This window comes from Aristolochia californica, unplaced genomic scaffold (genome assembly GCF_029961685.1).
Source record: "Aristolochia californica isolate CCGP_79_NKW_82.1479 unplaced genomic scaffold, dmAriCali1.0.hap1 SCAF_2, whole genome shotgun sequence".
Lineage (NCBI taxonomy): Eukaryota > Viridiplantae > Streptophyta > Magnoliopsida > Piperales > Aristolochiaceae > Aristolochia > Aristolochia californica.
In genome coordinates this window covers 34339718-34411806 of record NW_027181881.1, presented here as the reverse complement: position 1 = coordinate 34411806, position 72089 = coordinate 34339718, and the positions used below count along the sequence as shown (strand labels likewise).

The window sequence follows — 72089 nt, the reverse complement described above, 5'->3', positions numbered from 1 at the left end:
CAACAACGATACACTCTTCAAGGTACCAAAATTTCTAACATCCATAATAAACACACGCTGGAATCATCTCTCAAAATAGTCATCCACCAACTTGCTGAATTCAATCACCAACGCCACCACCAGCCACCAACTTTCAACCACAACCAGTACATCACCCACATTTCACGCCACCTCCAAACCCACCACTGCGCCAACAACATGTTCCCATGGCTACTCACGCACAAGGACCAACCACGGTTCCAAGGTACTTTAAACTTAACTTTCCTACATATGATGGCTCTAAAGATCCTTTACTTTGGTTCATGAAATGTGAACAACTCTTCTATCATCAACAAATGGTGGATATGGACAAGGTGACACTGGCCGCCTACCACCTGCTCGATGAAGCGCTCATCTGGTTCCATCACTACCGAATGTTCATTCCACTCAGGATTGGCTACACTTTAAACATGCTTGCCAGATGAGGTTTGGACCTCCGGCTAGCAGCAACCCAGTGGGGAATTGATTAACTTTAAACAAACTGGCACCTTAGAAGTGTACCAAAAAACGTTCCAAGAAAGGTTGGCCTGAGCCAGTGAATTTGTTCCTCCTCACCTACATGTTCAGATTTTTAATGCTAGATTGACTAAGACGGTTAGATTGGAAGTTGAATTACTTGGTCCGATAGATTTGGACTCAACAATGAATTATGCCAGAGCTATGGAACACAAACAAAGAGTTCTAAAAGAATCCTTATACTGAAAACCATTTTGGAACAACAGAATACAGGGTACTGCATCTGGTCCACATTTTGGTTCCTCTGCCCCTAACCGAGCATACCAGTCTACAAGTGTGCCTCCCCACACTCTTCCCCGTAAATTTTTGACTAAACAGGAAATGGAGGCTAGAAAGGCTAAGGACCTATGTTTTAATTGTGATGAACAATTCCTTCCAGGACATACCTGTAAACGTTTATTCAGTATTGAACTTTGGGAAGAAGATTCTGAAGAGCTACCTGAAAATGAATTTGTTGAAGAGGTACAGAAAGAACCAGAGCTCTCCCTCCATGCCATGCATGGCCTGTGTAGTTCTAATACCATGCAGATCAAGGCCAAGTTACACCACCTCATGTTGCTTGCTTTAGTTGATTCGGGCAGCACACATAATTTTATCAGTGAACCAACAACACAACAATTAGGATTGGAAATTCAATAGCAAAGGGGTCTCTCAGTTTCAGTGGCCAATGGGGCTAAAATTGCAAGTGTGGGGTTATGTGCAAACACCCCTTTCACCATTGAGGGACATTTATTTCAGGCGGACTTACTGGTCGTTCCTTTGGCTGGATTTGATTTGGTGCTCGGGTCAAATGGCTTCAGTTATTAGGCCCTATATTATGGGACTTTCAGGCTCGGACTATGACCTTTACAACACTAATTGGACAGATTGCATTACAAGGTATTGTGGCACAGGTCCCTAACTCACTTCACACTTTACATCTTCAGAACAATGGTGATGGTCAGTTAGCTCCTTTACTTACAGCATTTGCGGATTTATTTAATGACCCTAAGGGTCTACCACCAGTGCGTCACTGTGATCACCACATTCGTTTAAAGTTGGGGACTGATCCAGTAATGGTGCGGCCTTATCGTTACCCACATATACAGAAAGATGAAATAGAAAGACAATGCATGAATATGCTCGCTCAAGGAGTGATCCAGCTCAGTTGGTCTCCCTTCTCCTCACCAGTGTTACTAGTATGCAAAAAGGATAAATCATGGAGGTTTTGTGTCGACTATAGGCAACTCAATTTGCAGACAATTAAAGACAAGTTCCCCATTCCAGTAGTGGATGACTTGCTGGATGAGTTACATGGTGCTACAATTTGTACCAAGTTAGATTTGAAATTGGGTTATCATCAAATAAGAGTTCACTCGGCATATGTGGAGAAGACTACATTCTGCACGCATCACAATCATTTCAAGTTCCTCGTCATGCCCTTCGGTGTGTCCAATGCACCCTCCACCTTTCAGGCCCTCATGAATGAGGTATTTTCCTCGCTTCTGCGCAACTGTGTTAGTATTTTTTTATGACATTCTGGTCTACAACAAAAATTGGGTCAAACATCTCCAACACCTCCATCAGGTACCATTCTACGCTCTCATCATTTGGTTTTGAATAAATCCAAATATTCTATGGGTACCTCAGAGGTGGCATATTTGGGTCACGTCATATTAGTTGTGGGTGTGAAAGTTGACCATAGCAAGATACAAGCAGTAACAGATTGGCCGATGCCCACCTCCATCACAACATTAAGGGGATTTTTGGGCCTAGCGGGATATTACAGAAAATTTATCAAATCTTATGGCCAGATAGCAGCACCACTCAACAACCTTCTAAAAAACATGCCTTCCACTGGTCTTCTTCAGCAGATCAGGCCTTTCAGCTGTTAAAGGAGGCCTTAGCCTCATCGCCAGTACTAAAATTACCAGATTTTGATGAGGACTTTGTGGTGGAATGTGATGCATCTGGGGGAGGTATAGGGGCAGTGTTACAACAATTGGGATACCCCATTGCTTATTTTAGCCACCAGTTAGGACAACACCACCATAAATTAGCTGCATATGAGAGGGAATTGATTGGGCTAGCCAAGGTTGTCCAACATTGGCGACCTTATCTATGGGGACGACCATTTCTCATTCGTAAAGATTATTGCAGCCTCAAGTATCTTCTTGAACAGCGCCTCACCACATCCCCACAACAGCATTGGTTAACTAAACTCATGGGCTTCAATTTTATGGTTCACTATAAGCCTGGTAGTTCGAATTTGGGGGCTGATGCTTTGTCACGTCGGGATATTTCAGCAACACAAGTTTATGCTATTAGTAACCCACATTCACTTTTGCTGGATTCTATTCGTGAGGAAATACATCAATATCCGGAACTCATGTTATTATATCAGGATATTCATCAGGGGACAACAGCTCCTCATTGGACGATTCAAGATCGTCTTATACTCTACAAAAACAGGATTTTTATGCATCATACGTCCCCACTTCTTCACACCATCATGTCTTCTATCCATGATAGCACACATGAGGGCCGACAGAAAAAATATTTTTGAATCAGTCGGGAATTTTATTGGAAGGGCATGAAGAGCACAATTGATGATTATGTAGCTGCTTGTCAGATTTTTCAATGAAATAAGGCTGAATTTTTAAGTCCTGCCAGCCTACTGCAACCACTGCAACTACCGTCTCAAATCTGGTCCGACATTTCAATGGACTTCATTGATGGCCTTCCCATTTCATCCGGTAAATTAGTGATATTTGTCGTGGTTGATCGGTTTTCAAAATATGGTCACTTCATTGCTTTGGCGCATCCATATACTGCTGCTCAGGTTGCTCAGTTATTTATGGACAACATTGTCCGATTACACAAAATTCCCACATCCATTATCAGTGACAAGGATGCCATTTTTACCAGTATCTTTTGGAAGGAATTATTCAAATTACCGGGCACCCAATTGGCATTTTCATCTGCATATCATCCACAAACGGACGGAAAAATAGAGGTCATCAATCGTACGATTGAAATGTATCTTCGTTGTTTTGTGGGGAACGCACCTAGATGGTGGGTGAAATGGCTTTCATGACCAGAATTTTGCTATAACTCATCTTACCACTCAGCACTGGGAACTACTTCTTTCACGGTAGTTTATGGTAGAGATCCACCTCATCTGTTACCATATGAACCTGGGGCATCCAAAGTTGTCACTTTGGACAAAGCGTTAGCTAAAAGAGACGCTATGCTCACTGAGGTACGTACTCATCTCCAGGAGGCCCAGCACTCTATGAAGCTCTATTATGATAAGAAGCACCGGGAGGTATCTTATTTCCCTGAAGATTATGTGCGGTTAAAGCTTCAACACTACCACCAGTTGTCCCTGACTGCATCCAAGCGCCATAAGCTGTCTCCAAAATATTATGGTCCATTTCAGGTGTTGGACAAAATTGGCCCCGTGGCATACCGCTTGCAGCTACCAACGGAGGCAAAGATACATAGTGTATTTCACGTCTCCCAATTGAAGCCATTCCAGGGTGACTCGCCCCTACTGCACACTCCACTGCCACCACTACATGAGGGCAGAGTCCTTTCTACACCAGTTCAGGTTTTAAAAAGCACGCTACATTCAAGGCGATTGGGAAATTCTCGTCCAGTGGGCAGATGCCAAGCCCAGTGATACCACATGGGAGCCGTTATCAGCATTTCGACTCCTATATCCTTCCTTCGAGCTTGAGGAAAAGCTCTTTTTCCAGGAGGGGGTGATGTTATGGACTCTATAGCATCACGAGTTACCAGCAGGCATAGGAATTAATTAATGTGATTTTCAATTTCCATGTAATTGACTTTGGTTTGGGTTGGTTTACCATTTATTGGTTTGAACCATTGACCCAAGGGGTGTAAAGTGTTTTGGGCATCCTCAACCCTATTTAAGGGGACGACTAGGGTAATGAAAGGTAGCAATTGAGTCTACTCTAGCTTAGATTAAATTAGATAAATAGGTCGAGAGCTCCTTCAAGCTCTCTCCTATTTTTCCCCAATTCCTTTCCGAAATTTTGTCTTCACCATTCCATCATTCTATCTCAACGTCAAGTAAGGCAATGGAAGGAAGAGAACAAAGGAGGGTGACAAGATCCATGGCTTGTGAGGGTCCTAACACCATGAAGGCCTCTATTGCAACTTATGTGAGCTACTATCAGGTCTGCCAGTGCAACAAAGCCGAGCACTTGAGTCCAGCCGGATTTCTCTAGCCTCTGGCCCTTCCTACGCAGGTTTGGGCCGACATTTCGATGGATTTTGTGGAAGGTCTACCCCTGTCCTCTGGAAAATCTGTACTTTTTGTGGTGGTTGATAGATTCTCCAAGTACGAACATTTTATACTGCTAGCTAATCCTTATACAGCAACAAGGGTTGCTCAGAATTTCCTGGAGCAGATAATCCGCTTACATGGCATTCCAGAATCCATTGTGAGTGACAAAGATGCAGCTTTCACAAGCACCTTTTGGCGGAAACTTTTTTGCTTGAGTGGGACTAAATTTAAGTTCTCCTTCCCCTATCATCCGCAGATAGACGGGCAGACAGAGGTGGTGAACCGCACCATCGAGATCTATCTACGGTGCTTGGTGGGTGATCATCCGCAGCAATGGGTTCAATGGGTTCAATGGCTTACGTGGGCTGAATACTGTTACAACACTTCATTCCACTCTGCCTTGCAATCCACTCCTTTTCGGGTTATATATGGCCGGGATCCACCTCGCCTTTTCTCATACAACCCATGGTCCACCCGCATGGACACGATTGATCAGACACTCATGGACCGGGATTTACTGCTACAGAATATCACATAACGGCTACGACGAGCCCAAGTTCGGATGAAGGATGTCTACGACAAAGGTCACCGTGAGGTCTCTATCGAGGTTGGGGATTATGTGTGGCTATGGCTCCAGCCCTACCATCAGCAGTCTCTTGTAGGACCTCCACGACATAAGCTCTCTCCCAAATTTTTCGAGCCGTTTCCCATTCTTTGACGCGTGGGACCAGTCGTATATCAGCTCAAATTATCGAACATGGCCAAACTTCATGATGTGTTTCATGTCTCTCTTTTGAAGCCACATTTTGGGGCGCAGTCTACATCCACTCCATTCCTACCACCGGTTGATAATGGCGAGGTTATTCTTACCCCTGTTGTAGTGTTACAAGCTTGGCTGACCAATGACCATTGGGAGATTCTCATTCAGTGGACGGACACTGACCCCGATGCTACAACATGGGAATGTGTGGACATCTTCAAACAAGTCTACCCAGCTTTTGAGCTTGAGGACAAGCTCTTTCTCCAGGGGGAGGCAGATGTTGTGGACTCAATAGCACACCGAGTCACACAACGAAGGAGGCAACAACAACTCACTCAATAGGATTTATTTCTTATATTACTTTGAGTAGGATTTATTTCTTATATTGTTTTAAGTAGGATTTATTTCTAATTACTTTTATATGTAGGGGCATTATGGGAATTATTGTAACCCTAACCCTAAAACTCCATGATGTGATCTATTTAAAGGAAAGAATGAAGGAAATAGGTAAGCTTTGAGATTTTAGAATAACCTAGTGTAAACAAGCTAAGATCACCTATTGATCTCGAGTTTAGAGTTTACTCCAAAAATCCAACGTATCCTTCACCCTCCATTGCTATCCATCTTCATCCACCTTCATCTTCCATCATCCATAGCTGGAAGAGGATCTTCCTACCCCTTTTCTGAGCCCAAAGAGGGGGTCTTCCCTCTTTCTTAGTGTCAACGGCCAGCAAGGATTCTAACCCTCTTGACGAGTAGAAAAAGGAAGGGTTTTCTGGTTCTTCCACGTGAAGGTCTGGTGCATCCCTTCCGAGCTTGGAAGCATCATGGAAATCTAGCATCCACGTCCACCAAGGTGAGCCAAGAGCCACACATAAGCTAGGCCTTCAATCCTAGCACGAACAGCAATCAAACCTGGGTTGAAAGCCTGGTTTCAGTGATCAACAAAAAGTATTTCTACCAATCCTTTCTCTATGTGAATAAATTCAATTCTAGCTATACTTTAGCACTAGAGTGGATACATCAAATGGGGAATTGATCAGGTGTCGAAGATCAATCAAAGAAGAGAGCTTTAACCCTCCTTATCGAGTCCAGCAACTTGGTACAAGTGCTGGACTCTCAAATCCCATGCGGTGTTATTCGATCCATGACCCGGGACCGTAACATTTATATCGACTCTCCTGCTTCAAGGGGAGTGTTAAAGTACAAGTCCATGGGTATTTTTGTCATTTTAAAAAATTTTCACATTAATTTTTTCTCTAATAGTATGGCTATTAGATAGAGAATGTCTTATTTATTTCTAGTTATATTTTCATTCAATTTAGACACTTATTTTAGAATATATGTAATTTTGAGTATTGAGGGGCATTTTTGTCCTTTTATAAAAATTCACTGAAACCCCAATTATATGGAAGTTGGACGGGCCTTTCTGGCTCAAATTCCAAGGCAAAAAAGTTGTTCCTCTTCCAAAACTCTTTTTCCTCTTTTATTTTCTCCCCAAATGACATATTTTTCAATAATGTTGATTGCATTGTCATCAATACCAATGTAGTGACTTCTTTTAACCAGCCTACCAGGAAGACCAATGTGATATGCCATAACCTGCACTCAAGGAGTAAAACAAATAACTTAAGTATTTCAACCTGATATTCTTGATACATTCATCATCATCAAGATTAAGCTACTTTTTCCCATTCTACTTTAAAAATCATTTCAATTTTCTCAAATAATAAAATACTAAAATTATTTCACATTCCATCTGGACAAAAAGTAAGCTTCATGCTAAATAACTAGCTTGCTACTTGGATAAGGTAGCAAAAATATCTAAGCAAAACAAAGTGTTACAATGTGGGACCCACCATGGCTACATAAGTTGGTGGGATCCACCATGAGCTAGAGAGGTGTCAACAAGAGTCCTCATACAAAGTGGCTCTAGCTAAGAGATAAGGAACATGTGTTGGAATTAAATAGAAGATTTGAAGATCAAGTGGGACCCACAAAGATACTACGAGTTGGTATCTCTATCAACATGAGCTGGAAGATCATGTGGGACCCACAAAGATAAGATCATGAGGTGGTTTTTATCTTGTTTGACATGATTAAAGACGAGTTAGAAGTTGAGTTAAAGTAGTCTCTTAAATAGTAATGTAATCTTTTCATGATAGGCTTATCTTGGAGAGTTCTAGTTGGAATGTAATTAGGAGTCCTAAAATTACTTGTAAATGGACTCTATCACCTCCTCAACTATAAATAGAGGTGATTGTAATTCGGAATTCATCAAGCAAGTTTCTTATTTTTTTCTTCTCTCTCATGTGAAATGTTCTCTGTCTACTCTCTCTTAGTTTCCTTCTCTTCTCTCTCTACCCGAGAGCTCTTCTCTTTTTTATTTTTTTTCTCTCTCCCTTGCTCGAGGTATTGCTCATGGGGTCATAAATTCAACATGGTATCAGAGCTACCAATTTAGGATCCCCATTATGCTCTATGAAGATATGATTAAAAGCTGCTCATAGAAGGCTCCTTATGAAGCAAGATTGAAGCTCAAGAGATAAGTATTTATTTCTGATATTATTAATTTTATGCTACTGGTTTTCAGTATTAAGAGGTGGTTTAGAGATGTCCTTTTGAATGTTTTCATCTTATAAAATTATAAGAATGTATGCATCTTGGATTATCTTTGATTAAAAGAGATTACCAAGGCCATTTTTATCGGTTTGCACAATTGTTTTATGTGGGAACAAGATTCCCGGATAAAGAAGGATGATGTTGAGCCTTATATGAGTCATTATCCATTAAAATTAATTACATAGCATTTATGCTAAGCATCTACATTAATCGAGTTGGTTAAAGCCTTCCACGTGGTCATATTTTGATTACTTGATTGGAGAACTATTTTACTTGATTTGTCTACTATGGATGAAGATAATATGAGTCACAAGAGTGACAAACTCAAAATCACCACTATACCCTTATGGGTGGTATCAAATTTTTTGAACTAGTCGACATCGGTTCATCGGTTTCTTATCACAAAGGATCTAGTTGGTCATCTCACCAACCGTGGACCACAAATTGATGAAGATGATATATTCTATACCAAATGGTTAAAAGAGAATACATTGGTTATTAGTTGGCTTATCAAAAGAATGGAAGAACATTTCTCCAATAATGTCATTCATTTAGAGACAGCTAAACAAATTTGGGAGACATGCGCCAAGTTCTATTCAAGCTCCGATAACTTACAAAGGTCACATGATATTTTACAACAGATGCTTACCACCAAACAAGGAGACAATATACATGAATATTTGGCTCGCTTTCGAGGCTTTATTAAAGAATGGAAACTTTCCCTGCCAACCTTTGCAGATATCTTTGTTCAAGATAAATAGAAAGAGGCCTTGATAACTGCCATATGCCTTGCTAACATTAAACCGCATCTTGAAGTTGCTAAGACTCACCTTCTTTTCTCTTCCGCAGTTCCCACTTTTGATGATGTATGTGCTATAGTTCTCTGTATTCTAGATGTTTCTCCCTCTACTATCGAAATACCATCCGCTATGTACGTTGGACATAGGGGAACACCAAATGACCAAGGCGGAGGCTGAGGCTGATTTTATAGAGGAGGAAGAGGAAGAGGTGGAAGGAGTGGTTTTGACCGAACAGATGGGAAGGAATGCACCCATTGTAAGGGATATGGCTACACTAGAGATACATGCTTTCACCTGAAAGAATGCTCTATATGTGGTAGATTGGGGCACTGTCGTGAAAGATGTTATAAAGCTAATGAGAATAAGGCCAACAAAGCCTTAGTGAGTGATACAAAAGTAGAGCAGTCTACCAGAACAACTCCAAAACATACTTTTACTAATGAAGACTATGAACTATTCCAGAAAATGAAGACCATAATGGGGTCCTCCCCAAGTACTACTTCACCAACCGCTGCCACCACCACTTCAGGTATGTTTTCTGCCTCCTCTTCATTCTGGATAATTGACTCAGGAGCCTCAGAACATCTTACAGGTAAGAGACATCTATTATACTCATTCTCTCCATGTCTTTCACATAAATTTATTACCATTGCTGATGGTTCACAAACTATAGTTCAAGGGATAGGATCCACTTCTGTTATACCATCACTTCTGCTCATTGATATCCTTTTCGTTCCTACTTTCCCTTTGAATCTTTTATTTGTTAGTCATCTCACCAAATATTTTAATTGCTCTCCACTTTCTCACCCACTTCATGTGTGTTTCCGAATCTTACAACGATGTGGGTGATTGGTGGAGGCCGTGAACAAGAGGGGTTCTATTATCAGGATGTGCCAAAAATAAATATTGCATCCACCTATGACATTGCAACCAGGTTATGGCACAACCGGTTGGGACATCCGTCCACCCAATCTCTTCATCATTTTTTTCCTAAAGCGCGGTCGGACCTTCATTGTGAAGCATGTCAAATGAGTAAACATCAGAGGTCTACATACTCACCTTGTCTAAAAATTAAAAGTGTCTCTCCTTTTTCATTAATTTATTCTGATGTATGGGACCCTTGAGTGTCTCCAACATTTCTCATGTGAAATATTTTATTACATTCATTGATGACTTCACTCGTACCACTTGGTTATTTTTGTTTAAAGAGCATTCTGAAATACCATTGATATTTAAATCTTTTCATGCAATGGTACTCACTCATTTTGGGAAGAAAATTAAAGTCCTTCGGTTGGGATAATGTCAAAGAATACACATCAAAATATCTTAACTCGTTTTGTCAATAAAATGGCATTATTAATTAAACATCATGTGTCTAAACCCCTAAAAAAATGGTGTAGCCGAATGAAAGAACCGCCATATTCTTGAGGTAGCACGTGGTTTACTATATGCCATGAAAGTTCCATATTTTTATTGACCGCATGCACTTCTTACTGCATGTTTTTTTATAAACCGGTTACCGTCTTTCGTTCTTGGTAAAAAATCTCCCTACTCTCTATTATTACCTGATGATGATCCTTTTTCATAGCATTTGAGAGTCTTTGGCTGTCAATGTTTTTTCCATATTACCTCCCCAAAATATAGTAAACTTGATCCCAAATCTATGAAGTGTATCTTCTTAGGATACTCTCGCACACAAAAGGGTAATGTTTGCTATAATCCCTCTCTTCAGCGTTTACTTGTATCTCAGGATGTCACATTTTTTGAAGACTTTCCATATTATCCTGATAATGCTCCTCCAGGTTTATCTTCCGTAGTAGGTTCTCCTCGACCGGTTGTGCCCCGTGCTGCACAAACTACTCATCCCCGAGAAACACTGACTAACACCACACCTGTTGAGTTGTCGGATCCTACTGAGATAAGTCCATCTTCTCCAATTATTTTTTGCCCAGAATATGATGCTCATCCTATTGCTGTTAGGAAAGAGTCCAAACCATGCACCATGCCTTCTACTTCTCATTCCATAACAAACTTTGTGTCTCATCATCGTCTATCCCCTGTTTGTTGTCAATTTCTATTGGCTATTTCTTTTGTATGTGTACCACAGTCCTATCAGGAGGCTCTCAAACATCCAGGGTGGAAGGTGGCTATGGATGAAGAAACGCAAGCTCTTTATGAAAATCAAACATGGGCTCTAGTCCCCCTTCCTTCATAAAAGAAACCCGTCGGTTGTAAATGGGTATTTAAGGTGAAACACAATCCGGATGGGTCCTTGGCTCTATTGAAAGCTCACCTTGTTGCTAAAGTCTATACACAATGTTATGGCATTGATTTTGAAGAAACCTTCTCTCTAGTGGCTAAATTAAACTTGGTACGTTTGTTATTATCTTTGGCAGCTAACTCTTCCTGGCAGGTCTATCAACTTGATGTAAAAAATGCTTTTCTGAATGGGGATATAAAGGAGGACATTTATTTGCAGCAACCACTTGGGTATGTAGTTGATGGGGAGTCCATATGTCGACTACGAAAATCTATTTATGGTCTCAAACAGTAGCCTCGTGCATGGTTTAGCCAAACACTTATACGGGCTGGATTTCATAGATGCTCTGGAGATCACTCTGTCTTTATTAAAGACACACCGAAGGGCAAGGTAATTCTAGCCATATAAGTTGATGACATTATTATAACTGGCAGTGATCCCGAGGGCATCCAAAAGACAAAAGAAAGGATATGTACTGAATTCAAGACAAAGGATCTCAAACTGCTCAAATATTTTTTGGGTATTGAAGTACTACAATCCAAACATGAAATTATATTATCTCAAAGGAAGTATGTCCTTGACCTACTGGAGGAGACCGGAATGCTAGGATGTAGACCAGCAGAAACTCCTATGGACTCGAATACAAAATTATGTGCAGGTACTGGAGAAGAAGTAGTTGTCGAAAAATATCAAAGATTGGTGGGAAGACTTGTTTATCTTTGCATAAAGAGGCCAGATATTTCATCTATAGTCAGTGTGGTAAGTCAATATATGCACAAACCACAACTCAGTCATTGGAAAGCACTAGAACGGATATTACAATATCTGAAAGGAGCACTAGGAAGAGGGCTCCTCCATAAAAATCATGGACACTTCAACATCGAAGGATTCTCAAATGCAGATTGGGCCGGATCCCTCGATGACAAAAAATTTACTTCAATATTTTGTACGATGGTTGGAGGAAACTTGGTTACACGGAGGACCAAGAAACAGAATATTGTTGCAGGGTCTAGTGCGGAAGCAGAGTACAGAGTGATGGCACACACAATGAGTGAACTCCTACGAATCAGATCTCTCCTAACTGAACTGGGTTTTTACAAAGAAGCTCCTATGAATCTATAGTGTGATAATCACGCTGCAAGCTAGTCTTCCATGAAAGATCAAAGCATATAAAAATAGACTGCCACTTTATAAGAGAAAAATTCACTTTCTGTATTTTATCTCTCTAGAATGTATCTTCACAGAACCAGGTTGCAGACATTCTCACAAAACTAGTCCCTCACAAAATTTTATTAACCATTTGCAGCAAGCTGGGTATCTACGATGTTTTCTCACCCCCAGCTTGAGGGGGAGTGTTACAATGTGGGACCCACCATGGCTACACAAGTTGGTGGGACCCACCATGAGCTCAAGAGGTGTCAACAAGAGTCCTCATACAAAGTGGCTCTAGCTAGGAGATAATGAACATCTGCTGGAATTAAATAGAACATTTGAAAATCAAGTGGAACCCTCAAAGATACCATGTGCTGGTATCTCTATCAACATGAGCTGGAAGATCATGTGGGACCCACAAAGATAAGATCATGAGGTGGTTTCTATCTTGTTTCACGTGATTAAAGAAGGGTTAGAAGTTGATTTAAAATAGTCTCTTAAATAGATAATGTAATCTTATCATGATAGACTTATATTAGAGAGTTCTAGTTGAAATTTAATTAGGAGTCCTAAAATTACTTGTACATGCACTCTATCACCTCCTCAACTCTATATAGAGGTGATTGTAACTCGGAATTCATCAAGCAAGTTTCTTATTTCTTTTGTTCTCTCTCATGTGAAGTGTTCTCTCTCTACTCTCTCTTATTTTCCTTCTTTTCTGTCTCTACCCGAAATCTTTTCTCTTTTTCCTTTTTTTCTTTCTCTCCCCTTGATCAAGGTATTGCTCATGGGATCTTAAATTCAACACAAAGAACTAATAAATACCTCTCACAAGGCTTTTTTAGATGAAAACTTATGGCTTACCTTGAAAAGAAGAGCACGATGACATGAAAGACCAATATTTAAGCACCCAATAGGCAACACACTTGTATGAAGTGAAGTGTGCAAGTCAGTAGTTCTTTCCGAAAACCTCGCCAGCACATCATTGGCATCCCTTACAAGCCCATCCATATGCTCTGTAACTAAGTTAACAATCCTCTGCACTAGAATACTAACTTGGGTAACAGGGCAGTCCAGTTGGATGCAGTGTGCAACTTGCAACAACTCTTCAAGAGCAGGATCAATTGCTTGATTGACAACAACTATTTCAAAGCCAAGATATTCATGTTTCCCTTGAACCTCTACAAGTGAAGGCTTCTTTCCCTGGCCCGTAATATTAGTAGAGAGTCCATATATTTCATAAAAAACATATGCGACCTTCTCATCATAATCAAGCACATTGTAGTCTTGGTGAGGCCAATATGAACACAACAAGATCAAAGATACTCAAAGTTTAAGTAGAACAAGTAAAAATCCTAGAATGTATAGCAAACAAATTTTAACAAAATGTATGAATACAAAACCAGATTTTACTATTCACTAAGTATGACAGATTGAAAATTTTCTTTCTGAATCATCATCAATATCATAGCCTTATCCAAAATATGAAGATTTCATCCTCTTCCATTTCATTAAAGACTTGTATCAGATAATTTTGATGTCTTCTAAAGTCTTTGCTACAACTCACATAATTTTTGTTGCAGCAAAATTTCAACTCATATTCAGCTCCAACTTCACATTCTAGTGTCTTCAATATACTTCAAGATGACATGTTTCGAATACAATTTTATGTTTGCATTTTGGATATTTTGAAAGAATTCTATTATGTTTTCATATAAGTAGTCTAAAATGTGATTTATTATTTCGTGAATAGCTTTTCGTCATAAGACTGAAAAATCCCTTCAATAACTTTAAAGTTGAAGCTACTAGTTCTACATTGGTAGATAATTACAATCTCTTCAAAGAGTGCCCTATAAAGATGATTATAACTTAAATTTGTATATCCACAATAGGTTCACATTCTATTGGAAGGCATTGCCTAAAAATGTATGGGATACCACAAAGTGCCACCACATTAAGTGTGGATCAGAGCCTTCGAGATGCATGACTTCGATCGCTCACACAAGCCAAAATCGACAATCCCACTAGATTCCAAGTAAAGTGTGTACAACCAAAACCCTAATACCCAAAGAGAACAAACACAATTCCAATTACAAACTTCCAAAGAAACCCTTATTTTTCCAAAAAAAATTGCAATCAATAACTCGCCCAATATTACCTCGACATAGGTTCTGAGGTGTCCTCCCTTTGCCACCCCGAATTCCAGCACCCCAGGCTCAAGAGACCACCTCTCAAGTCTCTTGAGCTACAACTAGCTTCCAATTTCCGATGATGACGACCAGTAATTCATCCAAATGGTTGGGGCAGGAGGCCAGGAAGCGGCGGCGGGGGGGGGGGGGGGGCACGGGCGGAGGCGGCCGTGTGGTGATTAGAGGCGAATGTGGGAGAGGGAGAGGGAGAAGAAGTGGAAGACATTGTTGGCATGAGATCCTCCGTAACATCAACTTTAGAGATGATCCGAGAGTCCAGAATTAATATGGAGGAGTTTTATAGGAGTCTCACTGAAGGAGGTCTCACATAAGAATCTTAGTTGAAAGGTGTTTTAGTTATGTTAGTCTTCTATTTGTTTTGAGTTATTTAAGTATGCAAGAACTTATCTTTAAGTGTTAGAGTTTGGGTGTAATTGAGACAAGGGTAGTTTAATTGTGATTGGATACTACTACTTGCCTCTATTATAAATAGGGCTTCATGTACTTATATTAGATCAAGTCAATGAAGTCTTTCTCTTTTCAATAAATTCAACATGGTATCAGAGCAATTTTTGTGAATTGACTTGGTCAACCCAGAGAGATAATGTCATCATTTTCTGATGAATTATCTCTAGCAATTTAGGCCCCTATTATCTTTTTTCTCTTTTTTTCCAAAAATTCCCGTTCTTTCTCCCTATGTCGTGCTTGTATTACGGACCCGATTTTAGAAGCTCCCACCGTTTAGTCAACATCGGATACCGCATCAATTATGTTACTGACCGACGCTGCATCTTTCCCCATCACCTCCACCTCATCGGCCTACCTACGCGTCTCGTTGTTACGGTCCCTGATCTAACACAAGAATTCGTAGGGATTCGTATGGAGGAAGAGAAAACGAAGATCAATCTAAAGGGAAGCTTGAAAACCCTAGAACTCGTAAGGAGAGCTCCAAGCCTGTTTAAGCTAAAATTAACCTAAATCGATGTGTCCCTTTCTCATTGCTCTTACCCCTTAAATAGGGTCCCTGATAGGGTTTAATATAAAATATTACAAAAATCCCCCTATAAATGAAATATTTCAAAATTACCATTGTGGCCTAAAACTGAAATAAATAAAGTAAATTAAAGAAAAATAATAAAAATAATAATGTTATTGTGTGCATAACATTACACCCCCTGGAAGAACGAGCTTGTCCTCAAGCTCGAAAGTAAGGTCTATATGCCGACGTCTCCACCTGTGTCCAAGTAACATCTGCGATAGCAATGGTCGCCCTCTGGACGCCCAAAACTAGAGGATTCCCTCTAGATTCTGTCCCAACTTTATCAACAATGAGCCTTGCAGAAGAGATGGCAATCGGTTCCCTGAAAGTCAATATTGTCTGGGACCAATGTGGCGTTGATTTGTATGGGGAAGTGGATAGGACAACTGGCATTTCGTTATAGAATCTGCTTGTGAAGGCAGTCTCAAACCATAACAAAATTCCGCAACACTCCCCTGAACCATCAATCTTCAGCTCCAACTCAAAGCTAGAGGTGAAGTCGACATTACTAGACTCCCATGTCTCCAGATCAAAGGTTTGGACGCTAGTTCCACCTCTCCCAATTCCAGCAACAAACCTAGTTGCAAAATCACAAAGAATGTCCCCAGCTTGAGCTACAAATAAACTCAGAATTCCAGTAGCACAAACAACATCCAGAACTGTGGCATGGCACATGAGAGAAGGATTATTCAGAATAGCTGCCCTATAAGAATCTGTCCTCACCTTGTCACTGATCATCTCTCTATGAATTCCAAAAGAACTGTATACACCAAAATAATTCTCGTGTACTATCTTGAATTCTCTGGCAGCCACATTTGCAGAAGAAACCTTGAAACTTTTATCCTTCTATTCCCACGTAGGAAATCTTTCAAGCTAACCCCCGACATGCCACTTCCTGAAATAACATTTTGGCCCTTGTTACCAGCAATTGGAAATTCATGAACATAGACATGTACCTTCTTGAAGGTCCCATGAACACAATCAAGTTCATATAAAACAGCATCAAGAACATTCTCATCCTTCAAGCAAATCCCAGCAAAATCTTTGACATTGACCACCTCTCTCAGGAGTTCCACTCTGTGAACTAATGGGGTACATTCATCTTGGCCATCTTCGTCCCCGCCAAAACTATGCAAAAATGCATCCTCAGACATGAATGGTTTCAGATACGTATCAACCTCCCAAGGAAATTCTCCATTCCTATCAATTGTATGCTCTAGATGGAGATGATTGAGCAGATCCATAGTATTCCGGAACGTGAGCACACAAATCCAACATCTAATTTGCAATATGAACTCGTCTCCCTGAACAGCCTCTCCCAAAACCTGTGAGACTGACTGTGGGATAAATTTGGCTCTGAAGGTGGATCCAATATCATAAAGTTGGTCCAATTGATTTTGAATAATCAGTTTTGGGTGCAGCAGCGGCACTGTTGGCAACACTGGATTCTGCAGTGCCACAGTCGCAAAATCAGGAGCACCGAGTCATCTCCTCGGCAATCCCTGGATCCTCGTTGTAACTCTTCCATTGATCACCAGTTTGTACACTTGGACCACCCCGAAATCCTTTTTCCAAATCAACTGAGAGAGGATTTTTACTGGTGGAAACTGCATTGGAAGTCGATTTCTAATCCTCTGCCTCTGACTCACCAAGTTCCCTAGTCAAATTTGCTAACAGCCTTCCCCTAACAGGAAATCGATAAATCTTGTTTCCTTTCTGACTCTTAATTGAAGAAGGTGTTGATTCTGCTCTCGCAGACTTGGTCTATCTTTACCTAAAGAACCCTTTTTTTCTCCATAGAGAAAGTGGTCATTGTGGCTGCCATTAGAGGGATTTTCGGTGTGGTTGAGTACTCTCCATATCTCATTCTAGTAACTATCCGGTAAAGAGTTAAGAAGAGTTCTAGGGGAAGCTGAACCAGAAGAAAGACTGCAACCTCTGGCAAATGTGGGCTTCACTGCACAAGAAATACTGAAGGAAAGAGATGAACAGGTATTAGCTTCCAGTGTTAGAGCTTGGAATGACTATGCCTTGTCTATAACTTTCTTCAAGTCGAAATTCTCAGGGAAATTCATTAACTGCTGGAGACATGTAGGATCATTTTCTGTTGTAAGAAGAGAGGATCTTAACTACAGAAGCAATGAAACAGCCAGTGCTGCAATGAATGCTCCTCGAGGAGATGTTAAGACAATAAACTGGAAACTTGCAAATTCTTTCAGCTGCTTAGCATCTATGCTGTCATCCATGTTCTTCAAGTACATGTTAGGGTACCTGTCAACATCTCCAAATTATTCTGCTCAAACCTTCCCTTCAATCCCATTTCTCTTGCTGAGTTCTGCAGAGCCTTCCCAAAATCCCACTCCTTGTCATCAAAGTGTTTTCCATGAAGGCCCTCAACGGCAAGAGCAGCTGCAGTTGCATTGTCAAAATTAACCAATCCAAAACATGGGAATGTCCCATTGCTGTCTCGCATTACTACAGACATGGGACCCCAAAAAGTAAGCCCTTTAACAGTTAGAGCAGCTGCTGCTGCCTTCTCAAAATTGACGTAATTATCATGCAGGAGCATCCCATTAAGCACAATTATATACAAGATATTCACCCTGCTGGTGAACTCGTTAAGAGAAAAATTAAATAGTCGCACAGTGTCAAGTGGACAACGAACATACGCACTAGTGCTGTGTGCAGCAACAGAACAACCAAGCCACCCAAAAAAAAATCAGAGGTCCCCAAAAAAGTTTTTCAATGGATTCCGGCATCCTCCAAAAAATTTAATCTCGAACTGCATACCCCCAATCCGAACTTCCATCAATTGGCCATTGATTCTCTGCTTCACGACACAGAGAACCTTCGTTTCTAATTTTCTAGGAGTGTTGCTACTGTTCAACCCGTTTGAGCCACATCGACGCCTTGAAAGACATGTTTTGATCTAAAAATCGAAGGCGTTTCCGCAGCTTACCCCCAATTACGATGAAAATGGTTCCCCGTTGGACTGCCGAGAGAGAGATTGTGATGGAGAGGTGGGGGCCGGAAGTCCAATCCCACCGAACTTGTTTCCGATGGCGCCGACAGAGCCTCCTCCGTGTCCGGTGGTCAAGGGCAGCCCTTTGGGTCTTCACCGCCTGTGTCCTGATCGGAACCGTCACCGGAAGATTTGCTAGCCGTGATCAGAAGTAGTTTGAGTTCGAAATTTCTGTGTCCCATTGCCCTACTCGGGATTTTTGAGTGGGACATTCCTGCTAGGAGATTTCCCTTATCCCCACTTTCAAAATTGAGGTCGCCCCCAAATCGTCCAGTGCCGGCAATTTCGGAATTGCCCTTGTTCGGATTTGTATTACCTTCCTAGTGTTCGGCTTTGGATTTCTCTGCGTCTTCGGTTCGGAGAGACGCACAACGTCCATTGGGAAAGGATTTGATGTCATTCTGGAGAGACAGAGCGCTCACTGATTGTTGGTGTCTCCTACCCATCCGAGACAGTGTCTCAATCGACTGCATGTAGTTTGGTGTGTATTTTGTGCTAAAAAATATTGGAATTTCCCGGCCCTTGGCCTTTCTACTCGTCTAAAACAGCGTCTGCGTCTTCTGCGCATATGTCATGATCGGAGATTTGAGGTCGTATGACGTTTTTGGCGGCCATTTACTTCCTTACAAGAAATGTTTTTACGCAATTTGCACGCCATTCCCATATTTTTTTCTCTTCCATGCCAATCCACCGCATTTCTCTCATTTCTCTGTGCATCGCCTTCCATTCTTCTAGAGATATTTCTCTGTGCATCGCCATCCATTCTTCTGGGGATGTAGAATGGCTCATTGTGTTCCCGCTCTAATACCAGTTGTTACGATCCCAAATCTGACACAAGAATTCGTAGGGATTCATAGGGATTCATAGGGAGGAAGAAGAGAAAACGAAGATCAAGCCAAAGAGAAGCTTGAAAATATTAGAACTCGTAAGGAGAGCTCCAAGCCTGTTTAACCTAAAATTAACCTAAATCAATGCTTCCCTTTCTCATTGCTCATACCCCTTAAATAGGGGTGGCATCGAGCCGAGCCGAGCCTGAACCTGCCTATGTTCGAGCCGAGCTTGATTTAAATATTTCAAGACAAGCTTCAAAGCTCAACTCGAACCTCGTGTTGATCCTAAAATTTTTATTGAGATCGAGGCCAAAAATTTTAATCGAGTTCGAGCTTCAACATACATTTAAAACTTTTCAAAAAATATATATAAAATAAATTGTATATAAAATTATGCATATATTTTACTTAAAATTGGGCATAACTTATATATATATATATATATATATATATATATATATATATATATATATATATATATATATATATATATATATATATATATATATATATATATATAAAATACATGTATAAGATTGGGTATGACCTCTACTTAAAATTGAGCGTAATTTATGTATATAATACTTATATAAAATTCGGCATGACCTCTACTTAAAATTGGGCATAATCTATATACATAATACCTGCATTAACACTCCATAAACACTCCATAAAATTGTCTATACATTCCATAAACACTCCATGATATTGTTTATACACTCCATACACTCTATAAAATAGTCTAAACACTCCATACAATGCATAACATTATGAATAAACTCCATACAATAATCAAACACAAAAAAATTAAATGAAATATCACTATCAATTTACAATCACCCAAATAAAAACTATAAATCCTATTACTATTAGAAACTTACTAGAAAATTACAAGAAATATTTTAAATTTTTCTTAGGAAAGTTAAATGGACCTCTTATTACCTTTTCTAAGGAAATAAATAAAAATTAATAATTAACCTAATATATTATTATACTTATCGATAATTTTTTATCAAATAAAATGTCAAACACAAAATTGCTATGAAAATTTCCTCATGCTAAAAGGATTATATCATCAACTGTCAAATACTTATTCAAAATTTTTCTATTTGGTTTTTTGGCCCATCTTGGCAAGAAAATCTTACTTTGAAAATTATATGATTTTTTAATAAGAATTTATAATTAGAAAAATATTTTCAAAAAACATGAGGCACTAATGGTTCCTATATTTCTATTAAAAATGTCATTTTTGACATTTATTGAAAAAACCACTAATAGTCTCTAGAAACGTATTTCTACTAAAATATCTTTTCAATTTCTTCAAGAGCCATGAGGAAGGGACAAAGAGTTTTTTTCCTTGTTTATGATCTCGCACATAGGGGTGGCTTTGAATAAATTATATATAAAATTATGCATACATTTAAAAAAAATAATGATAGGGGAGGTTCAGGATTGAATTTCAATAATGGATTAAAATACACCAGTATTAATCTTTTTTACTCCATTTGTTGTCTAGCTTGTTTTGTAATTTTTGAATCTGGCCATAAATTTACTATGGCCTCCGTAGTGCCCCTAGATGAAAATTTATATTCTAGGAAAAACTAGAAATATTTTCCCTATGATACATATTCCCAAAACAAACCTTTAAATAAAATCCTATTACTATTAGTGACTTATTAGAAAATTACAAGAAATATTTTAAAATTTTCTTAGGAAAGTTAAATGGACCTTTTATTGCCTCTTCTAGGGAAATAAATAAAAATTAATAATCAATCTAATATATTATTATAATTATCGATAAATTTTTAATCAAATAAAATGTCAAACATAAAATTGCAATGAAAATTGCTTCATGCTAAAGGTATTACAGCATCAACTGTTAAATACTTATTCAAAAATTTTCTATACAGTTTTCTACCCCATCTTGGTAGGAAAATCTTACTTAGAAAATTAGATGATTTTTAATAAGAATTTTCAATTAGAAAAATATTTAAAAAAAAAACATGAGACACTAATAGTTCATTGAAACTTATTTCTATAAACTGTATTTTTTATTTTTTTTCAAGAGCTATGAGGAAGGAGAGTTTAAGGAAAAAGTTTTTTTTTTTTTACTTTATGATCTTTCACACGTATGAAATCATCTTCGCGTAGGGGAAGGGGAGATTATTTCTCCCCTAATTTCTCCCCTGAACTTACTGGTTAAGGTTTTCCGCCGAGACGACGTGGAGGGAAGGGGGTTACGACGCCAGGGAGGACCTGTCATTGGGGATGACGGCTGCGACAGTTGTGACGGAAGCGGCGACGACAAAAATAGAGGCAACGGCGAGGAGATGAAGAAATCAAACGGAAGGCCACAGAGGTGGCCGACAAGCAGCTGTCGACGGCGGTAGAGGTGGTGACAACAACCAACTGGAGGGGCTCGACGGTGACGAGGGGAGGAAAATTTTCCCCCCCTCGCTCTCGCTCACGCTCCCCCGCTCCCAACTCACCTCGAGCCGGCTTGCGATCCGACGAACCCAACCTGGCTTCGGTCAAGCTCGGCTTGTTAAGGTAAATGAGCCGATTTCAGAGCTCAAGCTCGGCTCAAGCTCGATAGATAACGAATCGAATCGAGCCGGCACCGAGCCGAACTCGAGCTGGCTTGGTTCCAAGCCACACATACCCTTAAATAGGGTCCCTGATAGGGTTTAATATAAAATATTACAAAAATACCCCTACAAATGAAATATTCCAAAAATACCCATGTGGCTAAAATTGAAATAAATAAAGTAAATTAAAAAAAATAATAAAAAAAATAATTTTTTTGTGTGCATAACACTCGCCCATGAACTGCTTCTGGATCTGGTTATCGATCGGGGTGCTTAATCTGTTCAACGTCACCGACCACAAGATAGACATCCACCATTACGGTAGTCTGTTATGCACGCAATAATACTATTAAGTTATTTAGAATCTAATTAATTATTTTTCTTTAATTTACTTTATTTTATTTTAGTTAAAGAATTAATAGGCCTCAAGGGTATTTTTATAATATTTTATCTTGAACCTTGTAAGGGTGAACCCTATTTAAGGGGTAAGAGTAATGAGAAAAAGCAAGTATTGATTTAGAGTAAAAAGGGTTTTGAGTTCTCCTCAATGAGCTCAAGGGTGTGTGTTCTCCTCAAAGAACCTAAGGTTTTCAAGCTTCCCTTCGGCATTGATTTTCTTCTTTATCTCTTCTTCCCTACGAATCCTTGTGTTAGATCCGGGACCATAACAACTGGTATCAGAGCTGCGTAACATGGGGAATTACAGCAATGGGGAGTTAAGAGAGTTGCTGATCTGAGGGCTGATTGCGCACAAAGAGCCATAGGCAGAAAACGAGAGAAGGTTTGATCAGATCATGCAACAATTGGATCTAATCCCAATTATTAACCAGAAACTCCACAGAATTGAAAGGGGAATGGCAGCAATGCGTGAAGGAGCCGCAGTAGAGAGAAAAGTCGTGGAGCAAAAGTCCCGAGCAGATGCTGTCTCAGATGGGAGGAAAAGCCACGACCAAGAAAAATTAACAATTTCCGTGCAGGGAAATCAAGAGCCGAAGTCCAACAGCAGGGAGCCTGGAAATCTGAAATCAAAGTCTATAACCTCAAATCCAAAATTGTCCAAAACCTCGTCGGAATCGACCTGCTCGGGCCCTGTTTGTGGAAAATTTTCAATCAGGTGGGAGTTTTGAATATGAGAAGGTAGCCAACGTGGGAAAATTTGGAGATGAAATTTTTTTGGGTATTCTGGTAATGGTCGAGAGAATTCTATGGGGGATGAATTATTTTTCTGTGGCTGGGTTGAATAGTAGGACGAATTATTTTTCTATGGTTGTTATTACAGTGCAGAAAGGGGCTCCAATAGATAGATGGATTGGAGATAATCTAGAGGAGATAAGAAAAATGGAAGATGACAAGCAGTTGTATGATGAAATGCCTGGCAGAAAGGGGAAGTACAGCAATTCTCTACTTAGCAGTTTGGGTTTTTTGGAAAAGGTGGAAACTATGATGTGGGGGATGATTTTTATTACTATTGATGGTATTCTATCATCCATTTATGGTTGGACTCCCGGTGGCTTCACCTATATTTGCATCATTGGCAAAGACCCACAATCCATTTAGGCTTATTGGGGTTGAATTATCAGTCTGGACTTTAGTTGTAGCTAGTTGTGGTTGTTCATTTGACTTTTGGTCCATTGTCATATGCTGCATGTTGGTTGGCTTTTGAGAAGCTTCATTTATAAGTCTTGCGGCTCCATTTATTGATAACAATGCACCTAAAACTCAGAAAACAGCTTGGCTTGGAATATTCTTCATGTGTATACCAACGGGGTGGCTTTTCGATTAAGCCTTTGCAGTGGTTTTCCTTCATCTGGATCAAAAATAGTGTTGTAACCTATGGAGAGTGGTGTTATAAAAGTTCAAGATGCTAATACACCTAAGGACACAACTGATGGTGCTGAGGAACGTTTTCACTTATCAAGATGGACAGCTTGTGCTTACACTCAAGGGTTCTTCAACTAATTTTTTTGTGCTGCGACTGTGGCACTGTAGAAACCAGTGTTGACAACACTGTGAGTAGAAGCAGTAGTGACTTATGAAGCATAATTATCTGTTTTTGTGGGCACAATAGATAATCCTCTGTAGGATGTAGCTAATTCTGGCCGAAAAGGGGCAGCAACAAATGTAATTACTGTTCTAACTGCATGTGCCATTCGTGGAGCTCTTGAGACTGAATGATGCTGAAATTTAAAATTGTTGCTGCTATTGCAGTGAAGAAAAGTGCAAAACATCTTAAAATGCAAACTAAGAGTCAGGATTTGGATGCAGCAGGTGTCCTTCGTCATTTTGGAAAAACTGACTTTTTGTCATCAGCGGCAAACTTGGGTCCTCCAGTGGAACAAGGGACTGTTGGTGGCACTGCATTTCTTCATCTATGAATGTGGAGGAGGAGAATGTGTGCTGCAATGGGAACAAGGATAAAATGCATGAACATGTAAGTGGTCATGACACGGTAGAGTTGCATGGAGCAAATGTCCTTTTGACTGCTGTCTACAAAATAGTGCTGTCAGACAGCCAAGAAAACAATGCTGCTGTGAAAACAGTGCAGAATCCAGTCCTGAATACAGTGGCAGTGCAGAAAACTGTGCTGAAAACACTGGTAGTGCTGAGCACACTGCTGCTAATTTAGATGGGAGGTGCAGAGAAGATTTTGCACTCTATTTCAAGGGGAAGGCATCAACTTGCCAGAGGCCATGAATCCCAACTTCCTTGCTGCGGCTATAGCAATTCACCAGAGCACACTAAATGCTCTTCATGAGTCCTATCAACAGAATTACAGCAACGTTTCTGCTACCAACTCTAGAGGCGACTGGCCCTTCCTAGAGGCTATTATTTATATGTTATGTATGCAGCATGTTGGCCAAGGTGGTGAACTTGGCCGGGCTCCACCGACTGAAAAATATGACTGCAGGGTGGCTGTTCTCAATACAGCAAAATAAGCACCTAATAGGCCACCTGAAGAGGCTCATGGGTTCTTCCACAATTTGCTGTCTGCAGCCACGTTAGATCGTCATGGATACTTACACGATGCTGCTGGTTTTCCAGCCCATGTTGGCATGCGGGTTTACTGGATGCAAGCATTCTATGCTGGTTTTCCAGAAACGGTGCCCATCATAACTATGAAACAGAGAGGTTCTTCTAGCCTTCAGGCTGTTACCGCTGTTACTGCAGCTATACAAGCTGACTTCGATGACATAGGACTGGGAGCTGGATTAAATTCGATGACTGCATATACTATGGCATAGGAAGGCTCAATCCACCCTATGATAAAGAATTTCCAGCAAGCTCCAGATTTTCTTCCTTAGGGTATTATTTCTGAATATGTTCTTCATCGAATTGGTGTCACCAAGCAGGAGCAAGACCTTTCTGCCGTTCTCTCCCAAAAGCAATCTGCTACAGCAACTACATCAGTGGCTACAAAGATCATTGACACTAAAAATCAGGAGGAGAAAAATGTTGTACTTTCTATGGATGATGGCTGCCTTCATAATGCATTTGTGTCCGACCGGGTGAAGCAGAAGACTATTTTCAAGAAGGATGGCATGACCAATGCTGGCAACTCGAGCCAAGTAGGTGATGGTGCTGGTGAAATCCTCTTTATTGGAAGCTTAGTTTCAGAGCAAAAGGCATTACTGATTCTGGTGTATTCAGGAATTTTACTGTTGTTGGCGTGGACCCTTCTGTAATGGGCATAGGTCCACCTATTGCAATTTCTGATGCGGTGAAGGCACTGTATGAGGAAGTAGTTCCTGCATTTGATTTCATGTGTTATGGTCCTGGGTTAAGTACTTGCCTTCCCGCTACCTACCAGGCCGGTCTTTTGGGTAGTATTGGCTAGGTGCTTAACAATTGGTATCAGAGCAGGAACACGATGCCCATCGAAGACCCATATTTGGTGATGCACAGACAAGTCCGTGAAATGGCTGAAGATGGTGACATGCCGAAAAGTATACAGATGTGGCGTGCTGGCTGGGTGCAATATTGGCTGACGACCTAGTACAGAGAGGCATTCCTCGCAGAAGATATCTCTGACGGAGAGAAATTATGGCGAATGAAGAGGTATAGAGAGGCATCCCGTGGAAAAACTCTCTGACGGGAAAAAGGGTAACACCGAGGCTTTGACTTTGTGTTGTCTATCGGCTGAGACTCCTGTGGAGGATTTGGGGGAAACCTCAAATCCAGATTCACCCCAAACGCCTCAGCACTACCATCCACCCTCACCTCCACTAGCGCCGACCACCGACGACGATTCTGCGACGACGACCTCTGAAATTGGGGACTCAACATGTCCCAAATTGGAAGGATATCACGAAATCCCTTCGGCGACACCCACAGAAGACCATTTCCAGGTCCCCCCTCAAGTCCGAAAGCTCGCCCTTTCGGAAGATATTTCTGAAATCCGTAAATCAAACCTCCCCTACTCACGACAAACCACACTCCGTTCCGAACAAGAGAGGGAAAATTTTCCAGCCATTCCGACCAGGAAATATTTCCGTGAGCACTTTGTCTTGGCAAATTTCTAAGCGACGAAGCCTTCAAGGGTTGTTGTTCACCGCCGGAGCAGCAGGAGACTCCGTCGATAAAATTTCTGCATTGTACGGTGCCATGAGGATGGCATACGACCGTCCCCCGCCTTAGTCAGTGCCGTGAAGGAAGGAGCCTAGGTTCCCGCAATGTCCGACGTCCGCTCTGTTTGGGATCGGCATGAGGATGAGGAAGATTTCCGATTTTCCCAGAAGACCCATCGGCCAAATCGAAGGAGGAAGATGATTCCCGATTCAAATTTTCCTAAGTTAGGCAAATTTGATCAGCGCAGGAAGCTGAGTCACGCACGGGACCGGGCTTCCAAAACCGAGTCAACCCAGGCCAACTCGGACTGGGTCAACTTGGGAAAATAAAAAATCTTTCGCTAGCTTGAGGCTCTCCGATACCGCGGTTGACACTTGCGCATACACTACTTCCGAGCTTGAGGACAAGCTCGTCTTCCGGGGGTGTAATGTTATGCACGCAATAACTTTAAATGTTATGCATGCAATAACATTATTATTTTAGTTGTTTTCTTTAATTTACTTTATTTTATTTTAGTTTTAGGTTATAGGGGTATTTTACAAATATTTTATTTATAGGGGTATTTTAGAATATTTTATTGTAAACCCTAACCGGGTGAACCCTATTTAAGGGGTAAGAGTAATGAGAAACAAAAACATTGAGTACTGAAGTTAATTTAGGGGTAGTATTGGCTAGGTGCTTAACCGTATTGGAGTGTGCTACAACAAGTGATGTTGGCATTGTCGATAAAAAAAAATTGCTTCTCAGGTGGAATGCTCCAGTCTTATCGTTCAGAGGGCTGACTTAGATACAGCGGATGCTACTTGGAAACAGGTGGAGACATCGGCAAGGGCAAGCAGACTCTACCTTCGAGCTTGAGGACAAGTTCTTTCTCCCGGGGGTGTAATGTTATGAACACAATAACATTATTAAGTTATTTAGAGTAAAATTAATTGTTTTTATTTAATTTACTTTATTTTATTTCAGTTAAAAAATTAATAGGCCACAAGGGTATTTTTTTAATATTTTATCTTGAACCTTGTAAGGGTGAACCCTATTTAAGGGGTAAGAGTAATGAGAAAAACAAGTAGATTTAGAGTAAACAAGGGTTTTGAGTTCTCCTCAACGAGCTGAGGGGTGTGCGTTCTCTTCAAAGAACCTAGGGTTTTCAATCTTCCCTTCGGCTTGATTTTCTTCTTTCTCTCTTCCTCCCTACAAATCATTGTGTTAGATCCAGGACCATAACATAGTCACTGGCTCCATACCGAGCGGTTACGGCCTCTTCTAAAAAAGAAATCGGTCCAAGATTCAAGTGCTTTTGTTGCGACTCGTGAATCGTGATCATGTACACTTTGGCAGCTAGAAATTTTGGCGAGAAGGATGAGCTGGATCTGGAGATTGGAGAAATGTTGTTGTGGATATTCATGGCGATCCTGCTACCGTTTATGCAAAAGTCTAAGTTTTCGCTATTGTTGCACGAAGCCCAGTAAGCTTTAAGGCCACGTTGGAGAAACGAACTAACATCGACGTCTGTTACAATGTGGGACCAACCATGATGCACGAGATGGTGGGACCCACCATGAGGACGTGGGATGTCAAGAAGAGTTCTCATCCAAGTTAGCATAAGTTAAGAAGATAAGAAGCACAAGCTGAAATGAGTTAGAAGACTTGAAGATCAAGTGGGACCCACAAAGATACCACAAGTTGGAATCTTATAAATATGAGCTGGAAGATCATGTGGGACCCACAAGGATAAGACCTCAAGCTCACCTCCTCCCTTATTTCCATGTTATTGAAGAATATTTATAGTTCAACTTATATTAGAACTCTATTAGATTGTGTTATCCTTTCAAAGTAGACTTATCTTAGAGAGTTAGAGTTGGAATGTAATTAGGAGATTTAAAGGTGAATTGTATAAGGACTCTATCACTTCCTCTACTATAAATAGAGGTGTTGTAATTCAGAATTAATCAAGTTCTACAATTTTATCTTGAGTAAATCTCTCTCTCATTGCTTGGTGCACACCTTGTTCCTCTTCTCTTCTTCTCTCTACCCGAGAGCCTTCTTCCCCTTTTCTCCTTTTTTTCTTTCTCTCTTCCCTTGGTTGGAATATTGGAAAAGGGATCCTAAATTTAACATGGTATCAGAGCATTAAATTTAGGATCCTACATCAAAAGGAATGCTCTAAGAATATATGATCAACACAACTCATAGAAGGCTCCTTGTGAAGGAAGATAAAAAAGCTTGAGATAAGTTTCCTTCATTATATTTTTATTATTTCATGTTACTGGTTTCCAGATTTAGAAGATGATTTAAAAATTAGTATGTAAATTTTTTTCATCCTATGAGATTGTGGATATGAATGCCTCTCGATCTAGAAGAACCTATCAAAGCAGTTTTGTCGGTTTGGAATTTTTGTTAACCGAGACCAGCCCATGATCAGATTGTTGAAATTTTTTTTGTGGGAGCTAGATTCCCCTAATATATAAGATTGATATTGAGTCTATTATGAGTGGTTATTTACTCAGAAAAAAATCATAATAATGATTGTTTAACATCAATGCTAAAATTCTCCATGCACCAAGTTGTTTGAAGAATACTACTTGGATATTTTGATTAGAATTTTTTGGAGAATTATTTTCGTTGAAGGGCCTATTATTGATAAAGAAAATGTGAGTAGAAAAGGTTGTATACTCAGAATTACCACAATACCCTTATGAAGGGTATCAAATTTTATGAGTTGGTCAACATCGGTTCGGAGGTTTCTTATAACAAAGGACCTACTTGGTTATCTCACCAACCGTGGACCACCTATTGATCAAGAAGACATTTTTTTATAACAAATGGTTAAAAAATTATACCATTGTGATTAGTTGGCTAATCAAAATCATGGAAAAATTGTGGAAAGAAAACACTCATTGTGGGAGATATGGCCACTCTATCGATACATGCTATTACTAGGAAAGGAGTTACAGAGGAAAAAATGGTCACTATGGAGAAATATGTTATAATGCCAACGACAACTCAGACATTTATCCTGGATAATTGACTCCGGAGCCTCCGAGCATCTTATTGGTAATAGACGTTTATTACATTCTGTATCTCCGTGTCTTTCACATAAGTTTGTTACCATAGCTGACGGTTCTCAAACCAAGGTTCAAGGGAAAGGATCCACTTTCGTTACACCATCACTTCCGTTCAATGATATTCTATTTGTTCCTACCTTCCCTTTGAATCTGTTATCTGTTAGTCAGTTGATAAAGTATTTTAATTGCTCTATCACCATCTCACCCACTTCATGTGTACTTTAGGATCTTATAACAAAGCAGGTGATTGGTGGAGGCCATGAACAAGGGGGGCTATACTACATGGATGTGCCAAAAATAAATACTGTTTCCACCAGTGAAAATGAGACAAGGCTATGGCACAACTGGTTGGGACATCCATCTTCACAATCTCTTCATTATATGTTTCCTACTCTTAAAGTCAGGTCCGAGTTTCATTGTGAAGTTTTTAAACCGAGTAAACATCAAAGGAGTATATACTCACCTCATCTAGAAGTCAAAAGTATTACTTCATTTTTATTAATTCATACCGATGTACCCTTGAACGTCGCAAATATTTCTAAAGTCAGGTATTTTATTACCTTTATTAATGATTTCACTCGTACCACTTGGTTGTTTCTTTTTAAGGAGAGTTCTGTGATACCATTAATTTTTAAGTCTTTTCATGCTATGGTACTCACTCAGTTTGGTCAGAACATAAAAATACTTCATTCTGATAATGCCAAAAAATACATTTCTAAAGAACTTGACTCTTTTTGTCAAGAAAATGGTATATCCATCAAACATCATGTGCCTACACTCCTCAAAAAAATGGTGTAGCCAAACGGAAAAATTGTCATATTCTTGAGGTAGCTCGAGGTTTAATATATGCCATGAAAATTCCATACTTTTATTGGCCTCATGCAATCCTGACCGCGTGCTTTCTTACAAATTGACTACCATCTTCTGTTCTTGGTAATAAATCTCCTTACTCTATATTATTACCAAATGATGATCCCTTTTCATTGCCCTTGAAAATATTCGGGTGTCAATGTTTTGTCCATATTTCCTCCGCAAAATACAGTAAACTTGATCTTAAATCTATCAAGTGTATCATTCTAGGATACTCTCATACACAAAAGGGTTATGTTTTTTATAATCTCACTCTTAAGCGTTTACTTGTGTCCAAGGATGTCACATTTTTTTGAAGACTCTCCATACTATTCTGACAATGCACCTCTAGGTTTATCTTCAGTACCAAGTTCTCCTCGACCGGTTGTGCCCCATGCTATAGAAACTTCTCAGCCCCCCGAAACACCGGCTCACACCACACCTGCTCAGTTTACGGATCCCACTGAAGTAAGTCCATCTTCTCCAATTGTTTTTGGCCCACAATATGATACTCATCCTATCTCACAAAGAATTGAATTCAGATCATGCACCATACCCTCTACGTCTCATCCCATATCAAATTTTGTGTCTCATCATCATTTGTCCCCTGCATGTTGTCAATTTCTCTCTGCTATTTCTTTCATATCTATACCACAGTCCCTATCAGGAGGCTCTCAAACATACGGGTGGAAGGCAGCAATGGATGAAGAAATGTAGACCCTTTATGAAAATTAGAGATGGGCTCTAGTTCCACTTCCATTAGAAAAGAAACTTGTTGGTTGGAAATGGGTGTTTACTGTGAAACACAATCCGGATGGATCTGTGGCTTGGCTGAAGGCTCACCTCGTGGCTAATGGCTATGCGCAATATTATGAAATTTATTATGAGGAAACCTTCTCTCTAGTGGCAAAAATGAACTCGGTACGTGTGTTATTATCTCTGGTACATAACTCTTCCTGGCACATATATTAACTTGATGTGAAAAAGGCCTTTTTGAATGGGGACATCAAAGAAGAAATTTATATGCAACAACCTGGGTATGTGGATGAGGGGGAGTCAGTATGTTGACTAAAAAAATCTTTGTATTTCGTGCATGGTTTGAGAAATTTAGTCAAGCCCTCATACGGGTTTGGAGATCACTCAACTTTTATTAAAAACACACCTAGAGGAAAGGTAATTATGTCAATATATGTTGATGATATCATTTTAACGGGTAGTGATTCTAAGGCCATCCAGGAAACAAAAGAAAAAATATGTGCTGAATTCAAAACAAAAGATCTTGGACTACTCAAATATTTTTTGGGTATTGAAGTATTACAATCTAGACATAGGATTGTGCTATCCCAAAGGAAGTATGTTATGCACACAATAACATTATTATTTTAATTATTTTTCTTTAATTTACTTTATTTATTTCAGTTTTAGGCCACAGGGGTATTTTTGGAATATTTTTTTTATAGGGGTATTTTTGTAATATTTTATCTTAAACCCTAACAGGGTGAACCCTATTTAAGGGGTAAGAGTAATGAGAAAAGACAAGCATTGAAGTATTAAGAATTAGTTTAAATCTAGCGTAGAGAGGCTTAGAGTTCTCCTCAATGAGCTCTAGGGTTATCAAGCTTCCCTTAGACTCGATCTTTCATTTTTGTCTTCCCCATGTCTTCCTACTATCCCTACGGTAATGCTTGGAATACTCGTAACCCGTGGCAGACCCCAGATCCTCCCAAAGAATCCTTGTGTCAGATCTGCGATCGTAACAACTGGTATCAGAACAGAAACACAATGGGCTATTCATTGTCCCCTGAAGAGTGGATTGTTCTGGACAAGGTACGTGATTCAATGGAAAAGGTTTGCGATTCAATGGAAAAAATATGCAAAGGATTGGAAGAAGTGAAAGAATCATTACAGGAGGGAATGCGTAGAACTTCTATTGAAATTTCTGTGCTGAAGAGGGATATCGATGTTGCAGAAAAGAAGAAGGTCATGCGACCTCAAATCTCCAAGTACGAAATACACACTGAGACAGTCGATCGAGAAGCTGTCTCGGATGGGAAAATTGATGACTTGCAAGACGCTATTTTACCAGTCAAAATCCCAGCCGAAGTCCCTACAGAAGAGGCAGACGCAGTTTTAGACGAGCAAAAAGGCCATGCCTCAGAAACTTTCAAAATTTCCGTGCAAGGAGATTCAAAGCCGCATAACGGGGACCAAGATTTGGGGCATTCGGCAGGGTTTTCTGCCAAAACATTATCGGTAGTGGACGATACTGGGGTGATCCCAAATCCTACTATGGGGGCCTCAAAAATCTCCCAAGGAAATCCGAAATCGGAGGGGTATGCGGCCATAATTGGCTGCTTTGGGTTCGACCTCACACAATCCATTATCACGGCCAACAAAAGGTTTTCCAAAATAGTAGACAGACGCATTCTGGTCTGACTCTGTCTCGACGAATCAGTTCGACCATCCCTCCTCTGTTTCAGAAACTCCCCAAGCGGCGAAGCCACAAAGGGCTGCCTTTGGCCACCGGACATGGAGGAGGCTCCGTCGGGGCCATCGGAAACAAATCAGATGGGGTGTGACTTCCGGCCCCCCCTTCGCACTCGCAATCCACCTCTCGACAGAACAGAGGGAACCCAATTTCCAAATTGGGTGGGGTAAGTTTCAACAACTTAATTTTTGCATTCAATTTTGCGGTAAGATGAACAAATTCGTGCAGCTGTGTGATGTCTCTGCAATCCAAGAGAAACTTTTTTTGGGGATTCCGGGAAGGAAAATAAAAATTGAATGGAGGTTGTTTTATTTTTCTGTTGCTGTGAACCTCAACATGTCTCAGAAATGTTTTTTGGGGGGATTTTGTTTTTCTGTTGATGAGCACAATACCTGTGCCTTTGTGAGTTGTCAAATTGAAGTTACCCAGGCTCAAGGAACTGAAATAGCGAACAATTCTGGTGGAGGCAACCCAGAGAATTTGACAAAGGATGAAGGTCAAAAAGAGGTGTTTCCTGATGCAGCACAGTCTGAGATTCTAAATGAAACTAGTACCCAGAATGGGTCTTTTTGAACTCAAGCTATAGAGTCAAATAATGAAAAAGAGATTCAAAAAGATTCAAAATCCAGGGATGAACAAGCCTCATTTGGTTACAGTTGGAAGCTCTGCAATGTTACTATAGGAACTGATTACATCCCTTGTTTGGACAATGAGGAAGCCATCCTTAATTTGTGGAGTACCAAGCTTTATGAGCATAGGGAGAGACACTACCCTGAGGAAGGATCTACTTGTCCTATCCCTCTTCCTGAAGGATACAAGCGGCCCATCTCTTGGCCTGACAGTAGGATCAAGATTTGGAACCACAATGTTCTGCATACCAAGCTTGCTGTGGTAAAAGGACACCAGCATTGGGTGAAAGTTACTAGCGAGTACCTTACGTTCCCTGGTGGTGGAACACTGTTTAAGCATGGTGCTCTGGATTATGTTGATTTCGTTCAAGAGACACTTCCTGACATTGCATGGGGGAAACGAAGTCGTGTTGTATGGGACGTTGGCTGTGGGGTTGCCAGCTTTGGAGGTTATCTCTTTGATAGAGATGTTATTACTATGTCCTTTGCTCCCAAGGATGAACATGAAGCTCAAGTTCAATTTGCACTTGAAAGAGGCATTCCGGCTTTATTTGCTGCTCGGGCACTGTTAGTGGATAAGTTTCATTTCAGTGGGAGTGAAGCATATGGGAAGGGAGCCATCGTGGTTCGAAATAGAGATACAAAATTTTTGGGTGTAGTACAGATGCTTGGTTGGTTGTATAATTATGTTATTAGTTTTTTTGCACAAAAGGTTGTCATTATGCACTACAAGTGAGAACACAGAAATTGGAATCCTCTTTTACCTCTCATTTTCCATTGTTGTCCATGAGTCAGTTGTTGGCTAGAAATTCTGTTGGAATTTCTGGCGTGAGTTGGAGGGAGCTGAATGCCATTGATAGTGGGATCAACGACGTTGTTCCTTTTCTGTTTGAGAAAGGGCTTAATTATCACAGAGGTGTGTTTTAATAGACATTTTGTTGGGTTTTCTGGAATTGGTCTCAGAGGCTACAGCTGATGAGAAGCTGATTGAAGTGCTTTCTGAGTTGGGTATAATTACTTCGTGCAAGATTATGCGGGCTCCAAGTAGCATATTGGTGGAGAAAATATCATCGGTTGAGTGGAGGGAACTAATTGTAGGAGAGAGGGTCCCACGATTCACAAAAGGAGAAATCAGATTAATTAAGGGCTTGCTGGATTTTGTCGGTATCAATCAGTATACTTCAACTTCTATTTATGATTCTGGATCGACATATCAGGCAGTAAGAGATTGCAATGCTGGTTTTGCTTATGAACGCGATGGAGTGCCAATTGGTCCTAGAGAAAATACAGTGTGGCTCTACATCTTCCCATGGGGAATGTATAAAACAGTCAAGTACGTAAAGGAGCATTTCAATAACCCAACAGTCTTCTTATCTGAAAACGGTATTGAACCTTGTTTGAAAAATTAGCTCATCATTTCCGCTGCTCTCATGTCTGTTGGTATTGCTATTGTTAGCTGGATTGGCTTGCCATGGTCCCTTACAATCTATAATTTTGGAGCCCAGAAGGTTGTGAAGAACTGGGAGTTGTTCCTCTGTGTTGCTGTTGGTCTGTGGGCTGGACTTGTCAATGGGCTTGTAACTGAATACTACACCAGTAATGCTTACAACCCTGTGCAAGATGTTGCTGATTCCTGCAGGAAAGGAGCTGCCACAAATGTGATCTTTGGGCTGGCTTGGGGATATAAGTATGTCATTATTCCCATTTTTGCAATTGCAGTCAGCATTTTTGTCCGTTTTAGTCTTGCTGTTATGTATGGTTTTGTAGTGGCTGCAATTGGGATGCTGAGCACCATCGCCACTGGGTTGGCAATTGATGCATATGGACCCATAAGTGACAATGCCAGAGGTAATGCTGAGATGGCGAGCATGAGCAACAGAATACGTGAGAGACCCGACACCCTTGTTACTGCTGGAAACACTACTGCTGCTATTGGAAAGGGCTCTGCGATTGGTTCAGCCGCCCTGGTGTCTTTAGCTCTTTTTGGTGCTTTTGTGACCCGGGCTGCAATTTCAACGGTGGATGTTGTGACACCTAAAGTCTTCATTGGGTTGATTGTGGGTGTAATGCGGGTAGAGGGTAGGCAATGCCATCCGGGAATGAGGGCAGGCAGAGATGCTGCTTGGGGCGATGTAGCGAGATTCGACACGCATTCCAATATTTGACTATTTTAATTTTTTTTTCTAGAGGGAATTGTCTAGTTTTGGGCATCCGGAGGGCAGACATAGCTATCACGGATGCTAATGGGGACTAGGTGGAGACGTCGGCATATAGACCCTACTTTCGAGCTTGAGGACAAGCTCATTCTTCCAAGGGGTGTAATGTTATGCAAACAATAACATTATTATTTTAATTATTTTTCTTTAATTTACTTATTTATTTCAGTTTTAGGCCACAAGGATATTTTTGGAATATTTTTTTATAGGGGTATTTTTGGAATATTTTATTTATAGATGTATTTTTGTAATATTTTATCTTAAACCCTAACAGGGTGAACCCTATTTAAGGGGTAAGAGTAATGAGAAAAGACAAGCATTGAAGTATTAAGAATTAGGTCAAATCTAGCGTAGAGAGGCTTAGAGTTCTCCTCAACGCGCTCTAGGGTTATCAAGCTTCCCTTAGGTTTGATCTTTCGTTTTTGTCTTCCCCATGTCTTCCTACTATCCCTATAGTAATGCTTGGAATACCTGTAACCCGTGGCAGACCCCAGATCCTCCCAAATAATCCTTGTGTCAGATCTGGGACCGTAACATAGTATGCCCTAGATCTACTGGAGGAGATAGGAATGCTGGGATGCAAACTAGCAGACACTCCTATGGACTCAAATACAATACAGGAGAAGATGTAGGTATCAGAAAGTATTAGAGACTAGTGGGAAGACTTATTTACGTATGTGTAACAAGGCCAGATATATCATATGCAGTAAGTGTGGTGAATCAATACATGCACAAACCACAACTTAGTCATTGGCAAGCACTTGAAAGGATATTACGATATCTGAAAGGAGCTTCAGGAAGAGGGCTTCTCTATAAAAATCATTGTCACTTCAACATCGAAGGATTCTCAGATGCAGATTGGGCTGGATCCCCGGATGACAAGAAATCTACTTCGGGATTTTGTACGATGGTTGCAAGGAATTTGGTTACATGGAGAAGCAAGAAGCAAAATGTAGTAGCACTGTCCAATGCTGAAGTAAAATACAGAGCCATGGCACACGCTGTTACTGAACTCCTATGGATAAGATCTCTTCTCACTGAATTGGGATTCTACAAAGATGTTTTGATGGATCTATATTATGATAATCAAGCAACTATACACATTACATCGAATTGAGTCTTTGTTATGGTTCCTAGCCATGGATCTAGTAATTCGGTGAGGTACCAATGAATCCAGCACTGTCTGAGGGTTCTAGATCACGTAACCATGAAAAGAACTCTCTTTTTCTCTCTCTTCTTCGTTATACTTGAAAAGGAGTTTCCTTTTCTCAATTATAGGTATAACCAAGGGATCAAGGGACTGTTAAATAGCCCACACATAAAACCTCCCTTTTAGGATTCACATCAAGATACAGGGTTTCCCTAATATACCAATACTGATCATGCACGTGAAAGAATAAAATTATAACCTTTCTCTACTCGAAAAGGAGTGTAGGATTACCTCTTTGACATAAACACCAGTCCAACAACCTGAAGGTCTCCTTCTTGCAGCAAGACTCCCCGTAACCCTTTCCCTCTTTTTGATTTCCCAGAAAGAGGTAGGGTTCCTATTCTTGCTCGGGAAAGAGAGTAACTCTCGTCTCTTCTCTCTCGATCACACCAAATCTCCACCAATGTAACTCCAAGAACAATGCACGTCAAGGACCCAAAGATAGGAACTCAACAAGGGAACTCTCTACTCTAAATTACTCTAATTTCATACTTGCTTTATTTCTCTTTCTTTAACCCTTAAATAGGGTATTTCAAGTCATGATAGTTTAGGGCTATCAATCCCAACTATACCCCTACGTCCAAACTTATTACATAATCAATAAAAATTTAACTAAAAGCAACATAAAGAATGAAAATTAAATTAGATGACTCAGTGAGTCATTGTCTCCTCCTCTGAGTGACTCGGTGTGCTACTGAGTCCATAACAGTCTTCCATGAAAGAAAAAAGCATATTGAAGTGGACTGCCATTTTATACGAGAAAAGTTCCAAGTGGGTCTTTTATCTCTAAAGCATATATCATCACAAAGTCAATTTGCAGATATTCTCACCAAGCCGGTCAGTCATAAGATTATGTCTACCATCTGTAGAAAGTTGGGCATCTACGATATTTTCTCACCCCCAGCTTGACGGGGAGTGTTACAATGTGGGACCCACCATGAAGACGTGGGATGCCAAGAAGAGTCCTCATCCAAGCTAGCATGAGTTAAGAAGATAAGAAACGCAAGCTGAAATGAGTTAGAAGACTTGAAGATCAAATGGGACCCACAAAGATACCACGAGCTGGAATCTTATCAATATGAGCTGGAAGATCACGTGGGACCCACAAGGATAAGACCCCAACCTCACTTCCTCCCTTATTTTCACGTTTTTGAAAAAGATTTAGAGTTCAACTTATATTAGAACTCTATTAGATTGTGTTATCCTTTCAAGGTAGACTTATGTTAGAGAGTTAGAGTTGGAATGTAATTAGGAGATTTAAAGGTTAATTGTATAAGGACTCTATCACTTCCACTACTATAAATAGAGGTGTTGTAATTCGGAATTAATCAATTTCTACAATTTTCTCTTGAGTAAATCTCTCTCTTTGCTTCGTGCACACCTTGTTCCTCTTCTCTTCTTCTCTTTTCCCGAGAGCCTTCTTCCCCTTTTCTCCTTTTTATCTTTCTCTCTTCTGTTGCTTGGAATATTGGAAAAGGGATCTTGTTGATTTCCAGGACTCCATGAATTTAGCGCATGGAGAAAAAGGGCAAGAAACCCATTAGGAGAAAACTGGAGGAAGAAGGGTTATGAAATTTGATTGTTCCTTACCCTCCCCTGAAGCTCTATTTATAGATTTATGAAACTACTATATTACTATAATACCCCTGAACATAGGGTTTAGGGTTTAGGGTTTTAACCTTGGAACTTTAACATAATTACATCAATACCATCTCTATGAGATGACCCTTTATTTATCATCCTGCCATCAATGTATGTGGGCCTATGGGCCTTCTCCTTGATCTATGGGCTTTGAGCCCGTCTTCTATTTCTCTTGGATGCATGGGTCTTCCTTGGTCTTATGGGCTTGGGCCCATATTCTAATACACTTTGATATGTGTGCCTTCCTTGATCGTGTGGGCTTGGGCCCTGTCTTCCAACACTCCCCCTCAAGCTGGGGGTGAGAGAACGGCATGAACTCTCAGCTTGCTGCAAATGATGTATAAAATCTTTCTTGTATAATATGCCTTCATCTTCCAACACTCCCCCTCACGCTGGTGCTCTCATTTATGAGGCCCAGCTGGTATAATATCATTGAGAGTAAATCACTCCTAGCCACGAAGACATTGCTCTGAACTATCCACCTCCACTACCATGTCCCTCCACAGGACAACAACTCTCAAGTGGTAGAGTAAAATATGATATTAATGGGGGAAGTAACATAAATATAACAATAAGTTCCTCTGTCATGGACTTCCAACCACAAAAAATTGATATTTTTTAACGCACACACAAAGGAAACCTCCTAAAGACCAAACTGAGAAAGAAGATAGATCATACAAGTGAAGTGAATTGTTGTCCAAGAAAACTACACACACACACAAGTTTGTTAAGCGTTTGCGATAAAAGTCTAATTGACTCAAGTTATCAAGTTTTCGTCATCAAAATTTTGTTTTTAAGGGTCAAGGTGATTCAACATCATCTTGCACCCTTGAGCATGATATTAGCGTAATTTGATGGAAAATGAGTCTTTTATGGAAAATAGTACATCTTTCAAGTCAAATTTGAAGGAACATTCCTAAGGCCCAAATTGAGAAAGAAGAGAGGTCATGGAAGCAAAGTTCTCGTTCCCATGGAAACAACTGATTTCTAGTACCTCTTAATAGGATCCTCTTTACACTCACACATACACACACACACACACACACACACGAGTTTGTTAAGTGTTTGTGATAAAATTCTAACTGACTCAAGTAATCAAGTTTTCACCATCAAAATTTTGTTTTATGGGGTCAAGGTGATTCAACATCATCTTGCACCCTTGAACATGATGTTAGCGTAATTTGATGGAAAACAAATCTTTTAGGGAAAATAATGCATCTTTCACGTTGAATTTGAAGGGCCCTTCCTGAGACCCAAATTGAGAAAGAAGAAAGGTCATGGAAGCAAACTAAACTAGTTGTATATAACCAACTCTTCTCTTTCCCATGGAAATAATTGCTCTCTAGTTCCTATTAATAGGATCCTCTTCAGCTTTGAATAAAATAAGAGGAAGAATGTTAGACAATAAAATCAAGGGGGCCTGCATCATGAAGATGACGGCTTGATGAGCCTACTAATAGGAGCATTCTTCCTATTACAGTCATGGGGGGAGGGGAATCCTTGGGTGATATATACTATTTTATGTTAGTATGGTCTATAGAAAGTACAATAGAATTTAGATTTTGCGTTAGTTAACTTTATGGCAAGTGCGGATGGAATTTATTGAAAAACTAGATTGATGATAAAAATAACTAAGAAAGAGGCATACGTCCTATTATAAGTCATTATATATTAGAAATTCTTTTAATTAATTCAGATAAATCTGGTATTGACTATCTTGGTTATAAAATAATTTCTTAATTTCATAAAATTATTTTAAATCACAAAAATAATGAAGAATTCAATTCACATTAATATTATATAATTAAAGTATTCAATTAATCAAAATTAAAAAAGAAATTATGTACATTTATTTACAATGGTAATATGATTTTCAATTAAATAAAAATAATCTTAACTTTTTAGATGGTCAATGAACTTGAATGCCTAGGAAGACATCTAGAGAACTTAGACTTTTGACTAAAAAAGTATCATACAAGGATTTTTTGTAAGTTCTAACGAGTGATGTTTTATTTGAACACAAAGAAGGAGATATAAATTGTTAGAATAAGAATGATAACTAAAAAATAATGGATCTAATTTACTAGATTGAAAACCAAAATAAAGTAAATAATCACTAAATAGAGCATACCAAACTCGAAGTGCTTGTTTAAGACCACAAATAGCTTTTTTTGGGCCTGCATACATGATCTGGAAATGATGAACTTTGAAAACCAAGAGGTTGATGCATATATACTTCCTTGCAAGAGATTTGAGAAGGAAAACATTGTTTACATCAAATTGAAGTAATGGCCAGCTATAATAGAGGGCTTGGGTAAGAACTACTCGAATCATTTGAGGACAAACCACAAGACTAAATGTTTGATCATAGTCAATTCTTGGAAGTCGCCTATGTCTTTGAGCTACAAGATGAGCTTTGTATTTTTAGACAATTCCATCCTTGTTGTATTTGGTTCAAAAATTCCATCGAGATCCAACAACACGCATATCAGATTGTTTAGGAATGAGTTCCCAGGTGTTATTTCATTGAATAACATTGTATTCTTCTTTCATCGCATCATGCCATTGGGGAAGTGATTGTAGGAGATTCTTGAATAGTTAAAGAAGTTTGTGGTCGGTCCCTCATCTGAATGATAGTAGGAGAACTTGTTCTAGAAGATCCTTGATGTGATTGAGATACATCCATGAATGAGAATGTCCCCCTTTGTATGGCTTGCATGAGCGAGGTGGATGTCTCCTTTGCATTGCTTTTCATGGGTGTGGACGTCTCTTCTTGTTGATTTTCCTTGGGCATGACTTCTTTGTAATACTTTTTGTATAGCTTGAGGTTGTGTAACTGATTAACCTCGACCAATTTTTTTTTCTATTTCCATAAGTATAATGAAGTATATAAATGAAGTAATATGTTTTTTGTTTTATTTAGTTTTAATGGAAAGGTTATTCTCAACAAGAACAATGAAGTTAGTAAATTATACCTAAGATTACTTAAGGATGAGCTTATCATTGATCCATAATTTGGATGAAAAAATAGTGTTCCATTATGTATAACATCCAACGTGTCTCAAATTTCAAGGGTACGATTACATTAAACATCTTTGGGCATAAAAATCCTACAAACAAGCATACATAATGTGTAAAGTCATTTACACTTTGAATTTTGGATGAATTAATATGATGTCCCAAACTATATATTTAAAATCTCTCTCTAAGATATTATAATTTTTGAGCTCGTCTGCCATTGTTTACATACTGAGTGGATCTAATAAACACCATAATTGAATTCTCTCATAGATATCCTAAATTTGTTAAGGGGTGTGGGTTTCTTGAAAGGTGGGCTTATTGTATAAATTTATAAACTTTTTTTAAAAATTTAAATTGTTTAAGTGATTATCTTATTAATGAATAGTTACGTATATATTTTTAAAGATTAGTCACACATGGATCAGTGAATACATGGAAAGCTTTTTGAATTTGTGTAGTAATTTTGGAATAGGATCATTAGGGTTTAGGGTTTTGGTTTTAAGAACCATTTTGTGGTGGTACTTTTTGAGGAAATGCAGCTTATACGAAATTGCAGGTGGCGGTATATTGGAGTCTTCAATTGGCTTCCTCCATAGCAATGTTATTGGATAGAAAAAAAACTCCTAGCTATTTGATGAATCAAAGTCAAACAAGCTATTTCAAGGTTCCAACCGACCCAACTCTCCTTGTTTTGATCAATTTTTTTAGTGGAAACTAGGCCCCCATTTTTGAAAAATTGAAAGCATCGGAAGGATGAAACTGTTATGGACTCAATAAGACTGAGTCATCTACTTTACTTTTATTATTTATGTTGCTTTTAATTTCGAATTTTATTGATTTGTAATAAGACTTAAAGGTAGGGGTAGAATTGGGTTTAATAACCCTAACCTATGTTGATGTTAATTACCCTATTTAAAGGGTAAGGACGGAGAAATAAAGCAAGTTCGGAATTAGCATAAACTAGGGTAATTTAGGTTCCTTCTAGGCTCTCTATTCTAGGGTTCTTGGTGTGAACTCTCTTGGGGGTTTTCTGCATCCATTGGGGGAGTCTTTGAGGAGATCTTGGAAGGAAAAGGAAGAGGAATTACCTTTCTCTTTCGAGCTACAAGAGAGGTCATCTCTTTCACGAAAATTCTGGTTGCTGAATTGGTGTTGACGTCAAGAGGTATTTGGGGAAGGGTTGGCGTGAGCTAACCAGGAAGGAGGACGAATTCTAGTTGCTGGATTGGTGTTGATGTCAAGAGGTATTTGCTAATCTTATTCCAAACATTAAGATTAGATTTATGTTTCTATTTTACGTAAGGAACCAGTGCTGCATAAAATTGGAAACCCTACCTTGACGTGATCCATAAGAAAGGGGGTTCCACGTTGGGGCCTCAAAGAGCTTCCTTGACTAGCTGGGTTCATTCATAATTAAGAAAAAGAAACTCCTTTTCAAGGGGAATGAATTCAGTAAAGGGAAAGGGGTTGTTCTTGAGTCATTACAGCAAGTAAAACCCTCTTGTCTTGAATCATAAAAGAGGGGTTTCATATCTGAGTGCTTAAGCAGTCCTTTAACTTGCTTGTTGCATCTATAATTGAGAAAAGGAAAATCCTTTTCAATCCTAACATGAAAGGAGAAGTATAAGAGAGTTCTTTTCACAAAAACGTGATAAGAAACCCTCAAACAGTGCTGGATTCATATTCAAATCGCCGAGTTACTAGATCCATGGCTAGGGACTGTAACAGAAACCCCCTTGACTTTTGAGTGTTGATTTTGTTTGGAGTTGTGTGAGTTGCCTCTTCACAGTTACTCGACACGTTTATGCATTTTGAGTTGTTGTCCTCTTAGGGTTATATCATCGTGGTGCTTTTTCAAATAGGGATCAATTTAGAGGAATTCAATCTCTCCAATAGCTCAGAGCAACTGTTCAATACATGTTTTTCTGTTTTAAAAAACAGTTCTTGTGATTATACAAACACTGGATAGTTTGAGGGTATCAAAAAAACCAATCAAAATGGTAATGGCAAAAGAGGAAACTTTTATGTAAAGGAGAAATTGGGGCCAAGGAGCACGGTCAAGCATTCCTCCTCTTCCCAAAAACAGTTCTGATTTTCAAAAACTACCGGCTCTTCCTGTCCGTATAGCTACACCTACTCGATTCTCCACTCCTTTCAGTACTATGTAACAAATAGACGAGAGTCATATGATTCAAAATGGTTTTTATTCAACAAAAACTTTACACAGACTCGGGAGGCAGCCACTGGTCTCACCAACAATGGAGAAGCCCTTTCACCTTCGCTAATCCCAAATGAAGATGACCTTTCAAAAGGTTGAATGCTGACTGCTAAGCGATGAACCATCGACCTTGCATACTAATGAAGAGAGAGTTATTGATGAGTGAAATCAATGACCTTCTCTACCAATAGTCGACAGTATTCTTGTGGAAGACCAAAATATATCCATCAGTTTCAGCTTAAACATTTATTAAAGTAGAAATGCAAGATATTAGATACGATATATTGTATCAATTCTCCTAAAATCCAACCATTATCTAAAAATACCAATACTATATACACGTACATCATTAGACACATTTGCTGAAAGAGGATCCAAAGCTCTTACCTTAGATAGGAGCTTCCAGCAACAACAATAAGCCTCAACACATCTTCTCAACTGCTGAACCAATTTTTGGAGACATCTCATGGTGGAGACATGGAGAAAGCTTCAACTTTGGCTTGGACCTCGAGATATGTTGAAGAGATGCAAAACCTCCTCATATTTAAGGCAAAGCAGGGAGGGGCGCGGAGGGGGGGGGGGGGGGGGGGGGGGGGGAATCTATTTATGATTCAAGGTTACCAATTAGAGTCATTACCTGCCATAGAAACATTGTGTCAGCTTGTTAGCTGGGTGGCTTTCCACATTTGACTTCTTATCGTCCCAAAGAAGAGTCATTTCATGGTTGTACCACTTATTGCCAATTAATACTTGCCAGGAAAACATAAAATGAGGGCTCTTAGCTGTTTCTCTTTCAACTATGAAAATACATTTTCAAAATGGGATATTTGCCCACTTCCTTATAGGCATCTTTTATTTCTCCCCTACTCTTCCGAATACCTTCGGTGGGTTGGAAATGGATCAACATGCTAACTCATCAACAATTATTCGAACAATCAAAATCCAAATAAAAGATAATCGGTCATCCCCGAACTCTCTTAATGGACATCTACATCTTACTAGGTTGGGATTGGATTACGAGAGCATTCATCATTACTAGAAGTTAAGTAGAATCATAAATAGGAAAATATTAGGAGAGGAAGTAGAGCGGTCTCTGGTCATGTACTCTGCATTTCTCATAGAGAGAGGGGAGTTGTTCTTTGTTTTTAATATAATTGTTTTTAAGTTTTTTTTAAATTTTTATATAAGGCTGCTCCACGAGGTTTCTATAGGAAAATCTATTGAATCAGGTTTGTTGATTTTCAGGAATTCAAGAATTTAGCTCGTGGAGAAAAAAGGAAAGAAACCCATTGGGAGAAAACTGGAGGAAGAAGGGTTATGGAATTGATTCTGCCTTACCCTCCCCCTGAAGCTCTATTTATAGATTTATGAAACTACAATATTACAATAATACCCCTAAACTTAGGGTTTAGGGTTTTAACCCTAGAACTTTAAAATAATTACATCAATGCCATCTCTATGAGATTACTCTTTAGTTATCGTTCTGCCATCAATGTATGTGGGCCTATGGGCATTCTCCTAGGTTTGTGGGCCTTGAGCCCGTCTTCTATTTCTCTTGGATCCATGAGTCTTCCTTGGTCTTATGGGCTTGGGCCCATCTTCTAATATACTTTGATATGTGGGCCTTCTTTGGGTGTGTGGGTTTGGGCCCTATCTTCCAACACTCCCCCTGAAGCTGGGGTTAAGAGAACAACATGAACTCCCAGCGTGCTGCAAATGATGTATAAAATCTTTTTTTTTGTATAATGTGTCTTCATCTTCCAACACTCCCCCTCACACTGGTGCTCTCGTTCATGAGGCCCAGCTGGTATAATATCAGTGAGAGTAAATCACACCTAGCTGCAAAGACATTGCACTGAAGTGTCCATCTCCGTAGGACAACGACTCTCAAGTGGTAGAGTAAAATATGATATTAATGGGGGAAAGTAACATAAATATAACAATAAGTTCATCCGTCATGGACTTCCAACCAAAAAAATTAATATTTTTCATGGGGATGAAGTTCTTTCGTCATGGACTTCCAACCACAAAAAATTGTTATTTTTGACGGGGATGAGGTCTTCTGTCATGGACTCCCAACCACACAAATTTGATATTTTTTATGGGGATGAAGTTCCTCCGCCATGGACTCCCAACTACAAATAAATTTGATATTTTTTATGGGGATGAAGTTCCTTCGTCATGAACTCCCAACCACAAATAAATTTGATAATTTTGACGTGGTTGACAATAAATATAACAATGAGTTCCTCCGTCATGGACTCCCAACCAAAAAAATTGATATTTTTGACTGGGTTGACAATAAATAATGGTATGAGGCTACCTCTTCTTCAATAATAATGTCTCATCAAAAGAGACACAATAGCAGTAGCTTAAATGGGTTTGGCTTGTGCCCATTTAACACGACCCAAAATAATCCTTATAAAATCACCCATGAAATAATCCAAAACACATATCCATACCAAATAATATGTTGACCAATGAATAATCTGTCAATTCTTAAAAAATAATAATCCAGCCAGAGAAAAAGTATATCGAGCCAGGTTGACCTGGACTGAGTTGTTCCGAGTTGACTTGGTCTAGAAAGTGTAGAAGTAGCACTCTTGGTCCACGGGGAAGGCTGGTTCGTTGCTCGCTAGTCCGATTTGACTCGGGCGAGTCCGAATTGGCAGAACACTAGCAGGCCAGGGCACTGATTTAATTCAAGTTTCCTAACTTAGTGGGGGTTAGTCAACAAAACGGATTTTTGAAGTTCATGTTCATCTCCAACATGAAGATCATGTCAGTCATCTACAAGAACTTCATCTTTGCACTAGGTGTTAGTGTTGACAAATTCATGTGCACTAGAAAACAATTTCCAATGTTAGTGCCCCAACATGAGAAAAACATAAAAAGCAAGAGAATCCCTAAACCCTTACAGTACACTTAATCACAACATAATTCTTAAACCACAAATTAGGTAAAACAACCATTATTACTACACGAATAAGTTATTTAATGTATAATTACATATATTAATATATTTATTAATTGAATTAGATATTTTATTGTGCATTAATATGGTAATTACATGAGCCAATGAAATATGCACATGATTAATTACAAATAATAAATAAATAACGTTGTAAATAACAAAAAAGAAAGTAACGTTTAGTTTTTAATTTATTAATATCATATGATATACTTTAACCTAAAAATGAATGATTTAAGAGAAAAAATTGATCTAATCATAATTGTAACACACTATATATTTCTACATAATATATTTTATGTATTATTAATTAATAATATATTGTCATAAAATTTAAAACCATTGGTTTAATTAATTATAGAAATGGGATAATTAAACGAAAATAATTTATCAAATATTTATTTTAAAAATATTTTAATTATGACTATTAAATCACCATTTAATATAGTAATTATAAAATAAATATATTAAATAAATAAAATAATTATTTTATAAATAAAAATTATAAATTAGTGATTTTTATGACGATAGTTTAATTTTTTCTAACTTGGGAAAAATTAAACCATCGTCGATGATTTCACTCATTTCTCTTGGATATTTCTTATGCATCGAAAATCAGACTTTTATTCTATTTATGTTCAATTTTGTGCTATGGTGATAACCCATTTTTCCACTCACATTAAAAATTTTCGCTCTGATTCGGGTGGTGAATATATGTCATCTTTATTGAATGATTTTCTTAAGTCTGAGGGCACTCTTCATCAGTTGTCTTGTCCTTATACACCTCAGCAGAATGGTGTTGCAGAATGCAAACATCGTCATCTTATTGAAACCACTAGCTCTTTACTACTCCATGCATCTGTCCCTTCTGAATTTTGGGGGGAAGCCCTTCAGACTGCCACTTATTTGATTAACCGTATTCCTTCTTTTGTTTCTGGCCGTATCTCACCTTTTGAACGGTTATATAGTGTTTGTCTTACCTATGAGCATTTACATGTCTTTGGTTCTACATGTTTTGTTTTATTACCCCCTTCCTGTCGCACTAAATTGTCTGCAAAAATCTGCATTATGTGTGTTTCTTGGTTATGGTTTTGGTCAAAAAGGATATTGATGTTATCATCTCGAGTCTGGTAGACTTTTTGTTTATTGAATTGTTCAGTTTTTGAAATAGTTCTTTTACTTTCGCATTTCCTTGTCTACTCCTATTTTTCATGATACAGGATTGTTACACATTGATCCTTTTGTGTCTGATGAGCCCCATGATGACAAATTAAACAGTTACCATCCGTCCACTGATTCACCACTGCATCCTGAGTGTTCTCCTCATTTACCTATTGTTTCCTCTGACTTACCTTCTCCTATGGCGCCTCTCCCTCTCGACTCTCTGGACTCTTGTGATCTGCCTTCTGCCACACCTTGCGTTTCCTCTCGTGTTTGTCGTCCCCCTCAGAGGTATAGTCCATCTTCATCTTTTTTCTCTTCCACCTATTTGAATTTTTTGTCTAAGATTCACTCTTTTGTTGAGCCTAAGTCATACAAGGAAGCTGCATCAGATGCAAATTGGCGACACGCCATTAATGATAAGCTTACTGACCTGCACCAAACTGGTACTTGAGAGTCAGTTCCTCTTCCTCCAGGTAAGCATGATATTGGTTGTAAATGGATTTTCAAAGTAAAAACTAAGTCTAATGGTAAACTTGAGCGATACAAAGCTCGATTAGTGGCTAAAGGATACTCACAAACCGAATGACTTGATTATGATGAGACATTTTCTCCTGTTGCTCAAATGAAGACAATTCACACATTGATTTCTATTGCTGCTATTCACAAATGGCATCTTCATCAAATGGATGTTAAGAATGCATTTTTAAATGGTGATTTAGCCGAGGAGGTATATATGCGGCCACCACCAGGCCTTCCTCATACTTCTGGTCATGTTGTCGTCTTCGACGGGCTTTATATGGTCTCAAGCAAGCTCCTCGAGCTTGGTTTGAGAAGTTCAGATCCTCTTTGATTCATCTTGGATTTTTTGCTTCAAATTATGATTCTGTCATGTTCATTTGTAAAACTGTTGTGGAGCATATTGTGGTTCTTTTTTATGTTGATGATATGATTGTGACTGGTGATGATGATAATGGGAATGCAGACCTTAAACATGATGATAATGGGATTGCAGACCTTAAACAACAACTTCATTCTATGTTTGCAATGAAGGATCTTGGGTACTTACGGTATTTTTTGGGTATTGAAGTTGCCTATTCTCCTGAAGGTTATATTTTGTCTCAATCAAAATACAATTATGATGTGATCAGTTGCGCAAGATTGACAGATGATCGGATTATGGACTCTCCTATTGAACTCCATCATCGCCTTAGCCCTATAGATGGTGAATTGTTATCTGATGTTACACAATACAGAGAGGTAGTTGGTTCACTTGTTTACTTGACGATAACACGTCCTGACATTACCTATGTTGTTCATGTGGTTAGTCAGTTTTCTTTCGCACCATGTACCACACATTGGACGGCCATTCTCCGTATCTTATGTTACTTACGTGGCACTTTGCATCATGGTTTACTTTTGTCTTCCGACTTTGATTTGATTCTCACTTGTTACTTTGATGCTGACTGGGCTGGTGATCCAACAATTCACAAATCTACTATAGGATATTGTATCTTCCTTGGTAATTCTTTGGTGACTTAGAAGAGTAAGAAACAATCAGTTGTCTCTCACTCTTCTACCAAGATAGAATATCAGGCTATGGCAACCGCTGCTGCTGAGGTAATTTGGTTTCGTCGATTACTTGAAGAACTTGGCTTCCCTCAACTGTTTGCCACACCTATGTTTTGTGATAATCAAAGTGCCATTCAGATTGCCAAGAATCCTGTTTTTCATGAGCGTACGAAGCATATTGGGATCAATTGTGACTTTGTGCGACATCACTACTTACAAGACTCTCTCACCTTGCCTCATGTTTCCTTCACATTTCAACTTGTAGATGTCTTCACGAAGGAGCATTCCGCTTCTCGTTTTCATCATCTCATAGGAAAACTTATGTTACTTGCCCTGTCATAAGTTTGAGGGAGGGGGGGGGGGGGGGGGGGGGGGGTGTTAATGTAAATAAGTTTATGTAGATAGGAATTTTTGTCTTTTTCATGTCTAAGGGTATACCTATCAATTTCTCCTGGTGTTCTATATAGGGTTTCTGGTGAAACCGAGTCAAATGGTTCTAACTTTTACAGAATATAGAAAACACTTTGATATGAAAAATCAGAGTAATTCACATGACCATCTTAAGATGTGTGCCTCTCGGCTGATGCACATACAGTGAAAAATATTTACATCATAAGAAAGATCTATCCATTTAAATGTGTGATATTGTAATGTACCAACAACTTGTCTGTATTCTAAAAGATTTGGTAAGAGCTAGCCATCATTAGAAGATAAGTAAGTATTTACAGCAAGGGATGTAGAGCAAGGTTTATTGTTCTACATATTAAACTTCACCAATAATTGAGAAGCATAATTTGATTCAGTTAGAAGCAAATGATAGTGCTTGTAAAATCTCTTTTAAAAGAAAATAATGCAACTAACCAAGATCTTTCATAGCAAACTCGTGTTGAAGAGTGGAAATCCACGCATGTAACAAATAGGAAGAGCTGCCTATAAGCACAATATCATACAAATAAAGGAGGAGCAAAATCATTCCTTCAGAAGAATTATACATAAACATGGAGGGATCTGATGGGTGCTCTTAGCAACCAAGTTCCTGAAGAAAGCTTGTAAACCTATGGAATAATGCCCGAAAAGCATATTTGCAGAGCTTTTTTCAACTTGAAAATTTAACCCGGATGATGGCAATGTAAAAAGCCAAGTTTTGACTCATGTATACCTCTCCGTTCAGATGTCCATGCAAAAATGCATTTTTGGCATCAACTCATTTAAGAGGCCACCCCTTTCAATAGTGCAATGACTAGTACGACATCCACTCATCATAATCAATTCCATGTTGTTGCTTATATCCTTATGCAATGAGCCAGGTTTTAAGACATTCTACATTGACATTTGCATTTTTTTTTCCTTAGACACCCACTTGTAGCCAATGACATTACTAGAAGCTAATGAGGGAATCAATTCCTAAGTATGATTTTTTAAGGGTATTGTAAATTAATCCACCCAAGTATATTCTGAAGAAGAGGATCATATTCTTCAACCATGGCTGCACTCCAAGCTCGATCATTAAGTGCCTCACAATAGCTCTTGGGTTCAAAAGGAAGATTTGAAAAAGAAACTGCCACTAAGGATGAAACTGGAGAAGAGGCTAGTCTCACTTCTGCTAATCTTGACAAGGAAACGCAAACATTTTGTACACAAAGATTGGTGGAAGGACCAAACATCAAACAAATAAATCAGTGATACATCATCCATAACAAAGAGTTTTAATTGGAGTTACAAATATTGTGTTCAAAAAATATTTGTAAGAGTACTTCCTTTTTTGTTGAATTGGCTTTCTTACTTGAGAGGATTTCCAAACTAGGAGAATTGCATACTACCACAAAAATCCTCAACTATAAGTGGTCATTTTCTTTAGAATGGGGCATGTTGATTTTCAGAACTCCATGGATTTAGCCCATGGAGAAAAAGAGAAACAGACCCGTTGGGAGAAAACAAGAGGAAAATAAGGTTGTGTACTAATATCCTAACCCTCCCCCTAAAGCTCAATTTATAGATTGACCAAACCATAATATTAAAATAATACCCCTAGAACTTAAACTGATTACATCAATGCCATCTCTATGAGATGACTCTTTGCTTACCATCTTGGCATCACTATGTGGGCTTGTGGGCTTTCTCCTTGGTCTGTGGGCCTTGGGCCTATGTTCTACATCTTTTAGATGTGTGGGCCTTCCTTGGTTTTATGGGTTTGAGCCCATCTTCTAATACAATTGGATATGTGGACCTTCCTTGGTCATGTGGGTTTGGGCCCATCTTCCAACACTCCCCCTCAAGTTTGGGGGTGAGAGAACATCATGAAATCTCAAGTTGCTGCAAATAGTGTATAGGATATTCCCATATAAAATGGCAGTCCTCCATATCTTCCAACACTTCCCCTCAAATTGGTGGTCTCTTCTAGGAGGCCTAGCGGACATAATATAAGTGAGAGTGAAATCACTCCTAGCCATAAGAAATTGCTCCATATTCCAGTCAAATAGTTTATATTGGATATTGGGCACACTCTTATCTTCTGTAGGTAGTGGATCTATAAGCCTTGCTATGAAGTGTAATAAAACTTCTCCATCATCGTGTCCCTCCACACGTTACTGACTCTCAAATGATAGGAGTAATAAATGCCAATTCAGGGGGCAACGGGTAATCACTGGGAAGATAATATTCTAGGACCACCATATGTTTTCTTCTTCATCAGAATAACCAATGCTGACAACAATCAGCTACTGAGAAGTCTTTCAATAATAATGTCTTAGCCGAATAGACATAAAAGCAACAACTGAAATATGTTTGGGTCATCATCATGCTCCATCCTACGTTCAAACCCCTCTCTTGTTTAAAACCCATGAATTTTTAGAACATAAGCTTCCCTAAGCTAACTTTTCTTCTTTGGATTTTCGCTGCGGTCAGGGTTTTCATTCAATATGATTTTCCTTAACTTTGCAACTAGAACTGCCCAAGAACAGATTCACACTCTGAAATGTTAAAATAGATTCACAAAACTTGTGTACTGGATCACTTAATTTGGATTAATTTTATACCACACTTAATACACAATGCTTATTCTTGACTTTTAGGGTTTTCAGCAATAATTTTCAGCTAAAATGTTCAGTCAATCTACCTCCAAAGATAAGAGAAAGAAACAGTGCAAGACATAAAGTCACTCACCGACAAGATAGAGTTAGATAGAATTAAGTTGCTATTTATCATAAGCTCATGATCTGAGCGACTTCTTTGTTTAGTTTGACGTAGCATTTGAACTGTGAACTAATGAGAGCACTAACTCCATATACCTTCACCAGGAAATAAGAGGGAAAACTATAATGATTTATTAAGACATAACCTGAGAATATACGTGCAGCTACCACATGTAAATGGACTTACAAATTTGCACATTAAAATGTCGGCAACCACTACTGAGGCATACACAACTTGTTCATTTTGGTTGAACATGCCAGCCAATGAAGTCATTCCAGCCAGGAAAGAGGAAACCTCATAGAATAGAAATTTCATGATCTAACAGCAATAGTCGGAAAGGAAGTCTCAAATAACTGTTCTGCTGCTTATTTTCAAGGGAAATAGAACCACGCGTATAGCATTAGTAGGTTTCATTCATGCAAACTGGAAACAGTTTCAACTTTGGCGGCCTTTGTCTCATAAGGGAATTAGACTTGGAATTTTAGGTCGGTCGGGATGTGGTTTAACAAAATCTATATACACTATTAATTTGTCTTGTGGTTTCAATGTCATTTATTTTAATCTATAAGTTCAATAAAAAAAGGATGACCAAATCCAGGAGAAGTTTCAAAGAAAATAAATAACGAAATCAAGTTTAGGTAAAGAGCTGCACACAAATCCAGCTAACCAAAATTAAAAAAATATAGATAAAATATAGATAAAATATTATAACCATAAGTTGTGACATTTTATTTCATTAGGAACACTAATAGTGTTATACTTGTTTCTTAGGATTATCTATCAGTCCATCTTTGAAAATGTTCAACTTCAAAAGTCCCATGTAAAACTATGATAAGCCCTAATTGAATTTCAAGGTTGCCTTTTTAAATTTAGCTTAATTTTCAAGCACCATTCTTTTGCCCAACCCTTCTCAATATTACACTAAACCTAACATAGCCTATAAGGTCATGAGAGACACCCATCCCACACAAAATTTTTCAAATTGATTTACTTCACCATTGAACTTGTCTCAATTCCACCATTTTCAACTACAAATTTTTTTTGTATAGGCCATTCTTAAATTACTTTCTAGACCAATTTCAAAAGCCTGCAAATACAGGGACATACCAATTTGAGCTTAATTGAGATTAAAAGATTTTGTAAATCATTTTCATGTTAACTTGCAGGGACCAATTGAACCCACATAAAAAAATAGAAAAATTTGTGCAAGCAAAAAAAATTAAATCCAATTCTAATAAGTTAAAGATTTTTTCTTGTCAAATTATGGATCTAAATCAGATTTAGCATATATAGAAGCTCAAAATCTCCCTCTAAGAAATACTTTAGCATCAATATTTTTCTTTAATTTCTTGTCTAGTTTTCCGAATCACATTAAATTTTGTGTGATTTTTATCTCCCTTATTTTTTTTTAAGTACCAAAGCATTAGAATTCAAGTTTGATTTATTTAATTTTTTTTATTTTGAGCCAATTGTTTGATTTTTTTAAATTATGCTTTTTATTTTAATATCTCGTTTCAACAAGCCTAGTGAATTGTTGTCCAAGAAAACTACTCACACACACACACACACACAAGTTTGTTAAACGTTTATGATAAAAGTCAAATTGACTCAAGTTATCAAGTTTTCGTCATCACAATTTTGTTTTAAAGGGTCAAGGTGATTGAACATCATCTTGCACCCTTGTGCTTGATATTAGCGTAATTTGATGGAAAATGAGTCTTTTACGGAAAATAATACATCTTTCAAGTCAAATTTGAAGGAACCTTCCTAAGGCCTAAATTGAGAAAGAAGAGAGCTCATGGAAGCAAAGTTCTCGTTCCCATGGAAACCACTGATTTCTAGTACCTCTTAATAGGATCCTCTTCACACACACACACACACATGAGTTTTTTAAGTGTTTGTGATAAAAGTCTAATTGACTCAAGTTATCAAGTTTTCGTCATCTCAATCATGTTTCAAGGGGTCAAAGGTGATTCAATATCATCCCCTTGAACATGATATTAGCGTAATTGATGGAAAACAAATCTTATTAGGGAAATAATACGTCTTTCATGTTGAATTTGAAGGGACCTTCCTAAGACCCAAATTGAAAAGGAAGAAAGGTCATGGAAGCAAACTAAACTAGCGGTATGTAACCAAATCTTCTCTTTCCCATGGAAACAATTGCTCTCTAGTTCCTATTTTTTGAATTTAGAATCCCGTTTCCATTTTCACGAACAAGAGAAAGAAGAATGGAAAAAAGAGAAAAGGGGAGAAAAGCTCTCGGGTAGAGCAGAAAAAATAAAAAGGAAAAGAGTGAGCAGCGCCAAGTAAGGAGAGGGAGAGAGAGAAACAACTCGGGATTGAATGTGTAACTTGATATATTTCGACTTACAAGACCTCTATTTATAGTAGAGGAGGAGGCAGAGTCCTTATACAGTTATCATTCAATCCTAATTACATTCCAACTCTAACTTTTCAATATAAGTAAGTCTATTTAAACTAAACAACTAGAAGACAAACTTGAGTAGAACTAGGAGTCATTTATTATTCACGTGCACATAATGGATAAGCCAGCTTGTGGCCTTATCCTTGTGGGCCCCTCATGATCCTCCAATGCATCTTGATAAGAGTGCCAGCTCGTGAGATCTTTGTGGGTCCCACTTGATCTAGAAGTCTTCTAGATCAATTCAGCTTGTGCTTCTTGATTCCTTAACTCGTGCTTGCTTTGGGTGAGGACTCTTCTTGGTGTCCCAAGTCCTCTAGGGTTCTTCTTGATGGCCTACGTCCACATGGTGGGCCCCATATTGTAACACTCCCCCTCAAGCTGGGGGTGAGAAGACGTCATACACGCCTAGCTTGCTGCATATGGTAGACATAATCTTGTGAGTTACTGGTTTGGTGAGAATGTCTGCAACTTGATTTTGTGATGATATGTACTTCAGGGATAAGAGACCAGCTTGGAATTTTTCTCTAATAAAGTGGCAATCTACCTCAATATGCTTTGTTCTCTCATGGAAGACTGGATTCAATGTAATATGTATTGCTGCTTGATTATAACAGTATAGATCCATTGGAGCTTCTTCATAGAATCCCAATTCAGTAAGAAGAGATCTTATCCATAAGAGTTCACTTACAGTGTGTGCCATAGCTCTGTACTCCGCTTCTACACTTGAACGAGCTACTACGTTTTGTTTTTGCTTTTTCATGTAACCAGGTTTCCTCCACCCATCGTGCAAAATCCAGAAGTAGATTTTCTATCATCTGGAGATCCGGCCCAGTTTGCATCCGAGAATCCCTCAATGTTGAATTGGCCATGTTTTTTTTTTTATAGAGGAGCCATCTTCCAGGAGCTCCATTTAGATAACATAGTATCCTCTCAAGTACTTGCGAATGACTAAGTTGTGGTTTGTGCATGTACTGACTTACCACACTTACTGCGTATGAAATGTCTGGCCTCGTTACACACAGGTAAATGAGTCGTTCCACTAACCTTTGATATTTGCCAATATCTACATCTTCTCCAGTGCCTCCACATAATTTTGTATCTTCATCCATAGGAGTGTCTACTGGTTTGCATCCCATCATACCTGTTTCTTCTAGTAGATCAAGGGCATATTTTCTTTAGGATAGAATAATCCCATGTCAGGATTGTAGGACCTCAATACCCAAAAAGTACTTCAGCAATCCAAGACCTTTCGTCTTGAATTCAGCACATATTATTTCTTTTATTTTTTGAATGCCCTCATAATCACTCCCAGTTAAAATAATATCGTCAACATAAATAGCTAGAATCACCTTACATCTTGCTGTGTTCTCAATAAATACTGAGTGGTTTGCAGAGCATCTATAAAAACTCGCTTTTATGATAGCTTGACTTAATTTCTCAAACCATGCCCGTGAGGATTGCTTTAGTCCATATAGAGATTTTTAAGGCGACATATGGACTCCCCCTCAACCACATATCCAGGTGCTTGTTGCATAGAAATCTCTTCTTTGATATCACCATTGAGAAATGCATTTTTGACATCCAATTGATATATGGGCCAAGATGAATTAGCTGCCAACGATAATAATACACGTACCGAGGTCATTTTTTCCACTGGAGAGAATGTCTCATCATAATCAATGCCATAGCATTGAGTGTAACCTTTTGCAACCAGTCGAGCCTTCAATCATGCAATGGTCCCATCCGGATTATGTTTGACTGTATAAACCCACTTGCCATCAACGGTTTTTTTATTTGTAGGTAGTGGAACCAGAGACCATGTGTGATTATCATTGAGGGCCTTCATTTCTTCATCCATTGTTGCCTTCCACCTTCGATGTTGTAGAGCCTCCTAATATGACTGTGGAACAAATATGAAGGAAATAGAAGAAATAAAATGACAACATAAAGGTGAGAGGCGATGATGAGACACAAAATTGGAAATAGGGTGAGAAGTAGAAGGTTGAGTGCATGATCAAGGTTATTTTCTTATAGCAATAGGACGAGTATCAAACTGAGGACCAAAAATGACTGGTGGTGAAGGACTTACCTCTGGTGGATCAGATAACTCGGCAGGTGTGGTGTCGGCCACTGGCTCTGGGGGTTGAGCAATCTCTATATCACGAGGCACAACCGGTCGAGGAGAACTTGGTACGGATGACATACCAGGTGGAGTGCTATCAGAATAATATGAGGAGTCTTCAAAAAAAGTTACATCCCTGGACACAAATAAATGTTTCAAAGGAGTATTATAGCAAACATAACCCTTTTGTGTGTGAGAGTATCCCAAAAAAATACTTTTGATAGAGTTAAGGTCAAGTTTGCTATGTCTAGGCAATGTATTATGAACAAAACATTGACAACCGAAGACTTTCAATGGTAATGCAAATGGATCATCATGTGGTAATAATTTAAAGTAGGGGGATTTATTCCCAAGAATGGTAGACGGTAGACGATTTATAAGAAAACATGATGTAAGGACAACATGGGGCCAATAAAAATATGGAACTTTCATGGCATATAATAGACCTCTAGCTACCTCAAGAATATGACAATTTTTCTGTTCGGCTACACTGTTTTGTTGAGGAGTGTAGGCACATGATGTCTGATGGATGATGCCATTCTCTTGACAAATTGAGTCAAGGTCTTTTGAAATATACTCTTTGGCATTATAAGACCAGATGAATTTTATTTTATGACCAAATTGTGTGAGTACCATCGCATAAAAATATTTAAAAATAGATGATATCTCAAAAGGCTCCTTAAAAATAAACAACCAAGTTGAGTGAAATCATTAATAAAAGTGATAAAATATTTGGCTTGAGAAATATTAGAGACACTCAAAGGCCCCCAAACATTAGTATGAATCAATGGAATATTAATTTTGACTTCTAGACAAGGAGAGTTTGTACTCATTTGATGTTTACTTAACTGACACACCTCACAACTGAATTCTGACCTCATCTTAAGAGATGGAAACATATGATGAAGAGATTGTATGGAAGGATGTCCCAACCGATTGTGCCATAATAGTGTCACATTCTCAGTAGTAGACACCGTATTGATCTTTGGCATGTTCAAGTAGTTGAGCCCCCCTTGTTCATGGCCTCCACCAATCACCTGCTTCATTATAAGATCCTAAAAAACACATGAAGTAGGTGAGAAGGTAACTGAGCAATTAAAATATTTTGTAAGCTGACTCAAAGAGAGTAAGTTTAAAGGAAAAGAAGGAACAAAAAAAAAAATCATTGAGCGGAAGTGATGGAGTAACAGAAGTGGAACCTTTTCCTTGGACTTTGGTTTGAGAACCCTCAACTATGGTAACAAACTTGTGTGAAAGACTCGGAGATAAAGAATGTAATAAAGTTTTGCTACCTGTAAGATGCTTGGAGGCTCCTGAATCAATTATCCAGGATGAAGAGGAGGCAGATAGCATACCTAAAGTAGTAGTGGCAGAGAGGCAAGGAGAAGACCCTAGCATGGTCTTCATTTTTTGAAATAGTTCATACTTTTCATCAGTAATAACTTTCTGTGCAACTGGTGTTGTGGGATGGTCTTGCGCATCACTTATGCGGGCTTGATATGCCCTTGTCGAATCTGACCTGTCATTAGCCTTATAGCATATTTCTTTATAGTGGTCATATTTACCACAGTAGGTGCATGCCCTGTAATGACAATGGTCTATAGTGTGGCCCAAAAATTTACAATGAGAACATTTAATATCATCTGTACTGCCAGCATTATAACCTCTTCCACCTCTTCCTCTGCCCCCTCTATAACCTTTTCCTCAACCTCGGTTGCGATCAGAGGATGATCCTCTATGATCAGAATACATAGCGGATGACACATCAGTAGTGGAAGAAGTGGTTTCTGGAATACGAAGTAATGTTGCATGCACATCATCAAATTTTGGGACAGCAGAAGAACTCAATAGTTGACTCTTGGCAATCTCAAGATGAGGTTAACATTTGCAAGACAAATAGCAGTAATTAATGCCTCCTTTTGTTTATCCTGGATAGAAATATCAGTGGTGGAGGGCTGAGCTAACTTCCACTCTTGAATAAAGACTTTAAACCGGGCCACGTACTCATGACTATTTTCTCCTTGTTTAGTATTCAACATTCTTTGGAGAATATCATAGGGTCTATGCAGTGTATCAGGGCATGAATATAGTTTAGTACATTTCTCCCAAATATGTTTAGCAGTGTCAAGATGAATAACATTACTAGATACATGTTCTTCCATGCTATTTATCACCAAACCAATTACCAAAGTATCATTCTTCAACCATTTCATATAAAAAATATTATCTTCATCAACAGGTGGTCATCGGGTAGTGAGGTGACCAAGTAGATCTTTGGTCATGAGAAACCTCCTAACCGAGGTGGACCAACTCATAAAATTTGATACCCCACGTAAGGGTATGGTGGTGATTTTCAATATATCACCTTTGATATTCATATTATCATCAGCCGTGATAGGCTCTTCAAAAACTTCAAATAATAACACCAAGTAGCATTTCTTCAATCAACTTGGTATATGTAATATACAATCAATGCTAAATTATAATTTTTTTTCTTCAGAAAACCACTCATAAGAGGCTCAATAGAAATCTTTTATACCAGGGAACTCATATCCCAGGAGAGAAAAAATTTCAATAATCTAAGTATGGACTGGTCTTGGCAAACAAAATTTCAAAACCGATAAAAATGTTTGGATAACTCCTTCTAGATAGAGGGGCATGTATATCCATAACGTAATAACATGAAAGCTTTCACATATTCATACTTAAATCATCATCTAAATTCGAGAACCAGTAGCATAAAAAAAATTATTTTGAACACTTATCTCTCGGGTTGTGTTCTTCCTTCATACAAGAGCCTTCTTTTAGTGGTATGGATCATCACTTCTCTAGAGCATTCCTTTATCGAGGGATCCTAAATATGTTGCTCTGATACGATGTTGAATTTAGGATTCCTTTTCCATAATCACGAACAAGAGAAAGAAGAAAGGAAAAAAGATAAAAGGGGAGAAAAGCTCTCGGGTAGAGCAGAAAAAATAAAAAGGAAAAGAGCGAGCTGCGCCAAGCAAGGAGAGGGAGAGAGAGAACCAACTCAGGATTGAATATGTGACTTGATATATTTCGAATGACAAGACCTCTATTTATAAGTAGAGGATGAGGAGTAGAGTCCTTATACAAATTATCATTCAATCCTAATTATATTTCAACTCTAACTCTTCAATATAAGTAAGTCTATTTAAACTAAACAACTAGAAGACTAACTTGAGTAGAACTAGGAGTCCTTTATTATTCATGTGCACATAATGGATAAGACATCTCATGGCCTTATCCTTGTGGGCCCGTCATGATCCTCCAATGCACCTTGATAAGAGTGCTAGCTCGTGAGATCTTTGTGGGTCCCACTTGATCTTCAAGTCTTCTAGATCAATTCAGCTTGTACTTCTTGATTCCTTAACTCGTGCTTGCTTTGGGAGAGGACTCTTCTTGGTGTCCCAAGTCCTCTAGGATTCTTCGTGATGGCCTACATCCACATGGTGGGCCCCACATTGTAACACTATTAATAGGATCCTCTTCAGATTTGAATAAAAGAAGAGGAAGAATGTTAGACATTAAAATCAAGGGGGCCTGCATCATGAAGATGAAGGCCTGATGAGCCTATTAATAGGAGCATTATTCCTATTAAAGTCATAGAAGGGGGGTGGCACGGATTTACTATCCCTTGAGAATGTACAATTTTATGTTAGTGTGGTCCATAGAAAGCGCAATAAAATTTAGATTTTGCGTTATTTAAATTTATGGCAAGTAGGGATGGAATTGATTAAAAAACTAGATTGTTGATAAAATAACTAAAAAAGAGGCATTCGTCCTATTATAAGTCATTATATATTAGAAATATTTTTAATTAATTCAGATAAATCTGGTATTGACTACTTTGGTTATAAAATAATTTCTTAATTTCATAACATTATTTTAAATCATAAAAATATATGAAGAATTCAATTCACATTTACGTTATATAATTAAAGTATTCAATTAATCAAAATTAAATAAGAAATTATGTAAATTTATTTACAACGATAATATAATTTTCAATTAAATAAAAATAATCTTAACTTCTTAGATGGTCGATGAACTTGAATGCCTAGGAAGACATCTAGAGAACCTAGACTTTTGACTAAAAAAGTATCATTCAAGGATTTTTTGTAAGTTCTAATGATAGATGTCTTATTTGAACACAAAGAAGGAGATATAAATAGTTAGGATAAGAATGACAACAGAACAATAAAGGATCTGCTTTACTAGTTTGAATACCAAAATGAAGTAAAAAATCACTAAATTGGGCATAGCAAACTCGAAGTGTTGTTTAAGAATGTAAATACCTTTTTTTGAGCTTGCATACATGATCTGGAAAGTGTGAACTTTCAAAACCGGAAGGCTGATGCATATATACTTTCTTCCAAGAGATCTAAGAAGGAAAACATTGTTTACATCAAATTGAAGTAATGGCTAGCTATAATAAAGGGCTTGGGTAAGAACTACTGGAATCATTTGAGGACAAATCACATGACTAAAGGTTTGATTATAGTTGATTCTTGGAAGTTGTCTATATCCTTGAGCTACAAGAGGAGGTTTGTACTTTTGGACAATTCTATCCTTATTGTATTGGGTTCAAAAATTCCATCGAGATCCAACAACACGCATATCAGATTGTTTAGGAATGAGTTCCCAGGTGTTATTTCATTGAAGAACATTGTATTCTTCTTTCATCGCATCATGCCATTGGGAAATGATTTTAGGAGATTCTTCAATAGCTAAAGAAGTTTGTGGTCTGTCCCTCATCTGAATGAGAGTAGGAGAACTTGTTCTAGAAGATCCTTGATGTGGTTGAGATACATCCATGAATGAGAACGTCCCCCTTTGCATGGCTTGCATGCGCGAAGTGGATGTCTCCTTCGCATTGATTTGCGTGGGTGTGGACGTCTCCTCTTGTTGATTTGCCTTGGGCATGACTTCTTTGTTAATACTTTTTTGTATAGGTTGAGGTTGTTTAACTGATTAACCTAGACCAATTTCTTTTTCTATTTCCATCAGTATAATGAAGTATATAAATGAAGTAATATGTTTTTGTTTTATTTAGTTTTAATGGAAAGGTTATTCTCAACATGAACAATGAAGTTAGTAAATTATACCCTAAGAATACTTAAGGATGAGCTTATCAACGATCCATAATTTGGATTAAAAAATTAGTGTTCCACGATGTATAACATCCAACATATCTCAAATTTCAAGGGTACAATTACATTATGCATCTTTGGGCATAACAATCCTAAAAACAATCATACATAATTTGTAAAGTCATTTACACTTTTAATTTTGGGTGATTTAATATGATGTCCCAAAATATATGTTTAAAATCTCTCTCTAAGATATTATAATTTTTGAGCTCGTCTGCCATTGTTTACATACTGAGTGGAGGTAATAAACACTGTAATGGAATTCTCTCATAGATATCCTAAATTTGTTAAGGGGTGTGGTGTCTTGAAAGGTGGGTTGATTATATAAATTTATAAACTTTGTTTTTAAAATTAAAATTTTTAAAGCGATTATCTTATGAGAGAATAGTTACGAATATATTTTTAAAGAATAGTCCCACATGGATAAGTGAATACATGGAAAGATTTTTGAATTTTTGTAGTAATTTTGGAATAGGACCATTACGGTTTAGAATTTTTGTTTTAAGAACCATTTCGAGGTGGTACTTTTTTAGGAAATGCAGCTTATATGAAATTGCAGGTGGCAGTATATTGGAGACTTCATTTGGCTTCCTCCATAGCAATGTTATCAGATAAAAAAAATACTCCCAGCTATTTGATGAATCAAGTCGGCCAGGTTGTTTCAAGGGGCTGACCAACGCAACCCTCCTTGTTTTGATCCATTTATGTAGTGGAAACTAGGCCCACGTTGTTGAAAACTTGAAAGCATCGGATGGATGAAATGCTCTTGACTTTTGAGTGTTGATTACCATCTGCAACCGCGTGAGTTGAGTCTTCACAGTCACTTGACGCATTTATGCGTTTTGAGATGTTGTCCTCTTAGGGTTATATCATCGTGGTGCTTTTTCCAGTAGGGATCAATTTATAGGAATTCAATCTCTCCAACAGCTTAGAGCAACTGTTCAATAAATGTTTTTCTGTTTTGAAAACAATTCTTGTGATTATACAAACACTGGATAATTTGAGGGTATCGAAAAAGACAATCAAAAAGTTAATTGAAAAAGAGGAAACTTTCATGAAAAGGAGAAATTGGGGCCTAGGAGCACGGTTAAGCATTCCTCCTCTTCCCAAAAACAGTTCTGAATTTCATGAACTACTGGCTCTTCCTGTCCTTATTACTGTACCTACTCGGTTCTCCACTCCTTTCTGTACTATGTAACAAAAAGATGATAGTCATATGATTCAAAATGGTTTCTATTTTCAAGAAAAGTTTATTCAGACTCAGGAGGCAGTCCCTAGCCTCGCCAACAATGGAGAAGCCCTTTCACTTTTGCTAATCCCAAATGAAGATATCCTTTCAAGAGGTTGAATACTGCCTGCTAAGCGATGAACCATCGACGTGCATACTAATGAAGAAAGGATTATTGATGAAGTGAAATCAATGACCTTCTCTACCAATAATCAATGGTAGTTTTGTGGAAGACCAAAATATATCCATCATTTTCAGCCTAAACATTTAGATATGATATATTGTCTCAATTCTCCTAAAATCCAACCATTACCTAAAAATACCGATACTATATATACATACATCATTAGACACATTTTCTGAAGGAGGATCCAAAGCTCTTACCTTAGATAGGAACTTCCAGCAAAAAAAATAAGCCTCAACACATCTTCTCAACTGTTGAACCAATTTTTGGAGATATCTCATGGAGGAGACATGGAGAAAGATTCAACTTTGGCCTGGACCTTGAGAGATATTGAAGAGATGTCAAACCTCCTCATATTTAAGGCAAAGAGGGGGGGGGAATCTATTTATGATTTGTGGGTACCAATTAGAGTCATTACCGTCCATAGAAACTGTTATGGACTCTATAGCATCACGAGTTACCAACAGGCGTAGGAATTAATGAATGTGTTTTTCAATTTCCATGTAATTGTTTTTGGTTTGGTTTTATCTTTGGTTTGGGTTGGTTTAGCATTTATTGGTTTGATCCCTTGACCCAAGGGGTCTTTAGTGTTTTGGACGTCCTCAACCCTATTTAAGGGGACGGCTAGGGTAATGAGAGATATGAATTGAGTCTACTTTAGCTAGAGTAAATTAGATAAACAGGTCAAGTGCTCCTTCAAGCTCTCTCCCTTTTTTTCCCCAATTCTTTTTCGAAATTCAATCTCCATCATTCCCTCATTCCATCTCAATGTCAAGCAAGGTAATGGAAGGAAGAGAAGAGAGGTGGGTGACAAGATCCATGACTCGTGAGGATCCTAACAATATGGTATCAGACAGGTCCACCCTCGGTGATTCCTCTTCTCCAGAGGACATACATCAAGTACTTTCAGAACTTCAACAACGATCCACTCTTCAAGGTACTAAAATTTCTCACATCAATAATACATTACATACGCTGGAATCATCTCTCCAAACAGTCATCCGGCAATTTTCTGCACTTCAAGCACCAACGCCACCTCCAACCACCAATTTTCAACAACAACCAGTACATCAACAACAATTCACGCCACCACCAAATCCACCCCTGCGCCAACCACTGGTTCCCATGGCTACTCACGCACAAGGACCATCCACAGTTCCAAGGTACTTTAAACTTAACTTTCCTACATATGATGGCTCTAAAGATCCCTTATTGTAGTTCACGAAATGTGAACAATTCTTCTATCATCAACAAATAGTGGAAATGGACAAGGTTACTTTGGCCGCCTACCACCTGCTCGATGAACCGCTCATGTGGTTCCATCACTACCGAAATGTCCATTCCACTCAGGATTGGCTACACTTTAAACATGCTTGCCAGTTGAGGTTTGGACCTCCGGCTAGCAGTAACCCAGTGGGGGAATTGATCAACTATAAACAGATAGGCACCTTAGAAGTTTACCAAAAAACTTTCCAAGAAAGGTTGGCCCGAGCTAGTGAATTTGTTCCTCCTCACCTACATGTTCCAATTTTTAATGCTGGATTGACAGAGGCGGTTAGGTTGGAAGTGGAATTACTTGGTCTGACAGATTTGGACTCAGCAATGAATTATGCCAGAGTTGTGGAACACAAACAGAGAGTCCTAAAAGAGTCTTTACACCGAAAACCATTTTGGAACAGGTAAAGGCCAGGTTACATCATCTCATGCTACTTGCTTTAGTTGATTCGGGCAGCACACATAATTTTATAAGTGAACCAGCCGCACAACAATTGGGATTGGACATTCAACAGCAAAGGGGACTCTCGGTTTCAGTGGCCAATGGGGCTAAAATTGCAAGTATGGGTTTTTGTGCAAACACACCTTTGACCATTGAGGGACATTCATTTCAAGCAGATTTACTAGTTATTCCCTTGGCTGGATTTGATTTGGTGCTCGGGGTCAAATGGCTTCAGTTATTAGTACCTATATTATGGGACTTTCAGGCTTGGACTATGACCTTTACAGCACCACAGGGTCAGATTACATTACAAGGTATTGTGGCACAGGTCCCTAACGCACTTCACACTTTACAGCTTCAGCACAATGGTGATGGTCAGTTAGCTCCTTTATTTATAGCATTTGCGGATTTATTTAATGACCCTACGGGTCTACCACCAGTGTGTCACTGCGATCACCGCATTCGTTTAAAGTTGGGAACTGATCGAGTAGTGGTGCGGCCTTATCGTTATCCACATATACAGAAAGATGAAATAGAAAGATAGTGCATGCATATGCTCGCTCAAGGCGTGATCCAGCCCAGTCGATCTCCTTTTTCCTCACCAGTGTTACTAGTACGTAAAAAGGATAAATCATGGAGGTTTTGTGTCGACTATAGGCAACTCAACTTTCAGACAATTAAAGACAAGTTCCCCATTCCAGTAGTGGATGAATTGCTGGATGAGTTACATGGTGCTACAATTTTTACCAAATTAGATTTGAAATTGGGCTATCATCAAATAAGAGTTCACCCGACAGATGTGGAGAAGACTGTATTCTGTACACATCACGGTCATTTCGAGTTCCTCTTCATGCCCTTCGGTCTCTCCAATGCACCCTCCACCTTTTAGGCCCTCATGAATGAGGTATTTTCATCACTTCTACGCAACTATGTGTTAGTCTTTTTTTATGACATTCTGGTCTACAGCAAAAATTGGGAAGAACATCTCCACCACCTCCATCAGGTATTTACCATTCTACGCTCTCATCATTTGGTTTTGAATAAATCAAAATGCTCTATGGGTACATCTGAGGGGGCAAATTTGGGCCACGTCATATCAGCTATGGGCGTGAAAGTTGACCAGAGCAAGATACAAGCAGTAACAAATTGGCCGATTCCCACCTTCATCATAGCATTAAGGGGATTTTTGGGCCTAGCAGGATATTACAGAAAATTTATCCAATCTTATGGCCAGATAGCAGCACCACTCAACAATCTTCTAAAAAAACATGCCTTCCATTGGTCTTCGTTAGCGGAACAGGCCTTTCACCTGTTAAAGGAGGCCTTAGCCTCAGCGCCAGTCCTACAATTACCAAAATTTGAGGAAGACTTTGTGGTGGAATGTGATGCATCCGGGGGAGGTATAGCCAAGGCTGTCCAACATTGGTGACCATATCTCTAGGGATGACCATTTCTCATTCGTACATATCATTGCAGCCTCAAGTATCTTCTTGAACAGCGCCTCACCACATCCCCACAGCAGCATTGGTTAACTAAACTCATGGGCTTCGATTTTACGGTTCACTATAAGCCAGGTAGTTCGAATTTGGGGGCTGATGCTTTATCACGTCGGGATCATTCAACTACACAAGTTTATGCTATCAGTCACCCATGTTCACTGGTATTAAATTCTATTCGTGAGGAAGTACATCAATATCCGGATCTCATGTCATTATATCAGGATATTCAACAGGGGACAGCAGCTCCTCATTGGACGATTCAGGATCGTCTCATACTCTACAAAAATAGGATCTTTATGCATCATACGTCCCCACTTCTTCACACCATCCTGTCCTCTATCCATGATAGCACACATGAGGGTCGACAGAAAACATATTTCCGAATCAGTCGGGACTTTTACTGGAAGGGAATGAAGAGCACAATTGCTTATTATGTAGCTGCTTGTCAGATTTGTCAACGAAACAAGGCCGAATCTTTAAGTCTAGCAGGCCTACTGCAACCTCTGCAACTACCGTCTCAAATCTGGTCCGACATTTCCATGGACTTCATTGTTGGCCTTCCCATTTCATCAGGTAAATCTGTGATATTCGTTGTCGTTGATCAGTTTTCAAAATATGGTCACTTCATTGCTTTTGCGCATCCATAAACTGTTGCTCAGGTCGCTCAATTATTTATGGACAACATTGTCCGATTACACGGAATTCCCTCATCCATTATCAATGACAGAGATGCCATTTTTACCAGTATGTTTTGGAAGGAATTATTCAAATTACAGGGCACCCAATTGGCATTTTCGTTTGCATATCACCCACAAACGGACGGACAAACAGAGGTTGTCAATCGCACGATTGAAATGTATCTTCATTGTTTTGTGGGGGACGCACCTAGACGGTGGGTGAAATGGCTTTCTTGGGCAGAATTTTTCTATAACACATCTTACCACACAACACTGGGAACTACACCTTTCAGGGTCGTTTATGGCAGAGATACACCTCGTCTGTTACCATATGAACCAGGGGCATCCAAAGTGGTCACTTTGGACCAAGCGTTAGCTGAAAGAGATGCTATGCTCATTGAGGTATGTACTCATCTATAGGAGGCCCATCACTCTATGAAACGCTATTACGATAAGAAGCACCGAGAGGTATCTTACTTCCCTGGAGACTATGTGTGGTTAAAGTTTCAGCACTACCGCCAGCTGTCTATGACTGCATCCAAGCGCCATAAGCTATCTCTAAAATATTATGGTCCATTTCAGGTGTTGGACAAAATTAGGCCCGTGGCATACTGCTTGCTGCTACCATAGGATTCAAAGATCCATAATGTATTTCACGTCTCCCAATTGAAGCCCTTCCAGGGTGACTCGCCCCTACTGCACACTCCACTGCTGCCACTACATGAGGGCAAAGTCCTCTCTTTTCCAATTCAGGTGGTAAATGCACGCCACATTCAAGGTGATTGGGAAATTCTCGTCCAGTGGGCAGATGCTGACCCCAGCGACACCACATGGGAGCCGTTATCAGCATTTCGACTCTTATATCCTTCCTTCGAGCTTGAGGACAAGCTCTTTCTCCAAGAGGGGGGGGGGGGGGGGGGGGGGGGGGGGGGGTGATGTTATGGACTCTATAGCATCACGAGTTACCAACTGGCGTAGGAATTAATGAATGTGTTTTTCAATTTCCATGTAATTTTTTTTGGTTTGGTTTTATCTTTGGTTTGGGTTGGTTTAGCATTTATTGGTTTGAACCCTTGACCCAAGGGGTCTTTAGTTTTTTGGACGTCCTCAACCCTATTTAAGGGGACGGCTAGGGTAATGAGAGATATGCATTGAGTCTACTTTAGCTAGAGTAAATTAGATAAACAGGTCAAGAGCTCCTTCAAGCTCTCTCCCTTTTTTTCCCCAATTCTTTTCCAAAATTCTCCTTTCCGAAATTCAATCTCCATCATTCCCTCATTCCATCTCAACGTCAAGAAAGGTAATGGAAGGAAGAGAAGAGAGGAGGGTGACAATATCCATGGCTCGTGAGGATCCTAACAGAAACGTTGTGCCAACTTGTTAACTGGGTGGCTTTCCACATTTGACTTCATACCTTCCCAAAGAAGAGTCATTCCATGGTTTTACCACTTATTGCCAATTAATACTTTCCATGAAAACATAAAATGAGGGCTCTTAGCTGTTTCTCTTTCAACTATGGAAAGACATTTTCAAAATGGGATATTTTCCCACTTACTTATAGGCATCTTTTATTCCTCCCCTACTCTCCCGAATGCCTTCGGAGCGTTGGAAACGGATCAACATGCTAACTCATCAACAATTATTCGAACAATCAAAATCCAAATAAAAGATAATCGGTCATCCCGAACTCTCTTAATGAACATCTACATCTTACTAGGTTGGGATTGGATTACGAGACCATTCATTAGTACTAAAAGTTAAACGGAATCATAAATAGGAAAATATTAGGAGAGGAAATAGATCCATCTCTGGTCGTGTACTCCACATTTCTAGTAGAGAAGGGGGAGATGTTCTTTCTTTTTAATATAATTTTATATTTTTTTAAATTTTTTTATATTAGACTGCTCCATGAGGTTTCTATTGGAATCAGATTCATCCTACATAAACCTGATTATATTATCAAAACAACTTAATAAACTATCTTCATAGAAAATATGGATGAATGTTTCAATTGTCAAAGAGAATACCTAATGTCATTATGAAAATTCCCATCAATAATATACAACAACTTACTTTTTTGAATTAGAACCAAAAGACTTCAAGGTGGCCCTTAAGGATGTTTATTAGATTGAAGCAATGTAAGAGAAACTAAACTAGTTCACTAGGAGCAAGGTTTGGGACTTATTCCCTTATTGCTCCTAGATTATTAGATAAAACTGGCAGTTAAAAACAAACTAGATAAAATGTGTAAGGTAGTTAGGAATTGTAAGGTTAAATTAGTAGCTCAAGGATCTTCTCAAGAATAAGGTATTAATTACGATAATACATTTGACCATGTGGATAAATTGGAAGCCATTAGAATTTTTCTTGCTTTTGCATGCTTCAAGGATTTCACACTATGTCAATTGGTTGTGAAATCAACATTTCTAAATAGTCTAATAGAAGAAGAAATATATGTTGCACAACCCCCAAACTTAGAAGATGCCACAAAACCAAACCATGTGTTTAAACTTTTGTAGGCTTTGTAGGGCTTGAAGCAAACACCAAGAGTATAAAAGGCTTAGTCAGTTTCTAATTGCTGATGAACATTTTAGAGGAAAGGTTGACACCACATTGTTTATTAATAATAGAGGATTTCACATCCTAGTTATCCAAATTTATGTTGATAATATTGTGTTTGGTTCTACAAATGAAAAAGTTTGTAAATTATTCTTTGAATGCAAAGTGAATCTGAAATGAGCTTCAAGGTGTAGACATGGAGAAAGCTTCATATATAGGCTGGACCTCGAGAGATGATGAAGAGATACCTAACCTCCTAATATTTAAGGCAAAGAGGGGGTAATCCAGTTATGCTTCGTGGGTACCAATCAGAGTCATTACCTGCCATAGAAACGTTGTGCCAGCTTGTTCGCTAGGTGGCTTTCCACATTTGACTTCCTATTCCCCCAAAGAAGAGTGCCACTTAGTTCCAATTTATACTTGCTAGAAAAGCATAAAATGAGGGCTCGTAGTTGTTTCTCTTTCAACTATGGAACCCAACTCCCCCGAATGCCTTCAAAGGGTTGGAAATGGATCAATATTCTAACCCATCAACAATTATTTGAATAATAAAAAATAAAATAAAAGATAATGGGTCATCCCTGAACTCTCCATATGGAAATCTACATCTTATTATGTTGGGATTAGATTACTAAAAGTTAAGTAGAATCATAAATAGGAAAAATATCAGGAGAGGAAGTCAGTCCCCAGTCATACACGCCGCATTTCTAGTAGAGAGGGGGAGGGGGGGGAGTAGTTCTTTCCTTTTAATAAATAATTATATTTTTCATCTATTTTTAAAATTCATATGTTAGGCTACTCCACGAGGTTTCTATGGGAAAGTTTATCTAATCAGATTCACCCTACTTAAACTTGATTATCTTAAGATTTTTTTTGAAAAATATCTTCATAGAAAATATGCATGAATGTTTCAATATTCATAAAGAATACCTAATGTCAGTATGACATGTCAAATTAATTAATAATGCATCAAAAAAGGAGTTTGATCCCTAATTGTATACATCGTGCCACTTGTACAAACAAGGAGGGAGAGTTGTCGCTGCGGTTTTATGTAAAATTTGTTTTAAAATTATTTTAAATATATAACGTCGATAGCTTCACAAGTATTTTTCTTATAAATTCTATTGAGCTGGATCCAGAGTACGTAAACCACATTATCTGATCAACACAATTTAATGGACATGCCTGTTAAAACTTAAGCAACAATGGTAGGATTAAGGAGGAGCTTCAATGCACAACAACAAGCCTTCAACCGTCAAGAGAGGAAAAAATGAATTATTTTATTGAATTCGATGTGTAGAGGTTAGAGTACAAGGACTTATATAGTTTTTCAAAGCCCCAAAAAAAAAGGAAATAAAGAGGTCTAAAATGCCACATATTGAGGTGTCTTAGTGTCATATAGTGTTATGGACTCCATAACATCTAGAGTTACTACTAGATGTAGGGGTTAAATTATGTCATTTCCAGGTTTATGCAAATAGCAGGGTTAGATGTAATTTTCTATAATTTGATGGGCCATTGTGTGGCCTTTGTTTGTATGCGTCATCCGTAATCCTCTTTTATAAGGATGATGGGTTCTTGAATGAAGATT

The 72089-nt window shown here is 38.7% G+C and overlaps 2 pseudogenes; both read left to right on the top strand.

Annotated features, from left to right (window-relative positions):
• The first annotated feature begins 24482 nt into the window (after positions 1 to 24482).
• Positions 24483 to 25946, top strand: LOC137954996 (3-ketoacyl-CoA thiolase 1, peroxisomal-like; annotated as a pseudogene).
• Positions 25947 to 32603: 6657 nt separating this feature from the next.
• LOC137956446 (pyrophosphate-energized vacuolar membrane proton pump 1-like) lies at positions 32604 to 36153 on the top strand (annotated as a pseudogene).
• The last annotated feature ends 35936 nt before the right edge of the window (positions 36154 to 72089 follow it).